General features: G+C 44.7%; 3 protein-coding genes across 3 annotated transcripts in view; all 3 read left to right on the top strand.

Moving 5' to 3' along the window:
* Positions 1 to 28199: 28199 nt before the first annotated feature.
* LOC124038506 (ADP-ribosylation factor 4-like) lies at positions 28200 to 30854 on the top strand. Its single transcript, XM_046354482.1, has 6 exons — positions 28200 to 28521; positions 28717 to 28797; positions 28919 to 29028; positions 29410 to 29481; positions 29803 to 29931; positions 30377 to 30854. Exons 1-6 carry the CDS (start codon positions 28455 to 28457, stop codon positions 30461 to 30463), a joined length of 546 nt encoding a protein of 181 aa, XP_046210438.1. The 5' UTR covers positions 28200 to 28454; the 3' UTR covers positions 30464 to 30854.
* Positions 30855 to 36855: 6001 nt separating this feature from the next.
* On the top strand, positions 36856 to 44323 carry LOC124037290 (ADP-ribosylation factor 4-like). The gene is made up of 6 exons (XM_046351991.1): positions 36856 to 37188; positions 37384 to 37464; positions 37628 to 37737; positions 38023 to 38094; positions 38416 to 38544; positions 44022 to 44323. The coding sequence occupies exons 1-6, from the start codon at positions 37122 to 37124 to the stop codon at positions 44106 to 44108; spliced, it is 546 nt and encodes a 181-aa protein (XP_046207947.1). The 5' UTR covers positions 36856 to 37121; the 3' UTR covers positions 44109 to 44323.
* A 9205-nt stretch (positions 44324 to 53528) lies between these two features.
* Positions 53529 to 72089, top strand: part of macrod2 (mono-ADP ribosylhydrolase 2) — a gene marked incomplete at its 3' end in the record, with an annotated part of 1344506 nt that continues 1325945 nt past the window's right edge. Inside the window, exons 1-3 of the mRNA XM_046354831.1 lie at positions 53529 to 53759; positions 56264 to 56371; positions 61740 to 61838. Of these exons, the coding sequence (XP_046210787.1) occupies positions 53723 to 53759; positions 56264 to 56371; positions 61740 to 61838 (244 nt within the window). The remainder of the gene's footprint in view (positions 53760 to 56263; positions 56372 to 61739; positions 61839 to 72089) is intronic.

Below are 72089 nucleotides of genomic sequence, written 5' to 3'. Positions count from 1 at the left end.
TCTCAACCTGCTGGTAGCACCACTGTCTGGCTCAACCTGCTGGTAGCACCACTGTCTATCTCAACCTGCTGGTAGCACCACTGTCTGTCTCAACCTGCTGTAGCACCACTGTCTGTCTCAACCTGCTGGTAGCACCACTGTCTGTCTCAACCTGCTGGTAGCACCACTGTCTATCTCAACCTGCTGGTAGCACCACTGTCTGTCTCAACCTGCTGGTAGCACCACTGTCTGTCTCAACCTGCTGGTAGCACCACTGTCTGTCTCAACCTGCTGGTAGCACCACTGTCTGTCTCAACCTGCTGATACTACCACTGTCTGTCTCAACCTGCCGGGAGCACCACTGTCTGTCTCAACCTGCCGGGAGCACCACTGTCTGTCTCAACCTGCCGGGAGCACCACTGTCTGTCTCAACCTGCTGGTACTACCACTGTCTGTCTCAACCTGCTGATACTACCACTGTCTGTCTCAACCTGCTGGTAGCACCACTGTCTGTCTCAACCTGCTGATAGCACCACTGTCTGTCTCAACCTGCTGGTGGCACCACCGTCTGTCTCCACCTGCTGGTGGCACCACCGTCTGTCTCCACCTGCTGGTGGCACCACCGTCTGTCTCAACCTGCTGGTAGCACCACTGTCTGTCTCAACCTGCTGGTAGCACCACTGTCTGTCTCAACCTGCTGGTAGCACCACTGTCTGTCTCAACCTGCTGATACTACCACTGTCTGTCTCAACCTGCTGGTAGCACCACTGTCTGTCTCAACCTGCTGGTAGCACCACTGTCTGTCTCAACCTGCTGGTAGCACCACTGTCTGTCTCAACCTGCTGGTAGCACCACTGTCTGTCTCAACCTGCTGGTAGCACCACTGTCTGTCTCAACCTGCTGGTGGCACCACCGTCTGTCTCAACCTGCTGGTAGCACCACCGTCTGTCTCAACCTGCTGGTAGCACCACCGTCTGTCTCAACCTGCTGGTAGCACCACTGTCTGTCTCAACCTGCTGGTAGCACCACTGTCTGTCTCAACCTGCTGATACTACCACTGTCTGTCTCAACCTGCTGGTAGCACCACTGTCTGTCTCAACCTGCTGGTAGCACCACTGTCTGTCTCAACCTGCTGGTAGCACCACTGTCTGTCTCAACCTGCTGGTAGCACCACTGTCTGTCTCAACCTGCTGGTAGCACCACTGTCTGTCTCAACCTGCTGGTAGCACCACTGTCTGTCTCAACCTGCTGATACTACCACTGTCTGTCTCAACCTGCTGGGAGCACCACTGTCTGTCTCAACCTGCCGGGAGCACCACTGTCTGTCTCAACCTGCCGGGAGCACCACTGTCTGTCTCAACCTGCTGGTACTACCACTGTCTGTCTCAACCTGCTGATACTACCACTGTCTGTCTCATCCTGCTGGTACTACCACTGTCTGTCTCAACCTGCTGGTAGCACCACTGTCTGTCTCAACCTGCTGGTAGCACCACCGTCTGTCTCAACCTGCTGGTAGCACCACCGTCTGTCTCAACCTGCTGGTAGCACCACCGTCTGTCTCAACCTGCTGTAGCACCACTGTCTGTCTCAACCTGCTGATACTACCACTGTCTGTCTCAACCTGCTGATACTACCACTGTCTGTCTCAACCTGCTGATACTACCACTGTCTGTCTCAACCTGCTGATACTACCACTGTCTATCTCAACCTGCTGGTAGCACCACTGTCTGGCTCAACCTGCTGTAGCACCACTGTCTGTCTCAACCTGCTGATACTACCACTGTCTGTCTCAACCTGCTGGTAGCACCACTGTCTATCTCAACCTGCTGGTAGCACCACTGTCTGTCTCAACCTGCTGGTAGCACCACTGTCTGTCTGAACCTGCTGGTACTACCACTGTCTGTCTCAACCTGCTGGTAGCACCACTGTCTGTCTCAATCTGCTGGTAGCACCACTGTCTGTCTCAACCTGCTGGTAGCACTACTGTCTGTCTCAACCTGCTGGGAGCACCACCTGCTGGGAGCACCACTGTCTGTCTCAACCTGCTGATACTACCACTGTCTATCTCAACCTGCTGGTAGCACCACTGTCTGGCTCAACCTGCTGGTAGCACCACTGTCTATCTCAACCTGCTGGTAGCACCACTGTCTGTCTCAACCTGCTGGTAGCACCACCGTCTGACTCAACCTGCTGGTAGCACCACCGTCTGTCTCAACCTGCTGGTAGCACCACCGTCTGTCTCAACCTGCTGGTAGCACCACTGTCTGTCTCAACCTGCTGATACTACCACTGTCTGTCTCAACCTGCTGGTAGCACCACTGTCTGTCTCAACCTGCTGGTAGCACCACTGTCTGTCTCAACTGCTGGTAGCACCACTGTCTGTCTCAACCTGCTGGTAGCACCACTGTCTGTCTCAAACTGCTGGTAGCACCACTGTCTGTCTCAAACTGCTGGTAGCACCACTGTCTGTCTCAACCTGCTGGTAGCACCACTGTCTGTCTCAACCTGCTGTAGCACCACTGTCTGTCTCAACCTGCTGATACTACCACTGTCTGTCTCAACCTGCTGATACTACCACTGTCTGTCTCAACCTGCTGATACTACCACTGTCTGTCTCAACCTGCTGATACTACCACTGTCTGTCTCAACCTGCTGGTAGCACCACTGTCTGTCTCACCCTGCTGGTACTACCACTGTCTGTCTCAACCTGCTGGTAGCACCACTGTCTGTCTCAACCTGCTGTAGCACCACTGTCTGTCTCAACCTGCTGATACTACCACTGTCTGTCTCAACCTGCTGATACTACCACTGTCTGTCTCAACCTGCTGATACTACCACTGTCTGTCTCAACCTGCTGATACTACCACTGTCTATCTCAACCTGCTGGTAGCACCACTGTCTGGCTCAACCTGCTGGTAGCACCACTGTCTATCTCAACCTGCTGGTAGCACCACTGTCTGTCTCAACCTGCTGGTAGCACCACTGTCTGTCTCAACCTGCTGATACTACCACTGTCTGTCTCAACCTGCTGGTAGCACCACTGTCTGTATCAACCTGCCGGGAGCACCACTGTCTGTCTCAACCTGCCGGGAGCACCACTGTCTGTCTCAACCTGCTGGTACTACCACTGTCTGTCTCAACCTGCTGATACTACCACTGTCTGTCTCAACCTGCTGGTAGCACCACTGTCTGTCTCAACCTGCTGATACTACCACTGTCTGTCTCAACCTGCTGGTAGCACCACTGTCTGTCTCAACCTGCTGGTGGCACCACCGTCTGTCTCCACCTGCTGGTGGCACCACCGTCTGTCTCAACCTGCTGGTAGCACCACTGTCTGTCTCAACCTGCTGATACTACCACTGTCTGTCTCAACCTGCTGGTAGCACCACTGTCTGTCTCAACCTGCTGGTGGCACCACCGTCTGTCTCAACCTGCTGGTAGCACCACCGTCTGTCTCAACCTGCTGGTAGCACCACTGTCTGTCTCAACCTGCTGGTAGCACCACTGTCTGTCTCAACCTGCTGGTAGCACCACTGTCTGTCTCAACCTGCTGATACTACCACTGTCTGTCTCAACCTGCTGGTAGCACCACTGTCTGTCTCAACCTGCTGGTAGCACCACTGTCTGTCTCAACCTGCTGGTAGCACCACTGTCTGTCTCAACCTGCTGGTAGCACCACTGTCTGTCTCAACCTGCTGATACTACCACTGTCTGTCTCAACCTGCTGGGAGCACCACTGTCTGTCTCAACCTGCCGGGAGCACCACTGTCTGTCTCAACCTGCCGGGAGCACCACTGTCTGTCTCAACCTGCTGGTACTACCACTGTCTGTCTCAACCTGCTGATACTACCACTGTCTGTCTCAACCTGCTGGTAACACCACTGTCTGTCTCAACCTGCTGGTACTACCACTGTCTGTCTCAACCTGCTGGTAGCACCACTGTCTGTCTCAACCTGCTGGTAGCACCACCGTCTGTCTCAACCTGCTGGTAGCACCACTGTCTGTCTCAACCTGCTGGTAGCACCACGTCTGTCTCAACCTGCTGTAGCACCACTGTCTGTCTCAACCTGCTGATACTACCACTGTCTGTCTCAACCTGCTGATACTACCACTGTCTGTCTCAACCTGCTGATACTACCACTGTCTGTCTCAACCTGCTGATACTACCACTGTCTATCTCAACCTGCTGGTAGCACCACTGTCTGGCTCAACCTGCTGGTAGCACCACTGTCTATCTCAACCTGCTGGTAGCACCACTGTCTGTCTCAACCTGCTGTAGCACCACTGTCTGTCTCAACCTGCTGATACTACCACTGTCTGTCTCAACCTGCTGGTAGCACCACTGTCTATCTCAACCTGCTGGTAGCACCACTGTCTGTCTCAACCTGCTGGTAGCACCACTGTCTGTCTCAACCTGCTGGTAGCACCACTGTCTGTCTCAACCTGCTGGTAGCACCACTGTCTGTCTCAACCTGCTGGTAGCACCACTGTCTGTCTCAACCTGCTGATACTACCACGGTCTGTCTCAACCTGCTGGTAGCACCACTGTCTGTCTCAACCTGCCGGGAGCACCACTGTCTGTCTCAACCTGCCGGGAGCACCACTGTCTGTCTCAACCTGCTGATACTACCACTGTCTGTCTCAACCTGCTGATACTACCACTGTCTGTCTCAACCTGCTGATACTACCACTGTCTGTCTCAACCTGCTGATACTACCACTGTCTGTCTCAACCTGCTGGTGGCACCACTGTCTGTCTCCACCTGCTGGTGGCACCACCGTCTGTCTCCACCTGCTGGTGGCACCACCGTCTGTCTCAACCTGCTGGTGTCTGTCTCAACCTGCTGGTAGCACCACTGTCTGTCTCAACCTGCTGATACACCACTGTCTGTCTCAACCTGCTGGTAGCACCACTGTCTGTCTCAACCTGCTGGTAGCACCACTGTCTGTCTCAACCTGCTGGTAGAACCACTGTCTGTCTCAACCTGCTGGTAGCACCACCGTCTGTCTCAACCTGCTGGTAGCACCACCGTCTGTCTCAACCTGCTGGTAGCACCACTGTCTGTCTCAACCTGCTGGTAGCACCACGTCTGTCTCAACCTGCTGGTAGCACCACTGTCTGTCTCAACCTGCTGGTAGCACCACTGTCTGTCTCAACCTGCTGGTAGCACCACTGTCTGTCTCAACCTGCTGGTAGCACCACTGTCTGTCTCAACCTGCTGGTAGCACCACTGTCTGTCTCAACCTGCTGGTAGCACCACCGTCTGTCTCAACCTGCTGTAGCACCACTGTCTGTCTCAACCTGCTGGTAGCACCACTGTCTGTCTCAACCTGCTGGTAGCACCACTGTCTGTCTCAACCTGCTGGTAGCACCACTGTCTGTCTCAACCTGCTGATAGCTACCACTGTCTGTCTCAACCTGCTGGTAGCACCACTGTCTGTCTCAACCCTGCTGTCTCAACCTACTGCTACCACTGTCTGTCTCAACCTGCTGGTAGCACCACTGTCTGTCTCAACCTGCTGGTAGCACCACTGTCTGTCTCAACCTGCTGATACTACCACTGTCTGTCTCAACCTGCTGGGAGCACCACTGTCTGTCTCAACCTGCCGGGAGCACCACTGTCTGTCTCAACCTGCCGGGAGCACCACTGTCTGTCTCAACCTGCTGGTACTACCACTGTCTGTCTCAACCTGCTGGTACTACCACTGTCTGTCTCAACCTGCTGATACTACCACTGTCTGTCTCAACCTGCTGGTAGCACCACTGTCTGTCTCAACCTGCCGGGAGCACCACTGTCTGTCTCAACCTGCTGGTACTACCACTGTCTGTCTCAACCTGCTGGTACTACCACTGTCTGTCTCAACCTGCTGGTAGCACCACCGTCTGTCTCAACCTGCTGGTAGCACCACCGTCTGTCTCAACCTGCTGGTAGCACCACCGTCTGTCTCAACCTGCTGGTAGCACCACCGTCTGTCTCAACCTGCTGTAGCACCACTGTCTGTCTCAACCTGCTGATACCACTGTCTGTCTCAACCTGCTGATAGCTACCACTGTCTGTCTCAACCTGCTGATACTACCACTGTCTGTCTCAACCTGCTGATACTACCACTGTCTATCTCAACCTGCTGGTAGCACCACTGTCTGGCTCAACCTGCTGGTAGCACCACTGTCTATCTCAACCTGCTGGTAGCACCACTGTCTGTCTCAACCTGCTGTAGCACCACTGTCTGTCTCAACCTGCTGATACTACCACTGTCTGTCTCAACCTGCTGGTAGCACCACTGTCTATCTCAACCTGCTGGTAGCACCACTGTCTGTCTCAACCTGCTGGTAGCACCACTGTCTGTCTCAACCTGCTGGTAGCACCACTGTCTGTCTCAACCTGCTGTAGCACCACTGTCTGTCTCAACCTGCTGATACTACCACGGTCTGTCTCAACCTGCCGGTAGCACCACTGTCTGTCTCAACCTGCCGGGAGCACCACTGTCTGTCTCAACCTGCCGGGAGCACCACTGTCTGTCTCAACCTGCTGATACTACCACTGTCTGTCTCAACCTGCTGATACTACCACTGTCTGTCTCAACCTGCTGATACTACCACTGTCTGTCTCAACCTGCTGATACTACCACTGTCTGTCTCAACCTGCTGATACTACCACTGTCTGTCTCAACCTGCTGGTGGCACCACTGTCTGTCTCCACCTGCTGGTGGCACCACCGTCTGTCTCCACCTGCTGGTGGCACCACCGTCTGTCTCAACCTGCTGGTAGCACCACCGTCTGTCTCAACCTGCTGGTAGCACCACTGTCTGTCTCAACCTGCTGATACTACCACTGTCTGTCTCAACCTGCTGATACTACCACTGTCTGTCTCAACCTGCCGGTAGCACCACTGTCTGTCTCAACCTGCCGGGAGCACCACTGTCTGTCTCAACCTGCCGGGAGCACCACTGTCTGTCTCAACCTGCTGATACTACCACTGTCTGTCTCAACCTGCTGATACTACCACTGTCTGTCTCAACCTGCTGATACTACCACTGTCTGTCTCAACCTGCTGATACTACCACTGTCTGTCTCAACCTGCTGATACTACCACTGTCTGTCTCAACCTGCTGGTGGCACCACTGTCTGTCTCCACCTGCTGGTGGCACCACCGTCTGTCTCCACCTGCTGGTGGCACCACCGTCTGTCTCAACCTGCTGGTAGCACCACCGTCTGTCTCAACCTGCTGGTAGCACCACTGTCTGTCTCAACCTGCTGATACTACCACTGTCTGTCTCAACCTGCTGGTAGCACCACTGTCTGTCTCAACTTGCTGGTAGCACCACTGTCTGTCTCAACCTGCTGGTAGCACCACTGTCTGTCTCAACCTGCTGGTAGCACCACCGTCTGTCTCAACCTGCTGGTAGCACCACCGTCTGTATCAACCTGCTGGTAGCACCACTGTCTGTCTCAACCTGCTGGTAGCACCAACGTCTGTCTCAACCTGCTGGTACTACCCCTGTCTGTCTCAACCTGCTGGTAGCACCACTGTATGTCTCAACCTGCTGGTAGCACCACTGTCTGTCTCAATCTGCTGGTAGCACCACTGTCTGTCTCAACCTGCTGGTAGCACCACCATCTGTCTCAACCTGCTGGTAGCACCACCGTCTGTCTCAACCTGCTGGTAGCACCACCGTCTGTCTCAACCTGCTGTAGCACCACCGTCTGTCTCAACCTGCTGTAGCACCACTGTCTGTCTCAACCTGCTGGTAGCACCACCGTCGTCTCAACCTGCTGGTAGCACCACTGTCTGTCTCAACCTGCTGGTAGCACCACTGTCTGTCTCAACCTGCTGTAGCACCACTGTCTGTCTCAACCTGCTGATACTACCACTGTCTGTCTCAACCTGCTGGTAGCACCACTGTCTGTCTCAACCTGCTGTAGCACCACTGTCTGTCTCAACCTACTGATACTACCACTGTCTGTCTCAACCTGCTGGTAGCACCACTGTCTGTCTCAACCTGCTGGTAGCACCACTGTCTGTCTCAACCTGCTGGTAGCACCACTGTCTGTCTCAACCTGCTGGTAGCACCACTGTCTGTCTCAACCTGCTGATACTACCACTGTCTGTCTCAACCTGCTGGGAGCACCACTGTCTGTCTCAACCTGCCGGGAGCACCACTGTCTGTCTCAACCTGCTGATACTACCACTGTCTGTCTCAACCTGCTGGGAGCACCACTGTCTGTCTCAACCTGCCGGGAGCACCACTGTCTGTCTCAACCTGCTGGTACTACCACTGTCTGTCTCAACCTGCTGATACTACCACTGTCTGTCTCAACCTGCTGGTAACACCACTGTCTGTCTCAACCTGCTGGTACTACCACTGTCTGTCTCAACCTGCTGGTAGCACCACTGTCTGTCTCAACCTGCTGGTAGCACCACCGTCTGTCTCAACCTGCTGGTAGCACCACCGTCTGTCTCAACCTGCTGGTAGCACCACCGTCTGTCTCAACCTGCTGTAGCACCACTGACTGTCTCAACCTGCTGATACTACCACTGTCTGTCTCAACCTGCTGATACTACCACTGTCTGTCTCAACCTGCTGATACTACCACTGTCTGTCTCAACCTGCTGGTACTACCACAGTCTGTCTCAACCTGCTGGTAGCACCACCGTCTGTCTCAACCTGCTGTAGCACCGCTGTCTGTCTCAACCTGCTGATACTACCACCGTCTGTCTCAACCTGCTGTAGCACCACCGTCTGTCTCAACCTGCTGGTAGCACCACCGTCTGTCTCAACCTGCTGGTAGCACCACCGTCTGTCTCAACCTGCTGGTAGCACCACCGTCGTCTCAACCTGCTGGTAGCACCACTGTCTGTCTCAACCTGCTGGTAGCACCACTGTCTGTCTCAACCTGCTGTAGCACCACTGTCTGTCTCAACCTGCTGTAGCACCACTGTCTGTCTCAACCTGCTGATACTACCACTGTCTGTCTCAACCTGCTGGTAGCACCACTGTCTGTCTCAACCTGCTGGTAGCACCACTGTCTGTCTCAACCTGCTGGTAGCACCACTGTCTGTCTCAACCTGCTGATACTACCACTGTCTGTCTCAACCTGCCGGGAGCACCACTGTCTGTCTCAACCTGCCGGGAGCACCACTGTCTGTCTCAACCTGCCGGGAGCACCACTGTCTGTCTCAACCTGCTGGTACTACCACTGTCTGTCTCAACCTGCTGATACTACCACTGTCTGTCTCAACCTGCTGGTAGCACCACTGTCTGTCTCAACCTGCTGATACTACCACTGTCTGTCTCAACCTGCTGGTAGCACCACTGTCTGTCTCAACCTGCTGGTAGCACCACCGTCTGTCTCCACCTGCTGGTGGCACCACCGTCTGTCTCAACCTGCTGGTAGCACCACCGTCTGTCTCAACCTGCTGGTAGCACCACCGTCTGTCTCAACCTGCTGATACTACCACTGTCTGTCTCAACCTGCTGGTAGCACCACTGTCTGTCTCAACCTGCTGGTAGCACCACTGTCTGTCTCAACCTGCTGGTAGCACCACTGTCTGTCTCAACCTGCTGGTAGCACCACTGTCTGTCTCAACCTGCTGGTAGCACCACTGTCTGTCTCAACCTGCTGTAGCACCGCTGTCTGTCTCAATCTGCTGATACTACCACTGTCTGTCTCAACCTGCTGGTAGCACCACTGTCTGTCTCAACCTGCTGGTAGCACCACCGTCGTCTCAACCTGCTGGTAGCACCACTGTCTGTCTCAACCTGCTGGTAGCACCACTGTCTGTCTCAACCTGCTGTAGCACCACTGTCTGTCTCAACCTGCTGATACTACCACTGTCTGTCTCAACCTGCTGGTAGCACCACTGTCTGTCTCAACCTTCTGTAGCACCGCTGTCTGTCTCAATCTGCTGATACTACCACCGTCTGTCTCAACCTGCTGATACTACCACTGTCTGTCTCAACCTGCTGGTAGCACCACCGTCTGTCTCAACCTGCTGGTAGCACCACCGTCTGTCTCAACCTGCTGGTAGCACCACCGTCTGTCTCAACCTGCTGATACTACCACTGTCTGTCTCAACCTGCTGGTAGCACCACTGTCTGTCTCAACCTGCTGGTAGCACCACTGTCTGTCTCAACCTGCTGGTAGCACCACTGTCTGTCTCAACCTGCTGGTAGCACCACTGTCTGTCTCAACCTGCTGGTAGCACCACTGTCTGTCTCAACCTGCTGTAGCACCGCTGTCTGTCTCAATCTGCTGATACTACCACTGTCTGTCTCAACCTGCTGGTAGCACCACTGTCTGTCTCAACCTGCTGGTAGCACCACCGTCGTCTCAACCTGCTGGTAGCACCACTGTCTGTCTCAACCTGCTGGTAGCACCACTGTCTGTCTCAACCTGCTGTAGCACCACTGTCTGTCTCAACCTGCTGATACTACCACTGTCTGTCTCAACCTGCTGGTAGCACCACTGTCTGTCTCAACCTTCTGTAGCACCGCTGTCTGTCTCAATCTGCTGATACTACCACCGTCTGTCTCAACCTGCTGATACTACCACTGTCTGTCTCAACCTGCTGGTAGCACCACCGTCTGTCTCAACCTGCTGGTAGCACCACCGTCTGTCTCAACCTGCTGGTAGCACCACCGTCTGTCTCAACCTGCTGGTAGCACCACCGTCTGTCTCAACCTGCTGGTAGCACCACCGTCTGTCTCAGCCTGCTGGTAGCACCACCGTCTGTCTCAACCTGCTGGTAGCACCACCGTCTGTCTCAACCTGCTGGTAGCACCACTGTCTGTCTCAACCTGCTGTACTGGACAGAGATGAAAAGTAGAGGAAGTCTTATGAAGTCTCCTTGTTCTCATTGTTCAACTGAAAGCTTTGGTTCCACCGGAGTAGCTGACAATGGAAGAAATGTATCAGCTTCCTATCAACCAACATTTGTAATGACACGTGTAAACATAATTGAGGATGTTCATATGATGAATTTCAATAAGCATAACTTACACTATGCCCTTGGATGCATCTAAGGTGACTGGCTCTTACCTCTTGCATATTTTAATATAAAATGCAGTTACACAGAATTCTATATTGACACTAGAACAGCTACCAGTCATTTGGACTGCTCATGAACTTAATTTTTGTATTACTTTGACATTTTTAAAGTCCTGCCCCATCTGTCCTTGACTTTTCCTAAATAAATCTATACAACACACCGCCATTGGTAGAATCTTAATATCGTAAACAGAACTGGATAATTGATAATCACCCCGATAATTGCCTCGAAACTGAACCTAAACTATACCAAAAACAAATTTAACACAACAGATCAAAGTAAAGTATGATGGCGGAGAAAGGGGGAGTTGATGAGAGAGGGTAAGATTAGAACGATTATGTAATCACCAATTGTGAATGAAGAACAGGAGAGTCCACCGAATCCAAGCAGTCTTATCAGTGTACTCTGGCCTACTTGGAGTAAACAGTGAGGAGCGTGCGTAAAATACAATGGCAAGAAGAACAAAACGAATGTGCATGCTGTAATTAGCGTTGCTACAAAACCTGAATGAAAACGACTGAGATGGTTGGGAAGAAATGTATCATGACGTCTGATGATTATTCTTCTGGTTCTGAGCCTCAGCCTGAATAACCTACACCTCTGAGGCCTAAGCAGAAAAAATAAGGGAATAGTGTGCACTGAGCAGGTGCCTGCACCACCACCAAATGAAACAGGCCTACCTCAAACAACTAAAAAAACAAAATTGAAGATTAAAACCTCCAATCAGATTAACCAGAAAATAACTTATCTTCCCTGCTCAGGGACTGTTACCTTTGAAGGCCAATGACAATAGGTGTGTAGGACTCCTTCAGCCAGCAGGTGAGGGGAGGCCAACTTACAGTTACATTACATTTAAGTCATTTAGCAGACACTCTTATCCAGAGCGACTTACAAATTGGTGCATTCACCTTATGACATCCAGTGGGACAGTCACTTAACAACTTCAACCAACAGTCATGCTACATGATGTAAAGAGTACCAGAAATAGAATAGATACAGAGCCCTGGTAATCTGTTGATAAACCAACGTCACAGTGTCACTACCAAGAATTTGGTTGTCCATCACAGGAGGTTGGTGGCACCTTAATTGGGGAAGACGGGCTCGTGGAATGGTAGCAACAACACCAGACAAATTTCCATGTGTTTGAGCCAATTCCATTCGCTCTGTTCCAACCACTATTAATGAGCCGTCCTCCCCGCAGAAGCCTCCACTGTTGTTCATAGTCCAGACAATCATTGCTAGCTAGCTGTTGACATGTCTTTGTACTGTAGCGAGCCATCCCAATCAACCTGTCAGTAATACCACCAACGCGTTTTGGTGATGATGTGTCCAGAATGGTTTCACACAGAGACCTTTCCTGAGCAGGCTAATGTTAGTGAATAATGTCATATGGCTTGCAGCCATTATGGCAATTAATATATAGTTCAACAACACCAAATGCATGTATGTACAGTGCAATGGGACAAGTGGCCAAGGTCTCCAGTCTGACAACCAATGCCTGATAGTAAAACTGAAACCAATAGCTAGCCACTTTTAGCATGGAATAGGTAGCTAACGTTAGCTAGCTAGATGCAAACCTCAGCTTCAAAGTTTAACGTTGATGTCATGAGACATTAAACCAATGAGATGAAATAGTTAAACACGGTTTCGACTGTAACGTAGCACAAAACAGATTAGCAATAAGAATCCAACTTTCGTTCATTTCTTCTCTACCAGGGTTTCCCAAACTCGGTCCCGAGGCTCCCCCTGGGTGCACATGTTGGGTTTTGCCTTAACACTACACAGCTGATTCAAATAACCAAAGCTTGATGGTGAGTTGGCTATACGAATCAGCAGTGTAGTGCTATAGGGCAAAAATTAAAACGTGGACTCGGTGCTATGCCCGCCGCGGTATATGGCTGGGGAAATGTACCTCAATCCAGGGATGTATTATGCGTTCAAAGCAACTGGGAACTCGGAAATCTCTAATTTCTGACTTCAGTGCGTTCAAGACAACTGGGATCTTGGAGAAGAAAACGAGCTCTGACTTAGAATTAGACTTGGTGAAGCTTCTCTAGTGTCCGTGAGTTATTTACTCTGAAAAATAAGAACCTAACAACACACACACCTATTGATTGATGTATTCTGTTCAACTGTGTCTCAGCCCTTGAGCTGCATTTCCCTTCACAATTGGAAATTGTAGTTGTTTGCCAGCATTTCTCTCATTCTCAGAGTTGTCTAGAGGGGTGTGGAGCTCCCCAGGACAGAGAAACTGAGACAAAAGCTGCACATTGATACAGAAGAAGAGGAACTGAAATATGAATGCAAACTACACTTCGGTGCATATACACACCCACATTATTTGACTAACATGTCTGCATCCCAAATGATACCCTGTACCGTGTATAGTGCATAACTTTTGACAATAACCCTGCTCAAAAATAGTGCACTGTATAAGACATTGGGATGAATATTATATACATTCACATGGATTTTTAAATGTTTTTTATTTCACCTTTATTTAGCCAGGTAGGCTAGTTGAGAATAAGTTCTCATTTGCAACTGCGACCTGGCCAAGATAAAGCAAAGCAGTTCGACACATACAACAACACAGAGTTACACATGGAATAAACAAACATACAATCAATAATACAGTTGGAAAATCTATATACAGCATGTGCAAATGAGGTAGGATAAGAGAGGTAAGGCAATAGATAGGCCATGGTGGCGGAGTAAATACAATATAACAATTAAACACTGGAATGGTAGGATGTGCAGAGGATGAATGTGCAAGTAGATATACTGGGGTGCAAAAGAGCAAGACAATTAAATAAATACAGTATGGGGATGAGTTAGTTGGATGGGCTATTTACATATGAGCTGTGTACAGGTGTAGTGATCTTTGAGCTGCTCTGACAGCTGGTGCTTTAAGCTAGTGAGGGAGGTAAGAGTCTCCAGCTTCAGAGATTTTTGCAGTTCGTTCCAGTCATTGGCAGCAGAGAACTGGAAGGAGAGGCACCAAAGGAAGAATCGGCTTTGGGGGTGACCTGTGAGATATACCTGCTGGAGCGCGTGCTATGGGTGGGTGCTGCTATGGTGACCAGTGAGCTGAGATAAGGCGGGGCTTTACCTAGCAGAGACTTGTAGATGACCTGGAGCCAGTGGGTTTGGCGAAGAGTATGAAGTGAGGGCCAGCCAACGAGAGCATACAGGTCGCAGTGGTGGGTAGTATATGGGGCATTGGTGACAAAACGGATGGAACTGTGATAGACTGCATCCAATTTGTTGAGTAGAGTGTTGGAGGCTATTTTGTAAATGACATCGCCGAAATCGAGGAGCGTTAGGATGGTATGTTTGGCAGCATGAGTGAAGGATGCTTTGTTGCGAAATAGGAAGCCGATTCTAGATTTAATTTTGCATTGGAGATGCTTAATGTGAGACTGTAAGGAGAGTTTACAGTAACCAGACACCTAGGTATTTGTAGGTGTCCACATATTCTAAGTCAGAAGCGTCCAGAGTAGTGATGCTGGACAGGCGGGCAGGTGCGGGCAGGGATCGGTTGAGGAGCATGCATTTAGTTTTACTTGCATTTAAGAGCAGTTGGAGGCAACGGAAGGAGAGTTGTATGGCATTGAAGCTCATCTGGAGGTTAGTTAAAACTTCTTAAGGCTATGGGTTCCCCTACAGGAACTCCACCCCCCCGTTCAGTTGAAACGGTGGCACAGGGAATGCAAAAATATTCTTAGAAATATTTAACCTCCACACATTAACAAGTCCAATACCTCAAATGAAAGATAAACACCTTGTTCATCTACCCAGCGTGTCAGATTTGTAAAATGTTTTACGGCGAAAACACAGCATACATTTATGTTAGACCACCACCAAAACAAAGAAAAAAAACGTAGCCATTTTGTCCAACAAAAGATAAAATGACAAAAGCAGGATTTATGGGAATCTCAGACGATAAGAAAGAGTGGTTGAACAGGCTAGTAATAGGGGTTGCAACAATTTCGGCAGATCATTTTAGAAAGAGAGGGTCCAGATTGTCTAGCCCGGCTGATTTGTAGGGGTCCAGATTTTGCAGCTCTTTCAGAACATCAGCTATCTGGATTTGGGTGAAGGAGAAGTGGGGGAGGTTTGAGCGAGTTGCTGTGGGGAGCGCAGGGCTGTTGACTGGGGTAGGGGTTGCCAGGTGGAAAGCATGGCCAGCCGTAGAAAAATGCTTATTGAAATTCTCAATTATTGTGCATTTATCAGTAGTGACAGTGTTTCCTAGCCTCAGTGCAGTGAGCAGCTGGGAGGAGGTGCTCTTATTCTCCATGGACTTTACAGTGTCCCAGAACTTTTTTGAGTTTGCACAGGATGCAAATTTCTGTTTAAAAGGCTAGCCTTAGCTTTCCTAACTGCCTGTGTATATTGGTTCCTAACATACCTGAAAAGTTGCATATCACGGGGGCTATTCGATGCTAATGCAGAACGCCACAGGATGTTTTTGTGCTGGTCAAGGGCAGACAGGTTTGGACTGAACCAAGGCCTATATCTATTCCTGGTTCTAAATTTTTTGAATGGAGCATGCTTATTTTAGATAGTGAGGAAGGCACTTTTAAAGAATAACCAGGCATCCTCTACTGAGGTCATTGTCATATCTATAAGGGTGCCCGTGTTTACGGATTTGGGGTTGTACCTGGTAGGTTCATAGATAATGTGTGTGAGATTGAGGGCATCAAGCTTAGATTGTAGGATGGCCGGGGTGTTAAGCATGTCCTGTCCCAGTTTAGGTCACCTAGCAGCACGAGCTCAGAAGATAGATGAGGGGCAATCAATTCACATATGGTGTCCAGGGCACAGCTGGGGGCAGAGGGTAGTCTATAGCAAGCGGCAACAGTGAGAGACTTGTTTCTAGAAAGGTGATTTTTTTAGAAGTAGAAGCTCAAATTGTTTTGGTACAGACCTGGATAGTAAGATAGAACTCTGCAAGCTATCTCTGGAATAAATTGCAACACCGGCCCCTTTGGCAGTCCTATCTTGGCGGAAAATCTTATAGTAAGGGATGGACATTTCAGTGTTTTTGTTACGAAGATGTGTTTTCACTCTTACGCAACACTCTGCCTTTATCCAAGCAAATGTGTAACTCGCTACAGTGGACGGGAAGAGCTCCGTTTGGATCTCCACTGCCTGTCATACAGACCTCGACAGTTACACAGTAGAGCATCTTCATAGTGTACTGTCTTTGATTATAGTCTGTAAATAGGGCTTAGCTACATACAGTATGTGGACACAGAGGTCTGGACTTCAGTCATTTTTTTAGAATAACAAAATCCCATCATCAGTGGGGGTGCCCAGGGGCGCTGACCTCCAGCAGGCCCCCATTGATTTTGTTGATCTCACTCCGATGTCTTATGGAAATATTTTGTTACAAGGCTTCCTTCTTTTCACTACGTAATTTATGTTAGTATTGTGGAGTAACTACAATGATGTTGTTCCATCTTCAGTTATCTCCTACTACAGCCATTAAACTCTGTAACTGTTTTAAAATAACCCTTGGCCGCATGGTGAAATCCCTGAGCGGTTACCTTCCTCTTAGACAACTGATCTAGGATGGGCGCCTGCACAGATTCAAACAGCTAGCACCACTCGACCTGTCGGTCTCCAACAGACGTTGTATGATTCGTTCTTCGAGCCGTGAGACATTGAAACAAGTATGTGAAATAGAATTGCAACTCTTGTACAGCACCAACTCTCACAGGAACCCCTTTATGTTATTTTGTGCTGGCTCGGCCTGCTGCAAGTAAAAATATGTTTTTTTTCCAAGAAAAAGAAAGAAGCATGTTATGCCAATTATGATCAAGAAGAAAGGATGAAAAATCAGGGACTGGACATTTTGTCGGGGTATATTAACAATACAATGTTGACATCTAGTGGTAGGATTACATAATTTCATGGAAAATGTCTGACAGCAAACCCTGATTAAATGAACAGTACATTTGTATGTAATCTTTATTTAACTAGGCAAGTCAGTTAAGAACAAATTCTTATTGACAATGACGGCCTAGGAACAGTGGGTTAACTGCCTTGTTCAGGGACAGAACGACACACTATTACCTTGTCAGCTCGGGGATTCTATCTAGCAACCTTTCAGACACTGGCCAGAAGCACTAACCCCAATAAAAACACTTAAACTATAGTATCTATCCTTAAAATGATAGTATTTATTGTTGAGTATAAGAATATGGGTGAGCTCTTGGAAGTTCAGCAACTTCAATTTCAACAGCACTACATGATCCCAGTGCTTGCTGGATTGTTTTCAGGAAACAGCATTGTGCTGAGATAGAGCTCTCCCAATGGGCACACACTGGTTGAATCAACATTGTTTCAATATAATTTCAATTAAATTATGCTGAACCAACGCGGAAAAGACGTTGAATTGACATTTATGCACAGTGGGCTTCAATTTCACTGAGGAAGATGTAAAATGATGACTAACTGAGGATGAACCTTTACAGTGTGGGAGAATAATCTCTGTTCCATTTGTCTTTTTGGGGCCAATAAAGGAATAAAGGAAATCATGCTTCTAATCTACAGTATTAAGTACCGTTTTCCTGAACTGAAACAGACATGGCAGTGTTGTTTTGGTAATGATTAACTAAAAGGCCTACGCACAGTGATTCAGAAAGTATTCATGCTTTCCCATGTCTGCAGAAATAAAGGTCCCCAAGAACACAGTGGCCTCCATCATTCTTAAATAGATGAAATTTGGAAGCACCAAAACTCTTCCTGGGGCTGAGAAATCAGGGGAGAAGGGCCTTGGTGAGGGAGGTGACAACAAACCTGATGGTCATTCTGACAGAGCTCCACAGTTCCTCTGTGGACATGAGAAATCAGGGGAGAAGGGCCTTGGTCAGGGAGGTGACAACAAACCTGATGGTCATTCTGACAGAGCTCCACAGTTCCTCTGTGGAGATGAGAAATCAGGGGAGAAGGGCCTTGGTCAGGGAGGTGACAACAAACCTGATGGTCATTCTGACAGAGCTCCACAGTTCCTCTGTGGACATGGGAGAACCTTCCAGTGGGACAACCATTTATGCAGCACTAGACAAGTCAGGCCTTCATGGTAGAGTGAGAAGACAGAAGCCACTCCTCAGTAAAAGACACATGACAACCTGCTTGGAGTTTGCCAAAAGGCACCTAAAGGAGAAACAAGATTCTCTGGTCTGATGAAACCAAGATTAAACTATTTGGCCTGAATGCCAAGCATCACGTCTGGAGGAAACCTGGTACTATCTCTACTGTGAAGCATTGTGGTGTCAGCATCATGCTGTGGGGATGTTTTTCAGCGGCACATGAGATTCTTGATGAAAACCTGCTCCATAGCATTCAGGACCTCAGACTGGGGCGAGGGTTCACCTTCCAAAAGGACAACGACCCTAAGCACACAGCCAAGACAATTCAGGAGTGGCTTCGAGATAAGTATCTGAATGTCCTTGAGTGGCCGAGCCAGATTTCTAACTTGAACCTGATCAAACATCTCTGGAGAGACCTGAAAATTAGCAAAAAAAATTGAAAAAACAGTTTAATTCTTTGTCATTATGGGGTATTGTGTGTAGACTGAGGGAAACACAATTTCATCAATTTTAGAATAAGGCTGTAACGTAACAAAATGTGGAAAAAGTAAAGGGGTCTGAATACTTTACGAATGCACTGTGTCTGATGTTGTAATATAAGAATTACATTATATCATATTATCTCAACCTTCCAAGTGTTACAGATCGATTTTGATTATTTATTGGAAGTTTGTTTTATCCATTTTTTAAAGTCTGTCAGTTTTATAGACCTAGGCAAAGGTCAACTCCCTAGGCAAAGGTCAACTACCTTATCTGCTCAGAGTAGACTAGAAGTGACACAAATGTTTATAAAGGTTTGTGTATGTTTTGTTTGTATGCATTATAAATTATTCATAAAACTACTTTGAAACTTGATAGAGCAAGATTACATGCCACACTGTTTTCTATTCCTTTATCGATGATTTCCACGATGTTTATTTTCACATACAATTTGGAGAAGAGCAAAAACAAGTGTAACCAACTTCATATAGCCACCCAGAAGAAAGGTACATGGACACCCACACTTCAGGTTAACTTGGTTTTCATATGCAGTGAAATACATCAAACAGTGATGACAGGCATTGACAGGATGGTCACAGCCACAAGTTCACTGGCTTCTCACAGAACATCTCTCTCAGACTGAATGCACAAAGTGATCAAATAGTAAATATGTGCTATGTTCAGAAAATAACAAAAATATAGTAAGACATACCTGCAGTGAAAGGTATCAAACAGTGAAGACAGGCATTGATTGACCTGATGGTCACATCCACAAGTTCACTGGTTAGGTAGGACATATTTAATATAGGAGCGACAGTAATGATACATGCCTTCAATGTGAGGTGACATCAATCCATAAATACATAGCACAAGTACAACCTGTTTTATATAAACCTTTTAAGATATTAAGTGAATGTTATTTTCTTACTAAGTCTAAGTCACTTAAGAAGTCTTGAATGGGCCTCCCGGGTGGCGCAGTAGTCTAAGACACTGCATCGCAGTACTAGCTGTGTCACTAGAGATCCAGGTTCTGTCGCAGCCGGCCGCGACCAGGAGACCCATGGGGCAACGCACAATTGGCCCAGCGTCGTCCGGGTTAGGGGAGGGTTTGACCAGCAGGGAAGTTCTTGTCCCATCGCGCTCTAGCGACTCATGTGGTGGGCCGGGCACAATGCACACTGACACAGTCACTAGCTGTACGGTGTTTCCTCTGACACATTGGTGCAGCTGGCTTCCGGGTTAAGAGGGCATTGCGGCTGGGTTGTGTTTCGGAGTCCGTACGGGAGTTGCAGTCATGGGACAAGAGTAACTACCAATTGGATACCACGAAATTGGGGAGAAAAATGGGGTAAAAAGTGTAATATAAATAAAAAAGATGTCTTGAATTACCAATAAATCAAATGCCTGCAATAGCTAGCGTGACATTACAATTCACTGACAGTGCAAGTTAGCACATCATTAACATGGCTAGCTAAGCCAGCAAACACTTGGTTAACTTGCCGAAATAGGCTTTAAATACATTAGCGACAACATAAATATATACATAGCCACATTGGCTATTGACTTTGTGAGATATTAAACGGTTTTCAAAAGACACTATTGTGTTACACTGTTTTAAACAGTTTATATGTACATAGGAATGAGACACGAACCGTCTTTCAACATATCTCTCTCAGACTGAAGAGCAGGCAGACCAACTTTCCAAGTAGAGGAGAAGCACTCAAAACCCACTACTTGTTCTTTCAAGGAAAATAATACAAAATAGGTAAGTGAAGACCTCTCATTTTGCCAACCTTACTACAATGGCAGTACATATTTTTATGAATTCGACCACTCATAATGAAAGGAAACGTTATTATCATCACACCATTTCGGAAGTGAATGGTTTCACCTCTACAATTTCACTTTGTCACACAAACCAAATTACCCCAGCCATTAACACACTGGTTGCTGTAGTTTCATTCACCTCAGTCGATCTACAAACACATAGCCTATTAGCTTTAAAAAAATATATTTGCAGATTTACAGCTTATTTCCTGCAAGTCTATACATTTTGCCATGATTTATGCCATTTTGATGAGACATTGAGTGAGAGTGATCAACAAAATCAATGGGGGACGACTGGCTGATGACTTGTTTCTGTTATTCCAAAAATTAAGATCCAGACCTCAGTGTCCTCATCATACTGTATGACAGACTACAATCAAAGACCGTACAGTATGAAGATACGGGGGGTTTCCATTGGAGAACCAGTTTTAGCCTATCACGTGTAACAAATCGTACTTTCCTTGCATTGTGTTTCCTCCAAATAAATCACATCAGCCAGTGGTCCCAGTTGAGCATCATTTATTTCTGTTGCTGTTGTTAAATGGGAAACAGCACGTTAGTTGTGCAGGGCTTAACGATATTGATGGCAAAATCTGTAGCATGAAGACAACTGTGTTTGCAGTGGGCTTATGTGACCATTACATCGGTGTATGCTGCTAACACACTTATTTACAGCAATTGTACGCCAAAGCACATCCCAGAAAGCCCCTCAATCCCTAACAGGTACCATATACCCAAACATGTATAAATCAGTAACGTACAGCAAACTTGTACACATTGTAAAATAGAAAACAATATTCAGAACGTGACCTACCCCTTGCATCACATTTTCATCCTGGGAAGACCTGACGTTCGCGATCTCCCCCTATCTGCAAGCGGGGCCAAACACAACACACCTTATTGTCATCAGAGTTGAACCAACCAATAAAAATGCTTGAACATTAAATACACATTTCTTTAGAGGCAAGTGGAAACATAACCAACTCTGTTACATTCTCCCCTGCTGAATTACACTTGCATACTACAAAGAATCAAAATCAGGTATGCAATAGCTTCAAATACATATGTTACCAAATATTCCAGTGCAAAGAACTTTCTCTAATGTGAATTAGGGGAATTCAAAGACCCCGTAGGAAAACACACCTGTCACATGTTCAGTACACTCAGTGACAATAAGAACCTCAGACAGAAAAACCTTGGTCTACATGATCTCTGACCAATTACCTCCATGGGGTCTCTTGAAAGTAAAACTTTTTACATTTTTAAATGGCCTACAGACATGGATTCTAATTCTACACCCACACATGTATTCTAATGAATTCTGTATGAAAAACCCTGTGTCTGCATAGTCTCTATGAGTCTCACTTGGTGTTTCCTAACCTGACCAGCCCCTGACCTGACAGTCCTAACAGAGTTATCATTACGTGTAACCTGTTCAACTACAACCACCATTGGTGGTCACTATCCACAGTCGATGGGTAGTCAAGGTCAAGGGTTCTGTGACTGTTGCTGGAACTTGTGCCACCAGCGGCATCTTCAGAATTCCTTTCTTCCTCAGAGGGTTCGGACATTTCTTCTCCAAAGGTTAGCTCTGACATGCTTGAGTTCTGAGGGTCCCTCGCCAGTGGCCCATCTTCCAGCACAACTGGGCTCTCTTTTTCAGGGGGCTCCGACTGTGTTTCCGCCAAGGTCTGTTCTGATACCCACACACTAGTCTTCTCACTGATGTCCATTTCTGGTATATCGTTCATGGATGAGTCCTCCATCTCCTCACTCGGATCCTCACGGTCTCCCGTATTAGGTGTCTCCTAGGCAGTGTCAGGTAGAGGCAAGAAGTTTACAGGCATTATCAGATTGGACCGGTGGACCGTTTTCTCCTGGCCAGTCGACATGTTCTGTATCTTGAAGATGTCACTATTCTTCTCCGTAACAATATAGAGGTTGTTCTCCCAACGATCCGCCAGCTTCCTCTTTCCACGTTCACCCTTATTCGCCAGCAGCACCCGATCACCGACCTCCACTGGAGCTCCTCTGATCTTCCTGTTGTAGAGGCCCGCATGCCTCTTCAGCTGTTTGGTTGCCGACACCTGTACCGTCTCCATGGCCTCCCTCAGGTCTCTCATCAGGGACTTGATGAACTCGTCATAGTCTACAAACTCTGAGTCTTGCAGTACAGTACCAAACATCATGTCAACAGGCAGACATGGGGTTCTCCCAAACATCAACTGGAAAGGGGAGTGGCCCGTGGTTTCATGGACTGTACAGTTGTAGGCTTCTGGGGCCACCTGTGCTTCACTCTCGTAGGTAAAGCCCTGATCATGGTTCCCAGCGTTCTATTGAATCTTTCGACTCCCCCCGTTCCCCATCAGATGGTAGGGAGTTGTGTGCAACTTCTGGACTCCTGCAGCACTCAACAACTCAGCAATCAATGTACTTTCAAAGTTGGCCCCTTGGTCAGAGTAGATACGACGAGGAAAACCATACACACACAAGATGTTGTTCCACAGCTGAAGGGCCACTGCTTTAGCTGATTGGTTCGGACACAAGAAGGCATGGGCCATCTTAGTAAAATGATCAGTGACGACCAGAACATCCAAGGACTTTGGATGTTCTGGTTGGAGTCTTCAGCAGACCAGAAGTCTACACACACCAACTCGAGGGGCTCGGTTGTGATGATGTTCTCCAGTGGAGCTCTGGCCTCTGGCTCAGGGGCCTTACTGAACACACACCTCTTGCAGGTCTTGACATACTCTCTCACATCCGACTCCAGACCATGCCAGAAGAACCTGTCTCTTCAAGTACAATGTCCGCTGTTGCCCCTGATGACCGGCTTCATCGCGGACACCCTTCAAAACGTTCGCCCTCATTGAGGTGGGTACTACATACTGGTAGGTCTTCTTCTTTGACAGCAAACTTTTGGTAACGCGATATAGTACACCCATTTTCAGAGTGAGCTTCTCCCAGGTCTTCAGAATCTGCAGAGCCTCGATTGGTTCATGGCCACGTTCCCTACTAGAAGGTCTATGGCCCCTGTCCATGTAGAAGTACGTTAATGGGTTGTTGTCTGTCCATACAGTGAAAAGGCTTGCCCCTTGGCCAATGACTAAACTTCTCACAGACGGCCCAGCGTAAAGCAAAAAACTACAACCTAAGGGCAGGATACTTTGACTGTGCATAAGTAAGTGATTTGCTAGCGAATGCTACGGGTCTGGCTGCAGACCCATCCTCTGGCACCTGGGAGAGGACAGCACCTAATCCATTATTAGATAAATCTATAGACAAGAAGGCTATAGGCAAGAAAGGTCTACTAAAATCAGGTTGGGCAGGCATGACCTGATCGAGGAGAGCTTGTTTCAACTGATAAAGGCCTGTTTGCACTCACCAGTCCAGTCTGCTGCTTTGAGTTTCCTATGTATTCCTCGTTTCCTCTTGCCTTTCCCATGGCGTGGTGCCTTTGTCCCAGTTGTCAGCCCATACAGCGGCTTAGCGATGGTGGAGCACCCCTCAATGAACTGCTGGTAATAGACTATCATTCTGAGAAAGGACCGTATCTTCCCCTGGGAGGGCACGTCCGTGTTATCCTCCATGAGATGCTTCTCTGTCATCCCTGCAATAGTCTTCACTTTTTCTGGGTCTGTGGCCACACCTCCTTCACTGATGACATGCCCCAAGAACCGCACTGACCTCTTCATGAAATGGCATTTCTTTGGAGACAATTTCAGATTATGGGCTTTGAGACGCTCAAAAACTGACTCCAAGCGTTGCAATCCAAATTCTTCAGTCAGGGCAAAAACCAGCACATTGTCCAGGTTGCATAGAAGGCTAGAAAAATGTTGATCCTCAAAAATGCTCAAAATCATCCTCATGAATGTAGCTGGGCTGTTGCATAGTCCTTGTGGAAGACGGTTATATTCATATAACCCAAAAGGAGATGTGAAGGCTGTAAACTTCTTGTTGTCTTCATGCATCTCCACATTGTAGTAGCCTGAGGTCAAATCTATTGTAGAGAAGAAGGCATTGCCACCCAGGGCCGCCAGAGCATCAGCTTGGTGAGGTAGAGGGTGAGCATCCTTTACGGTGTGAGCATTGAGACATCGGAAGTCTGTACACAGTCTCAGATCGCCAGACTTCTTCAATTTTAACGCCCGCTTCAGCCTTACCGCTCCCACTCTTTCTGGCACTTCGGTTCCTTTCCATCTCACTACATTTGCCAGCAGACGGAACAGTTTGTCATCTCCATTGTGTTCAGATGATGACATCTTCCCCCAGAAGTCACCGGTCGTCTTCAGCTCCCTGATGAGGTGTTTTACCACGTTGCTGCCTAGGATGAGCTCATCACGTTGGCCATCCACTACTAGAACAGGGACAGAGACACTGCTGCCATACACAGAGAGATGAATTCACACACACCTACAGGCTTGGTCTTCAACCCCCCACAGCCAACCAACACCACTTCAGTCAGACTGAGGGAGCCACTCTTGAGCACCCCTGCTTTCTCAAGGCGTGGCACCACTGTTGAGCTCAATGTGCATGCCATAGAACCGCTGTCAATCATAGCGCTCACCTCTATGACATCCCCCAGTAACACACTAGTATAGAAGAGTTCATTGTTGTGGACCACTTTGTGTATTTTGCACAATTACTTTTTTGTTCAACTTGACTTCATCACAAACACTTGAATATATTGACTCTAAATCTACACCACTATCTGATTGGGGCACCTCACAAGGCCCAGCACTTCCCCCCACCCCGTGCGGGCCAGCTAGTTTTCCCTGCCGCTGTGTCTCGTTGCTGTTAGATGGAGCGACTGGAGTTACCGATGAAGTGCGAGGAAATTCTCGATGTGTGTGCCCAGCTGCATAACAGAGGAAGGAGAGGTGGTGTGAATAACAATGATCCATTGTGCTGTGATTCACATCCCCACACACTTTGCATTGCAAAGACGGGTTCTCCCTTCTCCTGGGCCTCCTCTGGAAACAGTTATCATAACTGCCTACAGGTTGCTGTGGCCTCTGCTCCAAGCATGGCAATCACACGATCCAATGCCTCGGATAAGCCATTTGCGGGCTGCTGCGAGGGGTCCGGGCAGTTTGCAACACTGGCCTACGTACTTCCTGCGTCAGTGACCAGTGGGGCCAGCAGGAAGAGACGTGGAGCCCTGCACTTCCTCTGGTACTCCTCCAGCCTGCTATGGAAACTCCGCAGCCGTCCACTCATGCAATGGTTTGCACATGAATATCAATGACAGCTCTGGGTTCGGACAGTGCTTGATGAACATGACAGTCAGAACACGTAATGGATTGTCTAGCTCCTTGTTCTGGCTCTTCAAACAGTCCTCTGCCACCTCAATGCCCTGTTCAGTCTGATCCAGTAATCAAATGGAGTCTCCCCTTCCATTGGCAACGTAGAATAAACATCAGCTAGGGGCATGTCAGAGTTGATTGTGTCGCTAAAGTGACGCTTCAGAATGTCAAAAATCGGTCTTGGGCCCTGGCTTAATTCAACTGGGTTACTGCGTAGGCTTACTCTTACCACGCCACGTGCCCGCCCTGTCAGCTTACCCAAAACTTCATCTGACCTCTCCTGCCCACCATAGCCCTTCTTCTGCATGTACACTAACATGGTCTACTCCCACTCATGCACTGTGCATTCCTCTGAACCAACCCCCTGAAACACACAGGTTCCCTGACATAATTTTTCACCACTACATTTAGACTAGAGCTGGCCCCAACCTTGGTACCATCAACATAATCAACCATCTGTCCCACACCATCTCCCATAGCCTTTGATTCTAAACAAGAGGCAATATTTTCACCTATGGAGTAACCTATCTACTTAACAATGCCCGCCAGGAAATCCATAGACACATCCTCCTTCCTAGGACTAGGTGAAACTGGCTCGAAAGAGTTGAGGTAGCTCTAAATCATGTGGAAAGCACACTTGCCTGTGTAGTTGGCCTGGCCAGAGGTGTGGAAGTAAGTGGAAAAATAGCTGCCCCCCTAGGGTTAAACATGAGAACTCCCCTACCGCTCCCAAAACTTTCCATTAAAAATAAATATATATATATTTTACAATGTAAATATTAAGTCATTTTTAAATCACAATCAATATGAACACTTCTATAAAATCAGCTTGAACATAATGCAATCAAAATAAAAGTTCAGTAGTTGTTGTCTGACAAGACCAAAAATCAACAGAGAAGAAACAAGAAATGCCTTCATCAATAGTTGTCGCCACCGTGTGGTAGAAAATGGCGTCGCCCTCACGTTAATTTGCATCGGAAGGTTACTAGCGTAACAGCACAATTACATCAGTAAATAATCATACCATCACCACATACAAGTAATAATCAGGATATTATATTTCCCCCACTCACTCATGCTACCAGGAGCTCCCTGAGAATTCCACTTGTGCAGAATGCGAAACTTAGGCGTCTGGCGTGCCGCAGGGTAGCCTCGTGGTTAGAGCGTTGGACTAGTAACCGGAAGGTTGCAAGTTCAAGGTACAAAATTGTCGTTCTGCCCCTGAACAAGCAGTTAACCCACTATTCATAGGCCATCATTGAAAATAAGAATTTGTTCTTAACTGACTTGCCTTTTTTAAATAAAGGAAAAATAAATAAAGTCAGAAACCACAGTACTTCTTGAATCCGGGTCTCGGATCCCTCCACGTGACGTCCGGCGAAGACAAGAAGACGAGTCACCGCACCAGTGAAACAGATGTTACACCTTGCATCACAATTTCATCCTGGGAAGACCTGATGTTCGGGATCTCCCCCTATCTGCAAACTGGGCCAATCACAACACACCTTATTGTCATCAGAGTTGAACCAACCAATAAAAATGCTTGAACATTAAATACACAATTCTTTAGAGGCAAGTGGAAACATAACCAACGCTTTTACACACGCTTGAAGGTGATGTCAGACCGACTTTGGCTAACTAAGCTCATGCACAGAAACACGTCATCGGGTTAAACATTTACATTACATTTTACATTTAAGTCATTTAACAGTTGTTTCGCGCCGAACTGCGAATGTGGAGGCCGTCAAATCAAAGGCACTTGTTCGATATAAAATAATACGTGTTAGCTTGTCACTTTCACCAATCTAGGCTGTACCTTTACATTCCAAGAAAATGTACAACTAAGGAAGAACCTTACAATTCTCCCATTTACCTCTCAATCCCCAAACCTCCACCATATATCTTTCGACGGTTTTCCCGGATATCTCGCGATGTTACGGCACTGGGTTTAGAAACTAAAATGAGAGAAAGTATTTGTGAATAAACAGGACAATATGATCTAGATACTAAATGGTGTGTCTTTATTTCATCGCAGTTTCTTTCTCTGTTTATTTGCTTGAATAGAGAGCATTGTGAGATTCACACACTAACACACACACACAGGAGTAGACCTCTTTCTCTCTAGAGCCGATGTCACTCACACGAAGAAACATGGAAGCAATTTCTGTTGCAGATGTAGGTAGCAAGTGTCATGATCTCAAGCAACTTTGCTGATACACGAAACAACGTAAACGCGATTGAAATTGAATCACGAAGCAACCCAGATGCAACTCTGTTGCCAGCAACAACATTTGCTGAACAGGTTGCTTCATGTGACACCAGCTTTATCTTCAGACAACATTTAGTTAACAGAGAATGAATAGCAGCCTTTTAGACCAATCAGATTATATATCTACACATGAGAAACATTACAACTTCCTGTATTCCGAGGCCAACAAAGTGAAAGTGACGTGGATGAAACGTGTAGAGAGGAATCGTCGCAGTCAATTGACTGTTGTACCTGTGTGACCAGGCTGAAATGACAGTGCTCTGTGTTGGTGTCCCGTTACACATGTGGCTGAGTAGACTATATAAGCAGCGCAATGCAAACCAGTCGTATAAATCAGTGTGTGCTGCTGTTTACCCCTGCAGAATTGTTTGAGGAGCGAGATAGGCTGCTGCAGATTTCATTCCTTTCGAATTATTTGAAAAAGCAAAACATATTTTTTAGCAATAATGGGTGTTATGGTTTCGCAACTCTTCTCTCGTTTCTTCGAGAAAAAACAGATGAGAATTCTAATGGGTAAGACTTATTTCCAATATTGTTAATGTCATTGTGTTATTATTACAATGTTGCAATGTCTGTACAATGTTACAATGTATTTGTTACAATGAGTTATAACATTTACTTTTTTTGATTGACTTGACATAGGCTTATTATTATATGAATATGATTCATATTACTTAGGTTTTAAAATGATCCATATTGTTCCTACAGTTGGGTTAGATGCTGCAGGGAAGACCACTGTCCTGTACAAACTAAAACTTGGAGAAGTTGTCACCACTATCCCCACTATTGGTAAGCATTGATTGATATATAGGCTATATGCACTGATTGACAACGTTTGCTTCTTATATGTATTTGACCCAGCGCTGCTAGACAGAGCATAGCTGAATGTCCTTTGTGCTGATCACCATAGGGTTCAATGTGGAGACGGTTGAGTACAAGAACATCAGCTTCACGGTGTGGGATGTAGGTGGTCAGCACGTCATCAGACCTCTGTGGAAGCATTACTACCAGAACACGCAGGTAGTACTAATCCTAATACTCTCAACTAACCTTAACATCCCCAAATAACTCTAACAGTTTCAACTAACCCTAACCCTAACAGTCTCAGTTAACCTCAACAGTCTCAACTAAGCCTAACCCTAATTAACCTAAACTAACAGCCTCAACTAACCCTAACAGCCTCACCTAATCTCAACAGCCTCAACTAAGCCTAACCCTAATTAACCTAAACTAACAGCCTCAACTAACCCTAACAGCCTCACTTAAACACTCAGGTATCCTAACCCTAATTGCCTTAACTATGGGATAATTTCAAATCCCGTCAATTCAGAAAATTAATTCCAATTCCAATTTTCCTCATTCCTTAAAAGCATGTGTCTGTGTTCCAATATCTTCATCCAGGGTCTTATATTTGTGGTAGACAGCAACGATCCTGAGAGGATAAATGATGCTACAGAGGAACTACAGAACATGGTGAGTCATCTGTCCTTCCATTAATATTTCCACACTTTCCTATAGCAACTCTTAAGTTTGCTCTTGGCCACCGGAGAGGATAATAGTAACAGTATAATGGGATCTTTCTGATTCCCTACGAGGAATGTAATAATACAGTAATATGACTGTTCTAATAGAGATAGGAGAGAGTGTTTACCTGTTTAATGTGACTGTTCTGATTCCCTGTGTTCTGTGTTACTGATCCTCCACACACTATGCAACATTACAGAGAAAAGTGTAATAACTCAGTCAGTACTGTGGCTGTTCTGATTCCCTGTGTTCTTTGCTGTTGACCCACAGCTTGAAGAGGACCAGCTGAGAGATGTAGTTCTGCTGGTGTTCGCCAACAAACAGGACCTTCCCAACGCCATGTCTGTCAGTGACATCACAAATAAACTGGGACTGAGGAAACTTCAACTGAATACTCCTGTAAGTATGACCATCTAGAATCTCTAAGGTTTCGCGAGCCAATTCTAACTCGCGTTAGCGCAATGGCTGGAAGTCTATGGTATACACTAGCATGCTAGCTGTTACCATGCTAGCAATTAACATAGACTTTCAGTCATTGCGCTAAGACTAGTTAGCAATCGCGCTGATGCTAATGCTAATGAGCAACTTTCTTAAAACTGCATGCAGAGACATAAAAATGGTGTCCATGAGTTCATCTGACTCTGGGGAAGTAGATAAAGGGCGTCATTCCCAAAATCCTGATGAATCCCTTTAAATGTCAAATGCTACAACGCGCCTCGGATTGAATCACTGCCAAGACTTGCTAAATAATGCACTCTGATTGTTTGTCATCTCAGTGGTTTGTCCAGGCTACCTGTTAATGACTGACTGTTTTAATGGCTGACTGTTTGTCCTCTCTCCTCAGTGGTTTGTCCAGGCTACCTGTGCAACCCAGGGTTCAGGTCTGTTGGAAGGACTAGACTGGTTGGCTGACCAGCTTTCCAAGCGCTAACATAGCTGAGTTGGCTCCGGAGTGAAGTTACCCCTAGGTACAGGTCTAGGATCAGCTTCCCCTCCCTGGACCTTAATCATTAGTGGGGGAAATGTAAAACTGACCCAAGATCAGTGTCTCGGTGCAAAGGTACCCTGTAACAGCTGCGCTCAGCCCTTCTTAAGAAAGACCACGACACAACGTTTACTCAAGGACAACCATACAATTAGAACAAAACTTAGAAGTGCCTTTTTCTAATGTATTGCACATATTGTAACATATAAAGTTATAAATGTTTTATATTAAAATAATTGTATCACTGATTGAAGCAGATTCTTTATCAAACCCCCTGTATTTATTTCCTGATTTCCAATTCCTCACTACCTCTAATAAAATAATGTGTTGAAATGTATCTGCAGTCGTTTTCTTTGTGGGTGTGGTCACTGTGCAGATGGAAGAGTAACAATTCAGAAACAACAAATACAAGACAATTGTTTCAGTAATTTCCCTCATCATCACTGCAGGGTCTGTGTAATGGAGACCAAGACTAAAACTCATCAGGGACATATTTGTGAATATTTTAACAATACAATATCGACATCTAAAGGTAGGACCTCACAATTGCATGGAGAATGTATGACAGCAGCATCCCTTGATTAAATAAACAGTATGTTATATAAAAACATTTAAACTACAGTATATAGCCTTAACATGAAAGTATTGATTGTAGAGTATAAGGGTTGTGAGCTCTTGGAAGTTCAGATACTTCAATTTCAATAGCACTACACAATCCCAGTGCTTGCTGGCTTATTTTCCAAGAAACAGCATTCTGCTGAGATAGATATCTCCCACTGGGCACACACTGGTTGAATCAACATTGTTTCCACATCATTTCAATTAAATTATGCTGAACCAACATGGAAAAGACGTTGAATTGACGTCTCTACACTGTGGGCTTCAATTTCACTGAGGGAGATGTAAAATTATGACTATCCGAGGATTAACCTTTACAGTGTGGGAGAATAATCTCTCAGTCCCAATTGTCTTTTTGGGGCCAATAAAGGTATTTAGTACTGTTTTCCTGAACTGAAAACGACATGGCCTCACCACAGTGTTGTTTTGGTAATTATTAGAAGGCCTACGTACAGTGCATTCGGGAAGTATTCAGACCCCTTGACTTTGTCCACATTTTGTTATGTTAGAGCCTTATTCTTAAATGTAATTTTATCCTCATCAGTCTACACCCAATACCTTATAATGACAAAGCAAAAATAGGTTTAACATTTTATACATTTGATAAAAAATACAAATTAATACCTTTTTGACATAAGCATTCAGACCCTCTGCTATGAGACTTTAATTTGAGCTCAGGTGCATCCTGTTTCCATTGATTATCCTTGAGATGTTTCTACAACTTGATTGGAGTCCACCTGTGGTGAATTCAATTGTTTGGAAATGATTTAGAAAGGCACACACCTGTCTATATAAGGTCCCACAGTTGACAGTGCATGTCAGAGCAAAAACCAAGCCATGAGGTCAAAGGAATTGTCCGCAAAGTTCCGAGACAGGATTGTGTGGAGGCACAGATCTGGGGAAGGGTAAGAAAAAATGTCTGCAGCATTGAAGGTCCCCAAGAACACAGTGCCCTCCATCATTCTGAAATGGAAGAATTTTAGAACCACCAAAACTGTTCCTAGAGCCAAACTGATCAATCAGGGGAGAAGGGCCTTGGTCAGGGAGGTGACCAAAAACCTGATGGTCACTCTGACAGAGCTCCACAGATCCTCTGTGGAGATGGGAGAACCTTCCAGTAGTACAACCATTTCTGCAGCACTCCACCAACCAGAACTTTATGGTAGAATGGCCAGACAGAAGCCACCCCTCAGTAAAAGGCACATGACAACCTGCTTGTAGTTTGCCAAAAGGCACCTAAAGGACTCTCAGACCATGAAAAACAAGATTCTCTGGTCTGATGAAACCAAGCTTGAACTATTTTGTTGAATGCCAAGCATCAACTCTGGAGGAAACCTGGCACCATCTCTACTGTGAAGCATGGTGGTAGCAGCATCATGCTGTGGGGATGTTTTTCAGCTGCATGTACTGGAAGACATGTCAGGATTGAGGGAAAGATGAACAGAGCAAAGTAGAGAGATCCATAAGAAAACCTAATCCATAGCACTCAGGACCTCAGACTGGGGTGAAGGTTCACCTTCCAAAAGGACAACGACCCTAAGCACACAGCCAAGGCAATGCAGGAGTGGCTTCGGGACAAGTCTCTGAATGTCCTTGAGTGGCTCAGCCAGATTCCACACTTGAACCCGATCGAACATCTTTGGAGAGACCTGAAAATAGCTGTGCAGCGACGCTCCCTATCCAACCTGACAGAGCTTGAGAGGATCTGCAGAGAAGAATTGGAGACACTCTCCAAATACAGGTGTGCCAAGCTTGTAGCGTCATACTCAAGAAGACTTGATGCTGTAATCACTGCCAAAGGTGCTTCAACAAAGTACTGAGTAAAGGGTCTGAGTACCTTTTTTAAAACATTTGCTAAATCTTTAAAAAAAAAAAGGTTTTCTTTGTCATTGTATTATAAGGAATTACATTTGAATATTTATTGGAAGTTTGTTTTATCCATGTTTTAAAATCTGTCAGTTTTATAGACCTAGGCAAAGGTCAACTCCCTAGGCAAAGGTCAACTCTCTTATCTGCTCAGAGTAGACTAGAAGTGACACAAATGTTTATAAAAAGATGAGTTTGTGTATGTTTTGTTTTTCTGTATCAATTAGAAATTATTCATAAAACTACTTCGAAACTTGAAAGATTACATGGTATTCTTGTCGCTTTTGACACTGTATTTTTCTTTTTCGATTCCTTGGCAGAAACTAGTCCACATTTCCTACTGTGTGTGTTTCTACAATGTTTTATTTTCACATACAATTTGGAGAAGAGCAAAAACAAGTGTAACCAACTTCATATAGCCACCCAGAAGAAAGGTACATGGACACCCACACTTCAGGTTAACTTGGTTTTCATCTGCAGTGAAATACATCAAACAGTGATGACAGGCATTGACAGGATGGTCACAGCCACAAGTTCACTGGCTTCTCACAGAACATCTCTCTCAGACTGAATGCACAAAGTGATCAAATAGTAAATATGTGCTATGTTCAGAAAATAACAAAAATACAGTAAGACATACCTGCAGTGAAAGGTATCAAACAGTGAAGACAGGCATTGATTGACCTGATGGTCACATCCACAAGTTCACTGGTTAGGTAGGACATATTTTATATAGGAGCAACAGTAATGATACATGCGTTCAATGTGAAGTGACATCAATCCATAAATACATAGCACAAGTACAACCTGTTTTATATAAACCTTTTAAGATAGTAAGAAAATAACATTCACTTAATATTCAATTAAAGAAGTCTTGAATGGGCCTCCCGGGTGGCGCAGTAGTCTAAGACACTGCATCGCAGTACTAGCTGTGTCACTAGAGATCCAGGCTCTGTCGCAGCCGGCCGCGACCGGGAGACACATGGGGCGGCGCACAATTGGCCCAGCGTCGTCCGGGTTAGGAAGGCAGGGATGTTCTTGTCCCATCGAGCTCAAGCGACTCCTGTGGCGGGCCGGGTGCAATGCACACTGACACTGTTGAACGATGTTTCCTCCAACACATTGGTGCAGCTGGCTTCCGGTTAAAGTGGGCATTGTGTCAAGAAGCAGTGCTGTGCGGCTCGACTGGGTTGTGTTAAGGCGGTCGCACGGCTCTCTCTGTACGGGAGTTGTCGTGATGGGACACTGGTGTTCAAATTTGTGATGGAATCCAAATTTGGATACCACGAATTAGGGGAGAAAATGGGGTAAAAAAATGTAATAGAAATAAAAAAGATGTCTTGAATTACCAATAAATCAAATGCCTGCAATAGCTAGCGTGACATTACAATTCACTGACAGTGCATGTTAGCACATCATTAACATGGCTAGCTAAGCCAGCAAACACTTGGTTAACTTGCCGAAATAGGCTTTAAATACATTAGCGACAACATAAATATATACATAGCCACATTGGCTATTGACTTTGTGATATATTAAACGGTTTTCAAAAGACACTATTGTGTTACACTGTTTTAAACAGTTTATATGTACATAGGAATGAGGCACGAACCGGCTTTCAACATATCTCTCTCAGACTGAAGAGCAGGCAGACTAAAAAAAGGAAACGTTATTAACATCACACCTTTTCTGGAGTGAATGGTTTCACCCACTTTCTGCCTGTCCTCCTCCCAGAGCGCCAAGAACCTTGGTGTGATCCTGGACAACACCCTGTCGTTCTCAACCAACATCAAGGCGGTGGCCCGTTCCTGTAGGTTCATGCTCTACAACATCCGCAGAGTACGACCCTGCCTCACACAGGAAGCGGGGCAGGTCCTAATCCAGGCACTTGTCATCTCCCGTCTGGATTACTGCAACTCGCTGTTGGCTGGGCTCCCTGCCTGTGCCATTAAACCCCTTCAACTCATCCAGAACGCCGCAGCCCGTCTGGTGTTCAACCTTCCCAAGTTCTCTCACGTCACCCCGCTCCTCCGTTCTCTCCACTGGCTTCCAGTTGAAGCTCGCATCCGCTACAAGACCATGGTGCTTGCCTACGGAGCTGTGAGGGGAACGGCACCTCAGTACCTCCAGGCTCTGATCAGGCCCTACACCCAAACAAGGGCACTGCGTTCATCCACCTCTGGCCTGCTCGCCTCCCTACCACTGAGGAAGTACAGCTCCCGCTCAGCCCAGTCAAAACTGTTCGCTGCTCTGGCCCCCCAATGGTGGAACAAACTCCCTCACGACGCCAGGACAGCGGAGTCAATCACCACCTTCCGGAGACACCTGAAACCCCACCTCTTTAAGGAATACCTAGGATAGGATAAGTATTCCCCCCCCTTTAAGATTTAGATGCACTATTGTAAAGTGACTGTTCCACTGGATGTCATAAGGTGAATGCACCAATTTGTAAGTCGCTCTGGATAAGAGCGTCTGCTAAATGACTTAAATGTAATGTAATGTAACAGCAGTTTTCTTCAATATTTACATTGCACGCAGTGAGAGTGAGGTTGATGTAAACTCTACAAATTCACTTCAGTCATCTACAAACACATAGTTTATTAGATTATAATTATTTTTTTTGCAGGTTTGCAGGTTTACAGTTTATTTCGTGCAATTCTATGCATTTTGCCATCGGGTGGGGAGAAATGTTGACCGTTTTAAAGCTAATTTCCAACAAATCTACACATTTGGCCATGATTTATGCCATTGTGATAAGCGATTGGGTGAGAGTGATCAACAAAATAAACGAGGGACTCTGGAGATCAGCGCCCCTGGGCAGCCCAATTGATGACTTGTTTTTGTTATTCCAAAAAATAAGATCCAGACCTGTGTCCTCATACTGTATGTAGCTAAACCGTGTTGACAGACAGTATGAAGATACTGGGGATTTCTATTGGAGAAGCAGTTTTAGCCTATCACCCTTGAAGGCGATGTCAGACCGACTTTGGCTAACTAAACTCATGCGTAGATACACGTCATCGGGTTAAACAGTTGTTTCGCGCCGAACTGCGATTGTGGAGGCCGTCAAATCAAAGGCACTAGTTCGATATAAAATATTTTAAGACGAAAATAATAACGTGTTAGCTTGTCACTTTTACGAGTTTGAAGTAATAACATGTTCTACTAGGACATATTTTATATAGGAGACATTGGCACCAATCTGGGCTGTGCCTTTAGATTTCGAGAAAGTATTTTTATGTAAATAAACAGGACACTAGGATCTAGATGGTTTGTCTTTATTTCATCACAGTTTCTTTCTTTGTTGATTTGCTTGAATAGAGAGCATTGTGAAATTCACACACACACACACACACACACACACACACACACACACACACACACACACACACACACACACACACACACACACACACACACACACACACACACACACACACACACACACACACACACACACACACACACACACACACACACACACACACACACACACACACACACACAGGAGTAGACCTCTTTCTCTCTAGAGCCGATGTCACTCACACGAAGCAACCTGGAAGCAATTTCTGTTGCAGATGTAAGTAGCAAGTGCCATGATCTAAAGCAATTTTGCTGATACACGAAGCAATTCAAACGCGATTGAAATGGACTCACGAAGCAACCCAGATGCAACTCTGTTGCCAGCAACAACATTTTCTGTACAGGTTGCTTTGTGTGACATCGGCTTTATATTCAGACAACATTTAGTTAACAGAGAATGAATAGCAGCATTGTAGACCAATCAGATTATATATCTACACATGAGAAACATTACAACATCCTGTATTCCGAGGCCAACAAAGTGAAAGTGACGTGGATGAAACGTGTAGAGAGGAATCGTCGCAGTCAATTGACTGTTGTACCTGTGTGACCAGGCTGAAATGACAGTGCTCTGTGTTGGTGTCCCGTTACACATGTGGCTGAGTAGACTATATAAGCAGCGCAATGCAAACCAGTCGTATAAATCAGTGTGTGCTGCTGTTTACCCCTGCAGAATTGTTTGAGGAGCGAGATAGGCTGCTGCAGATTTCATTCCTTTCGAATTATTTGAAAAAGCAAAACATATTTTTTAGCAATAATGGGTGTTATGGTTTCGCAACTCTTCTCTCGTTTCTTCGAGAAAAAACAGATGAGAATTCTAATGGGTAAGACTTATTTCCAATATTGTTAATGGCATTGTGTTATTATTACAATGTTGCAATGTCTGTACAATGTTACAATGTATTTGTTACAATGAGTTATAACATTTACTTTTTTTGATTGACTTGACATAGGCTTATTATTATATGAATATGATTCATATTACTTAGGTTTTAAAATGATCCATATTGTTCCTACAGTTGGGTTAGATGCTGCAGGGAAGACCACTGTCCTGTACAAACTAAAACTTGGAGAAGTTGTCACCACTATCCCCACTATTGGTAAGCATTGATTGATATATAGGCTATATGCACTGATTGACAACGTTTGCTTCTTATATATATATTATATATATTATTATTATATATATATATATATATATGTATTTGACCCAGCGCTGCTAGACAGAGCATAGCTGAATGTCCTTTGTGCTGATCACCATAGGGTTCAATGTGGAGACGGTTGAGTACAAGAACATCAGCTTCACGGTGTGGGATGTAGGTGGTCAGCACGTCATCAGACCTCTGTGGAAGCATTACTACCAGAACACGGAGGTAGTACTAACCCTAATACTCTCAACTAACCTGAACATCCCCAAATAACCCTAACAGCTTCAACTAACCCTAACCCTAACAGCCACACCTAACCTCAACAGCCTCAACTAAGTCTAACCCTAATAAACCTAAACTAACAGCCTCAACTAAACACTCAGGTATCCTAACCCCAATAGCCTTAACTATGGGATAATTGCAAATCCCGTCAACTCAGAAAATGAATTCCAATTCCATTTTTCCTCATTCCTTAAAAGCATGTGTCTGTGTTCCAATATCTTCATCCAGGGTCTTATATTTGTGGTAGACAGCAACGATCCTGAGAGGATAAATGATGCTACAGAGGAACTACAGAACATGGTGAGTCATCTGTCCTTCCATTAATATTTCCACACTTTCCTATAGCAACTCTTAAGTTTGCTCTTGGCCACCGAAGAGGATAATAGTAACAGTATAATGGGATCTTTCTGATTCCCTACGAGGAATGTAATAATACAGTAATATGACTGTTCTAATAGAGATAGGAGAGAGTGTTTACCTGTTTAATGTGACTGTTCTGATTCCCTGTGTTCTGTGTTATTGATCCTCCACACACTATGCAACATTACAGAGAAAAGTGTAATAACTCAGTCAGTACTGTGGCTGTTCTGATTCCCTGTGTTCTTTGCTGTTGACCCACAGCTTGAAGAGGACCAGCTGAGAGATGTAGTTCTGCTGGTGTTCGCCAACAAACAGGACCTTCCCAACGCCATGTCTGTCAGTGACATCACAAATAAACTGGGACTGAGGAAACTTCAACTGAATACTCCTGTAAGTATGACCATCTAGAATCTCTAAGGTTTCGCAAGCCAATTCTAACTCGCGTTAGCGCAATGGCTGGAAGTCTATGGTATACACTAGCATGCTAGCTGTTACCATGCCAGCAGCTACCATAGACTTTCAGTCATTGCGCTAACAATAGTTAGTAATTGCGCTAATGCTAATGAACAACATTTTTCCAACTGCATGCATAGACACAGTTGAAGTCGGAAGTTTACATACACTTAGGTTAAGAGTCATTAAAACTTGTTTTTCAACCACTCCACACATTTCTTGTTGACAAACTATAGTTTTGGCAAGTCGGATAGGACATCTACTTTTAGCATGACACAAGTAATTTTTCCAACAATTGTTTACAGACAGATTATTTCACTTATAATTCACTGTATCACTATTCCTGTGCGTCAGAAGTTACATACACTAAGTTGACTGTGCCTTTAAACAGTTTGGAAAATTCCAGAAAATGATGTCATGGCTTTAGAAGCTTCTGATATGCTAATTGACATCATTTGAGTCAGTTGGAGGTGTACCTGTGGATGTATTTCAAGGCCTACCTTCAAACTCAGTGCCTATTTTGCTTGACATCATGGGAAAACCAAAAGAAATCAGCCAAGACCTCAGAAAAAATAGTAGACCTCAACAAGTCTGGTTTATCCTTGGGAGCAATTTCCAAACGCCTGAAGGTACCATGTTCATCTGTACAAACAATAGTACGCAAGTATAAACACCATGGGACCACGCAGCCATCATAATGCTCAGGAACGAGACGCGTTCTGTCTCCTAGAGATGAACGTACTTTGGTGCGAAAAAGTGCAAATCGATCCCAGAACAACATTCAAAGGACCTTGTGAAGATGCTGGAGGAAGCAGGTACAAATGTATCTATCTCCACAGTAAAAATGAGTCCTTAATCGATATAACCTGAAAGGCCGCTCAGCAAGGAAGCCACTGCTCCAAAACCGCCATAAAAAAGCCAGACTACGGTTTGCAACTGCACATGTGGACAAAGATCGTGCTTTTTGGAGAAATATCCTCGGCTCTGATTAAACAAAAATAGAACTGTTTGGCCATAATGACCAATCGTTATGTTTGGAGGAAAAAGGGAGAGGCTTGCAAGCCGAAGAACACCATCCCAACACACACGGAAACAAACACCCACAAATCAAAAGTGAAACCCAGGCTACCTAAGTATGATTCACAATCAGGGACAACAATTGACAGCTGCCTCTGATTGAGAACCATACTAGGCCGAACTCAAAAACCAACATAGAAAAACAAACATAGACTGCCCACTCCAACTCACGGCCTGACCATACTAAAACAAAGACCAAAACAAAGGAACTTAGGTCAGAACGTGACAGCACCTCACAAAATACATGGCATTATGAAGAAGGAAAATTATGTGGATATATTGAAGCAACATCTCAATCAATCAATCAGTCAAATGTATTTATCAAGCCCTTCTTACGTCAACAGATGTCACAAAGTGCTCTACAGAAACCCAACCTTAAACCCCAAACAGCAAGCAATGCAGTTGTAGAAGCACGGTGGCTAGGAAAAACTCCCTAGAAAGGCCAGAACCAAGGAAGAAACCTAGAAAGGAACCAGGCTATGAGGGGTGGCCAGTCCTCTTTTGGCTGTTCCGGGTGGAGATTATAACAGAACATAGCCAAGATGTTCAAATGTTCATAGATGACCAGCAGGGTCAAATAATAATAATCACAGTGGTTGTTGAGGGTGCCACAGGTCAGCACCTTAGGACTAAATGTCAGTTGGCTTTCCATAGCCAATCATTCAGAGTATCTCTACCGCTCCTGCTATCTCAAGAGAGTTGAAAACATCAGGTCTGGGACAAGTAGCACGTCCGGTGAACAAGTCAGGGTTCCATAGCTGAGGGCAGAACAGTTGAAACTGGAGCAGCAGCATGACCAGGTAGACTGGGGACAGCAAGGAGTCATCAGGCCAGGTAGGTCTGAGGCATGGTCCTAGGGCTCAGTCCCTCCGAGAGAGAGAAAGGAAGAAAGAGAGAAAAAAAGAGAGAGAATTAGAGAGCATACATAAATTCACACAGGACACCGGATAAGACAGGAGAAATACTCCAGATATAACAGACTGACCCTAGTCCCGACACATAAACTACTGCAGAATAAATACTGGAGGCTGAGACAGGATGGGTCTGGAGACACTGTGGCCCCGTCCGACGATACCCCCGGACAGGGCCAAACAGGCAGGATATAACCCCACCCACTTTTCAAAGCACACGCCCACACCACTAGTTGTGGGTAGTTGTCTTTGTTAGTGGCCTGTATAGCCCTAGGAAGCTGCACGTTCGTTTTTGGTGTTGCTTGTTTTGTTGGTGACATTCTAAATAAAGGAAAATGCACACACACCACCCTGCAACATCCCGAGACAAGGATAAGTATAGCCCATCTGACTCAGTTACAGCTCTGTCAGGAAGAATGGGCCAAAATTCACCCAACTTATAGTGGGAAGCTTGTGCATGGCTACCCAAAACGTTTTACCCAAGTTAAACAATTTAAACGCAATGCTACCAAATATTATTTGAGTGTATGTACATTTCTGACCCACTGGGAATGTGATGAAAGAAATAAAAGCTGAAATAAATAATTCTCTCTAATATTATTCCCCTACTCACAAGGCAGGCAATACGCTCGACGTCATCTTTACTAGATGCTGTTCTTCCACTAACCTCATTGCAACTCCACTCCAAGTCTCCGACCACTACCTTGTATCCTTTTCCCTCTCGCTCTCATCCAACACTTCCCACACTGCCCCTACTCGGATGGTATCGCGCCGTCCCAACCTTCGCTCTCTCTCCCCCGCTACTCTCTCCTCTTCCATCCTATCATCTCTTCCCTCTGCTCAAACCTTCTCCAACCTATCTCCTGATTCTGCCTCCTCAACCCTCCTCTCCTCCCTTTCTGCATCCTTTGACTCTCTATGTCCCCTATCTTCCAGGCCGGCTCGGTCCTCCCCTCCCGCTCCGTGGCTTGACGACTCAATGCGAGCTCACAGAACAGGGCTCCGGAAGGCCGAGCGGAAATGGAGGAAAACTCGCCTCCCTGCGGACCTGGCATCCTTTCACTCCCTCCTCTCTACATTTTCCTCCTCTGTCTCTGCTGCTAAAGCCACTTTCTACCACTCTAAATTCCAAGCATCTGCCTCTAACCCTAGGAAGCTCTTTGCCACATTCTCCTCCCTCCTGAATCCTCCCCCCCCCCCCCTCCTCCCTCTCTGCAGATGACTTCGTCAACCATTTTGAAAAGAAGATCGACGACATCCGATCCTCGTTTGCTAAGTCAAACAACACCGCTGGTTCTGCTCACACTGCCCTACCCTGTGCTCTGACCTCTTTCTCCCCTCTCTCTCCAGATGAAATCTCGCGTCTTGTGACGGCCGGCCGCCCAACAACCTGCCCGCTCGACCCTATCCCCTCCTCTCTTCTCCAGACCATTTCCGGAGACCTTCTCCCTTACCTCACCTCGCTCATCAACTTATCCCTGACCGCTGGCTACGTCCCTTCCGTCTTCAAGAGAGCGAGAGTTGCACCCCTTCTGAAAAAACCTACACTCGATCCCTCCGATGTCAACAACTACAGACCAGTATCCCTTCTTTCTTTTCTCTCCAAAACTCTTGAACGTGCCGTCCTTGGTCAGCTCTCCCGCTATCTCTCTCAGAATGACCTTCTTGATCCAAATCAGTCAGGTTTCAAGACTAGTCATTCAACTGAGACTGCTCTTCTCTGTATCACGGAGGCGCTCCGCACCGCTAAAGCTAACTCTCTCTCCTCTGCTCTCATCCTTCTAGACCTATCGGCTGCCTTCGATACTGTGAACCATCAGATCCTCCCCTCCACCCTCTCCGAGTTGGGCATCTCCGGCGCGGCCCATGCTTGGATTGCGTCCTACCTGACAGGTCGCTCCTACCAGGTGGCGTGGCGAGAATCTGTCTCCTCACCACGCGCTCTCACCACTGGTGTCCCCCAGGGCTCTGTTCTAGGCCCTCTCCTATTCTCGCTATACACCAAGTCACTTGGCTCTGTCATAACCTCACATGGTCTCTCCTATCATTGCTATGCAGACGACACACAATTAATCTTCTCCTTTCCCCTTCTGATGACCAGGTGGCGAATCGCATCTCTGCATGTCTGGCAGACATATCAGTGTGGATGACGGATCACCACCTCAAGCTGAACTTCGGCAAGACGGAGCTGCTCTTCCTCCCGGGGAAGGACTGCCCGTTCCATGATCTCGCCATCACGGTTGACAACTCCATTGTGTCCTCCTCCCAGAGCGCTAAGAACCTTGGCGTGATCCTGGACAACAAACTGTCGTTCTCAACTAACATCAAGGCGGTGGCCCGTTCCTGTAGGTTCATGCTCTACAACATCCGCAGAGTACGACCCTGCCTCACACAGGAAGCGGCGCAGGTCCTAATCCAGGCACTTGTCATCTCCCGTCTGGATTACTGCAACTCGCTGTTGGCTGGGCTCCCTGCCTGTGCCATTAAACCCCTACAACTCATCCAGAACGCCGCAGCCCGTCTAGTGTTCAACCTTCCCAAGTTCTCTCACGTCACCCCGCTCCTCCGCTCTCTCCACTGGCTTCCAGTTGAAGCTCGCATCCGCTACAAGACCATGGTGCTTGCCTACGGAGCTGTGAGGGGAACGGCACCTCAGTACCTCCAGGCTCTGATCAGGCCCTACACCCAAATAAGGGCACTGCGTTCATCCACCTCTGGCCTGCTCGCCTCCCTACCACTGAGGAAGTACAGTTCCCGCTCAGCTCAGTCAAAACTGTTCGCTGCTCTGGCTCCCCAATGGTGGAACAAACTCCCTCACGACGCCAGGACAGCGGAGTCAATCACCACCTTCCGGAGACACCTGAAACCCCACCTCTTTAAGGAATACCTAGGATAGGATAAAGTAATCCTTCTCACCCCCCTTAAAATATTTAGATGCACTATTGTAAAGTGGTTGTTCCACTGGATGTCATAAGGTGAATGCACCAATTTGTAAGTCGCTCTGGATAAGAGCGTCTGCTAAATGACTTAAATGTAATGTAAATGTATTCTGACATTTCACATTCTTAAAATAAAGTGGTGATCCTAACTGACCTTAGACAGGGAATACTAACTAGGATTAAATGTCAGATATTGTGAAAAACTGTGTGTAAATGTATTTGGCTGAGGTGAATGTGAACTTCCGACTTCAAATGTAAAAATGGTGTCCATGAGTTCATCTGTTTCTGGGGAAGTAGATAAAATGGAAATAAATAAAGGGCTTCATTCCCAAAATCCTGATGTATCCCTTTAAATGTCGAATACTACAACTCGCCTCGGATTGAATCCCTGCCTAGATTTACTTAATTATGCACTCTGGTTGTTTGTCATCTCAGTGGTTTGTCCAGGCTACCTGTTAATGACTAACTTTGTGTCCTCTCTCCTCAGTGGTTTGTCCAGGCTACTTGTGCGACCCAGGGTTCAGGCCTGTTGGAAGGACTGGACTGGTTGGCTGACCAGCTTTCCAAGCGCTAACTAGCTGAGTTGGCTCTGTAGCGACGTTACCCCTAGGTACAGGTCTAGGATCAGCTTCCCCTCCCCCGAACATAACCTTAATCATTAGTGAGTTCATTAGAACGTGCGTTGAAGATGTCGTTCCCATAGCAACGATTAAAACATTCCCAAACCAGAAACCGTGGATTGATGGCAGCATTCGCGTGAACCTGAAAGCGCCAAGGTGACCGGAAACATGACCGAATACAAACAGTGTAGCTATTCCCTCCACAAGGCAATCAAACAAGCTAAGCGTCAGTATAGAGACAAAGTAGAATCGCAATTCAACGGCTCAGACACAAGAGGTATGTGGCAGGGTCTACAGTCAATCACGGATTACAAAAAGAAAACCAGCCCAGTCACGGACCAGGATGCCTTTCTCCCGGGAAGACTAAATAACTTTTTTGCCCGCTTTGAGGACAATACAGTGCCACTGACACGGCCCGCAACCAAAACATGAGGACTCTCCTTCACTGCAGCCGAGGTGAGTAAAACATTTAAACGTGTTAACCCTCGCAAGGCTGCAGGCCCAGACGGCATCCCCAGCCGCGCCCTCAGAGCATTACGGACATATTCAATCAATCCCTATCCCAGTCTGCTGTTCCCACATGCTTCAAGAGGGCCACCATTGTTCCTGACCCAAGAAAGCTAAGGTAACTGAGCTAAACGACTACCGCCCCGTAGCACTCACTTCTGTCATCATGAAGTGCTTTGAGAGACTAGTCAAGGACCATATCACCTCCACCCTACCTGACACCCTAGACCCACTCCAATTTGCTTACCGCCCAAATAGGTCCACAGAAGATGCAATCTCAACCACACTGCACACTGCCCTAACCCATCTGGACAAGAGGAATACCTATGTGAGAATGCTGTTCATCGACTACAGCTCAGCATTTAACACCATAGTACCCTCCAAACTCGTCATCAAGCTCGAGACCCTGGGTCTCGACCCCGCCCTGTGCAACTGGGTACTGGACTTCCTGACGGGCCGCCCCCAGGTGGCGAGGGTAGGTAACAACATCTCCACCCCGCTGATCCTCAACACTGGGACCCCACAATGGTGCGTTCTGAGCCCTCTCCTGTACTCCCTGTACACCCACGACTGCGTGGCCACGCACGCCTCCAACTCAATCATCAAGTTTGCGGACGACACAACAGTGGTAGGCTTGATTACCAACAACGACGAGACGACCTACAGGGAGGAGGTGAGGGCCCTCGGAGTGTGGTGTCAGGACAATAACCTCACACTCAACGTCAACAAAACTAAGGAGATGATTGTGGACTTCAGGAAACAGCAGAGGGAACACCCCCCTATCCACATCGATGGAACAGTAGTGGAGAGGGTAGTAAGTTTTAAGTTCCTCGGCGTACACATCACAGACAAACTGAATTGGTCCACCCACACAGACAGCATCGTGAAGAAGGCGCAGCAGCGCCTCTTCAACCTCAGGAGGCTGAAGAAATTTGGCTTGTCACCAAAAGCACTCACAAACTTCTACAGATGCACAATCGAGAGCATCCTGTCGGGCTGTATCACCGCCTGGTACGGCAACTGCTGGTCAGGACAACAACCACCCGAGCCACTGCCTGTTCACCCCGCTATCGTCCAGAAGGCGAGGTCAGTACAGCTGCATCAAAGCTGGGACCGAGAGACTGAAAAACAGCTTCTATCTCAAGGCCATCAGACTGTTAAACAGCCACCACTAACATTGAGTGGCTGCTGCCAACACACTGACTCAACTCCAGCCACTTTAATAATGGGAATTGCTGTCAAATATATCACTAGCCACTTTAATTAAACAATGCTACTTAATATAATGTTTACATACCCTACATTGTTTATCTCATATGTATACGTATATACTGTACTCTATATCATCTACTGCATCTTTATGTAATACATGTATCACTAGCCACTTTAAACTATGCCACTTTGTTTACATACTCATCTCATATGTATATACAGTACTCGATACCATCTACTGCATCTTGCCTATTCTGCTCTGTACCATCACTCATTCATATATTCATATATCTTTATGTACATATTATGTACATATTCTTTATCCCTTTACATTTGTGTGTGTATAGGCTAGTAGTTGTGGAATTGTTAGGTCAGATTACTCGTTGGTTATTACTGCATTGTCGGAACTAGAAGCACAAGCATTTCGCTACACTCGCATTAACATCTGCTAACCATGTGTATGTGACTAATCGGAGTAATTCTTTGAAAGTCGGAGGAGGAAGCCGTCTTATCAACTTTTGTATGTTGCTGCTATCGTCTCTTATGATCAGAAGAGTGTCTATTTGCTATCACAGACCAAAAGTTCTTCCGAAAATTTGATTTGATTTGATTTAGTGGGGAAATGTAAAACTAACCCAAGATCAGTGTCTAGGAGCAAAGTCACTCTATAACAGCTGAGCCGAGCCCTTCTTAAGAACGACCAGGACACAACGTTTACTCAAGGACAACCATACAATCAGAACAAAACTTAGTAGTGGCTTTCTGAAAAGTTTCCATTTCCATTTTTTGGGGGTAATGCACTTCAATGTATTGCACATATTGTAACTTGGAAAGTTATATAAAATATATATATTTTAAAATATCACTGAATGACTGTAAGCAGATTCTTTATCAACACCCCTGTATTTATTTCATGACTTCCAATACTACCTCTAATAAAATCATGGTGTGTAAATGTATCTGCAGTCGTTTTCTTTGTTGGTTTTGTTTCAGTAACTTTCCTTGTTGTCACTGAAGGGTCTGTGTAATGGAGGCAAAGACTAAAACTGAACGGGGACATATTTGCGAACATTAGAAAAAGTTTACGTTAAACCTTTGTCTCCTCAAAATGTGCATCAGCCAATTATAATCATTGACATAGTTGCACATGATCAAACGCTATATGTTAGCTGCTTCCATCAGATAACCAGGCAGATTTAGCCAGAGAGTAACAGGTAAGGAGAGAAGCCCAAAATATAGTTCCCTCCAGCAGGTGATGTTTTTCATTTTTTTCACCCACCAAGTAAGGACTTTTTGTATGGCGGTCAATGAGTGTCTAGTTCTACCAAAAACTAAAATGCTTCGTGGGTTTTATTTAATTGAATAGAAGATTCATGATGCTTAAGTGGGTGTACTGATATAAGTAGGACACATGACATCCCCGCAACTTTGAGAAAAAACTGGGACCAAGGATCATCCAGGATCTCTATACCAGGTGGTGTCAGAGGATGGCCCTAAAAATGGTCAAAGACTCCAGCCACCCAAGTCATAGACTGTTCTCTCTGCTACCGCACGGCAAGCGGCACCGGAGTGCCAAGTCTAGGTCCAAGAGGCTCCTAAATAGCTTCTACCTCCAAGCCATAACTCTCCTGAACAGCTAATCAAATGGCTACCCAGACTATTTGCATTGTGCCCTCCCTCCACACCTCTTCTAAGTTGCTGCTACTCTCTGTTATTATCTATGTATAGTCACTTTAATAACTCTACCCACATGTACATATTACCTCAATTACCTCGACACCGGTGCCCCCGCACATTGACTCTATACCGGTACCCCCTGTATATAGCCCTGCTATTGTTATTTACTGCTGCTCTTTAATTAATAATTTGTTATTCTTATCTCTTACTTTTTTTGTTATTTTCTTAAAACTGCATTGTTGGTTATGGTCTTGTAAGTAAACATTTGATTTGATTTGACTTGTCTCGAGATGGCTATGTATATTTATGGTACGAGGCTAGTAGCATAGCATCTCTTCCTTGAATACAGGTGGTTGACGTCAACAACCCTCATCAAATGTTGAAATATTATTAAAATAATGAGATGTATCCACCAATCCAAAGAAAGGATAGGTGGGAGCTAGACAGCCCACCATGCCGCTTTGTGGACAATGACTCCCGTTGTTAGGGAGGAGAGATAAGTATCTTATCAGTATATGATGTTGTTGTTTATCTACCTTAGTTCAATGCACTTACTGTCAGTCGGTGTGGATAAGAGCGTCCGGTAAGTGACCAAAATTTTAATGTAAAAACAAACACTTGCAAAGCATGCTGGGTATTATTCATATGAGCTTCGCCCCCAAACAGGTTTTGGCCGGAGCATACCAGATCCAAATCTCAATGTAATTTTGCTTACTGGGATACATCTTTATGTAAATTAACTACACTGAACAAAAATATAAAAACAAAATGTAAACTGTTGGTCCCATGTTTCATGAGCTGAAATAAAATATCCCATAAATGTCCAATGGGCACAAAAAGCTTATTCCTCTCAAACTTTGTGCACAAATTTGTTTACATCCTTGTTAGTGAGAATTTCTTCTTTGCCAAAGATAATCCATCCACCTGACAGGTGTGTCATATCAAGAATCTGATTCAACAGCATGATCATTACACAGATGCACCTTGTGCTGTGGACAATAAAATGCTATTCTAAAATGTGCGTTTTGTCACACAACACTGCCACAGATGTCTAAAGTGATGATGGAGCATGCAATTGGCATGCTAACTCCAGGAATGTCCACCAGAGCTGTTGCCAGATAATTTAATGTTAATTTATACTCCAACGTCATCTTAGAGAATTTGGTAGTACGTCCAACCGTGCTCACAACAGCAGACCACGTGTATGGCGTTGTGTGGGTGAGTGTTTTGCTGATGTCAACATTGTGAGCAGAGTGCCCCATGGTGGCGGTGGGGTTATGGTATTTTATCAATGGCAATTTGAATGCACAGAGATACTGAGACGAGATCCTGAGGCCCATTGTCGTGCCATTCATCTGCCACAATCACCTCATGTTTCAGCATGATAATGCACGGCCCCATGCCCCATTTGTGGTTCCCGAGTGGTGCAGAGGTAGAAGGCACTGCATCTCAGTGCTAGAGGCATCACTACAGACCCTGGTTTGGTCACTGCTTCGATCCCGGGCTGGATCACAACCGGCCGTGGTCTGGAGTACCATAGGTCGGTGCACAATTGGCCCAGCGTGATTCGGGTTAGGGGAGGGTAGGCTGTCATTTTAAATAAGAATTTGGTCTTATTTCATGGCCTGCATACTCACCAGACATATCACCCAATGAGCACGTTTGGGATGCTCAGGATGATCATGTACAATAACGGGTTCCATTTCCTGATGATATCCATCAACTTCGCACAGTCATTGAAGAAGAGTGGGACAACATTCCACAGGTCACAATCAACAGCCTGATCAACTCTATGCAAAGGAGATGTGTTGTGCTGCATGAAGTAAATGGTGGTCAAACCAGACACTGACTGGTTTTCTGATCCACGCCCCTAACTTTATTTTTTTTAGGTATATGTGACCAACAGATGCCTATCTGTATTCCCATGTCTCGTGAAATCCATAAATTAGGGCCTAATTTATTTATTTCAATTGGCTGATATCCTTCTATGAAATGTGACTCAATAAAATCTTTGAAAATGTTGCATATTGCATTTATATTTTTGTTTAGTATAATATCATAGGCAGGGCTGTAGCCAAGGTTAATTTACTGCATTTCTATACTATACATTTTCCATATTGACTGACCTTCATGTCTTAAAGCAATGATGGACTGTCGTTTCTCTTAGCTTATCTGAGCTGTTCTTGCCATAATATGGACTTGGTCTTTTACTAAATAGGGCTATCTTCTGTACACCACCCCTACCTTGTCACAACACAACTGATTGGCTCAAATGCATTAAGAAGGAAAGAAATTCACATAATTAACTTTTAACAAGGCACACTTGTTAATTGAAATGCATTTCAGGTGACTAGCTCATGAATATATAATAATAATATATGCCATTTAGCAGACGCTTTTATCCAAAGCGACTTACAGTCATGTGTGCATACATTCTACGTATGGGTGGTCCCGGGGATCGAACCCACTACCCTGGCGTTACAAGCGCCATGCTCTACCAACTGAGCTAGCTGGTTGAGAGAATGCCAAGAGTGTGCAAAGCAGTCATCAAGGCAAAGGGTGGCTACATTGAATCTAAAATCAAAACTCTATTTTGGTAACTACATGATTGCATATGTTTGATTTCTTAGTTTTGATGCCTTCACTATTATTCTACTATTATTCTATAATATGATTAGTATACATATACACTGCTCAAAAAAATAAAGGGAACACTAAAATAACACATCCTAGATCTGAATGAATGAAATATTCTTATTAAATACTTTTTTATTTACATAGTTGAATGTGCTGACAACAAAACCACACAAAAATTATCAATGGAAATCAAATTTATCAACCCATGGAGGTCTGGATTTGGACTCAAAATTAAAGTGGAAAAACACACTACAGGCTGATCAAAATTTGATGTGATGTCCTAAAAAACAGGTCAAAATGAGGCTCAGTAGTGTGTGTGGCCTCCACGTGCCTGTATGACCTCCCTACAACGCCTGGGCATGCTCCTGATGAGGTGGTGGATGGTCTCCCGAGGGATCTCCTCCCAGACCTGGACTAAAGCATCTGCCAACTCCTGGACAGTCTGTGGTGGATGGAGTGAGACATGATGTCCCAGATGTCGATTGGATTCAGGTCTAGGGAACGGGCGGGCCAGTCCATAGCATCAATGCCTTCCTCTTGCAGGAACTGCTGACACACTCCAGCCACATGAGGTCTAGCATTGTCTTGCATTAGGAGGAACCCAGGGCCAACCGCACCAGCATATGGTCTCACAAGGGGACTGAGGATCTCATCTCGGTACATAATGGCAGTCAGGCTACCTCTGGCGAGCACATGGAGGGCTGTGCGGCCCCCCAAAGAAATGCCACCCCACAGCATATTTTTCATCCATTAAAATAACATCAAATTGATCAGAAATAGTGTTGACATTGTTAATGTTGTAAATAACTATTGTAGCTGGAAATGGCAATTTCTAAAAATGGAATATCTACATAGGCGTACAGAGGCCCATTATCAGCAACCATCACTCCTGTGTTCTTAGCTAATCCAAGTTGATAATTTTAAAAGGCTAATTGGTCCTTAGAAAACCTCTTTGCAATTATGTTAGCACAGCTGAAAACGGTTGTCCTGATTAAAGAAGCAATAAAACTGTTCTTCTTGAGACTAGTTGAGTATCTGAAACATCAGCAATTGTGAGTTCGATTACAGGCTCAAAATGGCCAGAAACAAAACACTTTCTTCTGAAACTCATCAGTCTATTCTTGTTCTGAGAAATGAAGGCTATTCCATGTGATAAATGCTAAGAAACAGAAGATCTCGTACAATGCTGTGTACTACTCCCTTCACAGAACAGCACAAACTGGCCCTGACCAGAATAGAACACCGCCATTGTTACATGTGCCGAATACAACAGGTGTAGACCTTACAGTGAAATCCTTACTTACAAGCCCTCAACCAACAATGCAGTTTTAAGAAAAATAAGTGTTAAGTGAAAAATAGATAAGTAAAAAATGTGTTGTGGGGCACAGGCTAGTCGAGGTAATTGAGGTAATATGTGAATGTAGGTAGAGCTAAAGTGACAATGCATAGATAGCTTAGTGGTGTTGAACGCTGAGCTGTAGTCAATGAATAGCATTCTCACATAGGTGTACGTACAGTCACTGTTGGGACGACGTCATCGATGCACTTATTGATGAAGCCAGTGACTGATGTGTGTACTCCTCAATGCTATCGGAGGAATCCTGGAACATATTCCAGTCTGTGATAGCAAATCAGTCCTGTAGCTTAGCATCTGCTTCATCTGACCACTTTTTTATTGATCTAGTCACTGGTGCTTCCAGCTTTAGTTTTTGCTTGTAAGCAGGAATCAGGAGGATAGAATTATGGTCAGATTTGCCAAATGGGGGGCGAGGGAGAGTTTTGTATGCGTCTCTGTGTGTGGAGTAAAGGTGGTCTAGGGTTTTTCTTCCTCTGGTTGCACATTTAACATGCTTATAGAAATGAGGTAATACTGATTTCAACTTCACTGCATTAAAGTCCCCGGCCACTAGGAGCACTACATCTGGATGAGCATTTTCCTGTTTGCTTTTGGCATACAGCTCATTGAGTGCGGTCTTAGTGCTAGCATCGGTTTGTAGTGGTAAATAGAAAGCTACAAAGAATATAGATGAAAACTCTCTGGTAAATAGTGTGGTCTACAGTTTATCACGAGCAAAACCTCAAGACTTCCTTACTATTAGATTCCATGCACCAGCTGTTGTTTACAAATATATACAGACCGCCACCACTTGTCTTACCAGAGGCGGCTGTTCTATCTTGCCGATGCAGGGTAAACCCCGCCAGCTGTATGTTATTCATGCCATCGTTCAGCCACAACTCGGTGCAACATTAGATATTACAGTTTTTAATGTACAGATGGCACAGGTACAATGACGAGGCCTCTTTCCATATCTATGCTACGGCCCTGCCCCCATCCTCACCATCACCATCAAGCCTGATGTCCGGATTGACAGAGGTACAGCCTGGCGTTGCTACCCGACCACCTCGCACATCAAGTGGTGGAGTAGGACGAATCAACCTAACCTGCCTCATGGCGCTTACCTGTGTGAAGCTAGGTACAATAAGCATTAGCCACAATAATGGAATTTGCGGTTTTCATTCAAAATAATAGTTCCTCATTGAAACTGATCGGAACGGATACAAATAGTGGAATAATGTTATATTTGGACTAGATAATGCTAAACAGGGTTGGAATGTTGTATAAATAAATCCAATAATTAATCAATTTGACAAAAACCATTAAAAAAACACTTTAATTGGGGAGGATGGGCTCATGGCAATGGCTGGAGCAGAATCAATGCAATAGTATCAAATACATCAAACACGTGTTTGATGCCATTCCATTTGCTCCGTTCCAGCCATTATTTTGAGCTGTCCTCCTCTCAGCAGCCTCCACTGCTGTGGATGTATTAGATAATTGCATTTGGGTCTACATATATGCACTGTACAGACTTACCTATGAAGTTTGCACTCATGAATTGGGCATCCGCCTACTACTCAGTGACACCCAAAGATTACAATTCCAAATGAAGTAAGCAAAGAGTTGATAAGGTTGTATGGTGCATATATGTATTCCCCCATTGCAATTGTGCAGTCTAATACATTTAACTGTTTTTTTTTCATTGACAGTTCATTGTCAAATTAATAAATTATTGTATGTATTTGTAAGTTATATAACAACAGTCCAAACTTGTTTAGCATTATCTATTCCAAATATGGCATTATTCCACTATTTGTATCCGTTTGGATCCGTTTCAATGGGGGACTTTATTTTGAAGGCGAACAGCAAATTCCACTATTGTGGCCAATCACTCTGACTGCCACATCAGTCGCTCCTATCGCACATCTACTTCCTCGTCTCCGACAGCCAATCGCTTGGCCGTGATTCCAACAACGTAATTTACGGGGCTCATCAGGCTAGGTTGCATCGAGCCTGCATTACTGGGGTCCATAGAAATCTTGACAGTTTCACAGGTGAGAGAGACGTCGTGGGTTAAGCTGCTAGCTCCGGGGTTGTTTTACTTTCTCTTTCAGTTCACCGGTCCTACCATACGCTTCGAGTCTGGGGTTGCCACAGTCAAAAAACACGAACTCCAAGTCCTATCACCACGGCACCATGAGCAGAAAGAAAAAGGACTGGAAGACAGAGAAAGGTAAGAAGACTTATTTTGGGGTTGGGGACCATTACAATGAATCTGTACCATCATCTCTCTCCATGTCTCCCATGCCTTTACAGCTTGACCGTCTCACATAGACTATCTATCTGACAGTCCAGGATATCGGTGAGCACCGGCTGTTGATTATAAGGCACTTATTATAGGGCTGGCTACATACACCAGCATCCCGACATATGCGAGCCCGCGAAGCCTACAGATGTTGCGCTAAGCAGGATGCGCCTGTGCCTCTGCCTGGTACCGAACCATATAAGACAAACGCACAATTACCACACCGCTGCTGTCATAACAGTAACCCACGTTTAGTTTACACACATATATACACACGGTGCGTTTGGAGACTTTAGCAAGGCAATACAGCAGCTACTCGAGGCTTGTCTAGTAGGCCGTGTATTTCTGCAAGTTCACCTGTTAGAATGAATGACAATGGCTCTCAAGAAAGAGCCCGGCTGATAAATAAATAGGTAGGTAGGTAGCTAAGTCTATCATGGCATGAAGGGGCTATTGTAAACAGTTAGCTTATGTGTAATATGAGCCCAATGTGTTGTCTATGATACTAGTTTATTATTATGAATAACACATTATGCTACATAGATATAGAGAGGTAATAATAACTGTTATAGTTACAATGTTTTCAGGATTTATCATGGGCTTAAGAGTGTTTTATTTGTCTATTTTCTCTAACCATTCTTAAACACTTTCCTCAGGTCCGGTAGATTAGCATACTGCAGTGTATATATTTATTACTCTAATGTGAACCAGGCAAGATGTAGCCCACACACAACCCACTGCCCAGTAGGCTTTTACAAAACAATCGTCATCTCTAAGAATTCTGTACCATTATAAAGTGTTAGGCCTAGTCACACCATTATAAAGTGTTAGGCCTAGTCACACCATTATGAAGTGTTAGGCCTAGTCACAGCATTATAAAGTGTTAGGCCTAGTCACACCATTATAAAGTGTTAGGCCTAGTCACACCATTATAAAGTGTTAGGCCTAGTCACACCATTATAAAGTGTTAGGCCTAGTCACAGATGCTCTCATTCTAGCTTACAATATGTTACTATAAGGCACTTTACGTTTACATTTTTGTCAGTTAGCAAGCACTCTTATTCAGAGCGACTGGCAGGAGGAGCAAGTAGGATTTAGTGCTTTGCTCAAGTGGGGGCTCCCGAGTGGCGCAGTGGTCTAAGGCACTGCAGTCCCTGGTTTGAATCTAGGCTGTATCACATCCTGCTGTGATTGGGAGTCCCATAGGGCAGTGCACAATTGGCCCAGCGTCGTCCAAGTCATTGAAAATAAGAATTTGTTCTTAACTGACTTGCCTAGTTAAATAAAGGCTACATAAAAAAATAAAATAAAGGGCACTTCTGCAGATTGATTCGAAGATTTCGAATCAACAACCTTTGGTTACTGGCCAAGTGCTGTTAACCGCTAGGCTACCTGCCGCCCACCAACTGTAATCAAGGTTCTCCCCTGCTCTGTTTTGTAAGTTTGACGTATCATATGCACTCTTCACTGGCTGTTCACCTCCACACACCGTATAAACAGGGATGGCAGGTAGAACAATCTCTGACGTAATCAAAGAGCTGAAATAACTCCCTTTTTGTTAGTAATGAATAGTAATGCAGACCAGATCTTTCAGTGTTTCCCCCTCTCTCTTCAGTTCTCATCACATTGTATGTATAAGTTATAAGTAGTCCGGTGAAAATTTGTTTGTGAGAGCGACAGACCTTTGTAGGGCTGTAAACCAAAGCGCACTATTGTGTTTAATGACCAGTTAAAGCTTTTCCCCTCCTTTAGTCATTTATGTAGAAAAAACTACATCCGTCTGGGGAATGGAGGAAAATGTTTAACAGTTTTAACCATATGGGGGGTGGCGGGAGGGGGTGGAGTGGCTTATGGAGTGGCTTATATAGTGACTGTAATATTCTTAGCTCAGCCTCACCTGAAAATCATGTCACTTATTTCAAGTCTTACTTGAAAACTTTGTTTTACAAACACAACTTCCTGCATTATATTAATGAATTCACTTTAAAACATTTTTTTAATGTATACATCACTAGCAGGTAGTATACTGCCATAAATGCAGGAAAATACATGAAGTGCTGGTAACATGTAACAATGCTCTCATCAGACAAACATTTCCCAGCAGAAATCTGGGAACCTAGCTCACCTCATCTCGCCTCAATCGCTAAACTCCTCTCTCTGGTGCTGTAACAATATTCTGAGCCTGGATGTCCAGACTGTCCTCCTATGATATTCCACGCTCACTCATTTGTTTGTGTGACAATTTTTTGTTTTTGTTACTTTGTTACTTAAATTTACATTTTTGTTCTAAAATGGACTATTATGTTCTAAAATGGAGTAGTTTGTTCAAAAATTGACTTATGTTCTAAAATTGAGTAGTTTGTTCTAAAATTGACTTATGTTCTAAAATGGAGTAGTTTGTTCTAAAATGGTCTATTTATTCTTCTCTTCAGACAGAGTGTTGAATATGTCAATGGAGGAGAGGCGTAAGGAGTACCGTCGGTCTGAATATGTACCTCTGGACCAAATCAACACCTGGAAGCAGTCTCAGAGTACAGAAGGTGAGAGATACACTCAGAGGCCTTGTTCGAATTCTTCAGAAAATCCTTCCTTCCTCCTTTCCTTCCTTCCTTCCTTACTTTCTTGAAGTAATCACAAGTCTGAATTGGTAGAGTATTGGTGAAAGTGACCTTACATCTATCCAATCACTAAAAAATATGTGCTTATCTCAAGGAAACAAGGAAGGAAGGATGCATTTCTAAAGTATTGGAACAGGTCCAGAGATCCCCACCAGAGCCTGAGCCTATTGATGTGGAGACTGCTGACTAATAATCACACTAAGCGATGAACAATGAATAAGCTAGTTCACCTGAAGAGACATTCAAAGGGAACAACTTTCCAATTTCAATCTTCAACTCTAGCCTTTAAATGATTGCTTTTACTTGTAACCTCATGACATAACAGCTTAATAACACTGTCATAAGATTGACATAACCCTTCAAGGCCACCATCTTACGCTTATGACAACCAGCAAAGCAACTTTGCCGCTCTGTGTAATGCACTCCCATTAATAGTAACAGCGTCTGCTAAATGACTAACATGTAAATATCTCTTAGCCTCTGTGTCACACTGCGGTTAGTTTTTTTTGTGGCTTCCATAAATGTAATTGGCTGCATCATTTCCAACCTCCCATATATATATATTTTTGTAAATATATACAAAAGATATACAGTACCAGTCTAAAGTTTGGACACAACTACTCATTCAAGGGGTTTTCTTTATTTTAAATATTTTCTACATTGTAGAATAATAATGAAGACATCAAAACTATGAAATAACACATATGTAATCATGTAGTAACCAAGAAAATGTTAAACATATCAAAATATATCTTCTAAGTAGCCACCATTTGCCTTGATGACAGCTCTTGGCGTTCTCTCAACCAACTTCACCTGGAATACTTTTCCAACAGTCTTGAAGGAGTTCCCACAAATGCTGAGCACTTGTTGACTGCTTTTCCTTCCTTCAATTGCGTTGTGGTCGGGTAATTGTGGAGGCCAGGTCATCTGATGCAGCACTCCATCACTCTCCTTCTTGGTCAAATAGCCCTTACACAGCCTGGAGGTGTGTTGAGACATTGTCCTGTTGAAAAACAAATGATAGTCCCACTAAGCGCAAACCAGATGGGATGGCGTATTGCTGCAGAATGCTTTGTACCCATGCTAGTTAAGCCATGCTGGTTGGGTGCCTTGAATTCTAAATAAATCACTGACCGTTTCACCAGCAAAGCACCCCCACACCATCACACCACCACCTCTATTCTTCACCGTGGGAACCACACATGCGGAGATCATCCATTTACTACTCTGCATCTCACAAAGACACGGCGGTTGGAACAAAACATCTCAAATTTGGACTCATCAGACCAAAGGACAGATTTCCACCGGTCTAATCTCCATTACTCGTGTTTCTTGGCCCAAGCAACTCTGTTCTTCATATTGGTGTCCTTTTGTTGTTGCAGCAATTAGACCATGAAGGCCTGATTCACGCAGTCTCCTCTGAACAGTTGATGTTGAGATGTTTCTGTGACTTGAACTCTATGAAGCACTTATTTGGGCTGCAATTTTAGAGGCTGGTAACTCTAATGAACTTATCCTCTGCAGTCCTCATGAGAGCCAGGTTCATCATAGCGCTTGATGGTTTTTGCGAGTGCACTTGAAGAAACTTTCAAAGTTCTTGAAATGTTCTTTATTGACTGACCTTAATCTCTTAAATTAATGATGGACTGTCATTTCTCTTTGCTTATTTGAGCTGTTTTTGCCATAATATGGACTTGGTCTTTTACTACATAGGGCTATCTTCTGTATACTACTACTACCTTGTCGCTACACAACTGATTGGCTCAAACGCATTAAGAAAGAATTTCCACAAATTAACTTTTTTACAAGGAACACACCTGCTAATTGAAATGCTTTCCAGGAGACTACCTCATGAAGTTGGTTGAGAGAATTCCAAGAGTGTCCAAAGATGTCATCAATGCAAAGGGTGGCTACTTTGAAGAATCTCAAATATATTTTGATTTGTTGAACACTTTTTTTTGTTACTACGTGATTCCATATGGGTTATTTCATAGTTTTAAAGTCTTCACTATTAGTCTACAATGTATATAATAGCAAAAATAAAGAAAAACCTTGGAATTAGTAGGTGTGTCCAAACTTTTGACTGGTACTGTATATATAAAAAAATATATACACTACCGTTCAAAAGTTTGGGGTCACTTAGAAATGTTTTTGTTAAATTAAAAAAAAAGCAAATTTTTTGTCCATTAAAATTACATCAAATTTATCAGAAATACAGTGTAGACATTGTTAATGTTGTAAATGACTATTCTAGCTGGAAACAGCAGATTTCTAAAACAAAGACATACAAAGACATTTCTAAGTGACCCCAAACTTTTGAACGGTAGTGTATGTTCCTTTATTCTCCCCCTAACCATACCACCCCTCCCCTAATTGGAGTAAACTAATGGACAACAACACTTAGGCTTCTACTTCCAGTTTATACATACTATATACATTTTATGGACACAGCATATTTTACAATAGTTATCTTTTATTTGTTTTTAGTCCCATCCTTCAGCTCCACTCAACCCCTCCCATCCATCAACCCTGTGATGTTTAATTCATGCGAAAAGACAACTGCCCTTCAAGGGAAACGACAAGGACAGAGGAATCAATCCAAGCCTGTAATCTTTTCAGTTTGCCCAACTCGCTTATAAAGTTAGCATTGTCTTGGAAAATAAAATGTTATCGTCGAGTTGTCAATGCCTGTGATGATTAAAGTTTTTATATCAGATTGTACAATTTATCTCTTGACTAGACTACACTTTGACACAGACTAGTTTGGCCACATAATAACGGTAATAATAATACATTACATTTGTAAGGTGCTTTTCATTACAAGAATAATCTCAAAAGTGCATAAAATAAAACATTTACTGTAGTAAAATTAATGAATACATAAATAGGATAATATAACAAAAAACTATCAAAGTCTAGGAGGGTAGGCCAGCCAGTACCTGTATAGATACATGTTATACACACACACACACGCACACACACACGCGCACGCGCACGCGCACGCGCACGCGCACACGCACACGCACACGCACACGCACACGCACACGCACACACACACACACACACACACACACACACACACACACACACACACACACACACCCTGCAGGCATGTGGTACTGACTGTATTGTAGGAATAAATGTTAATTGCCCAGTCTTTATTTACATTAGACCCATAAGATCCTGGTCAAACGTAGTGCACTATATTTGCAGTAGTATGCCATTTTGGAACACATTCCTGATGTGATTATCATGATCTGATGCCTGACACTGAATTCACTGATGAAAGATTAATTGATTTAGTTGTGTGTGTGTGTGTGTGTGTGTGCCACAGTGATAAAAATGTGGAAGTATTATTTTGAAGCTGTTTTGGGGGGTTTTGTAGATTCGATCTGAAATGTCGGTTGGCATATTTAGCAGAACCACAGGTGGCTCATAGTAATAGCTTAAATGAATGGAATGGTATTTGATGCCATTTCATTCACTCTATTCAAGCCATTATTATGAGCCGTCCTCCCCTCACCAGCCTCCTGTGAGCAGAACACTTTTGTGAATTTGTACACATATGAATCTGCTTGAAGTTGGTGACTTTTTCTCATATTTTCAGTACATACCCTTACCCCAGTTGTGTGTATCTATGTATGGTGCATTCGGAAAGTATTCAGACCCCTTGACATTTCCACATTTGTTACTTCACAGTATTTTTCTAAAATGTATTAAATCATTTTTTCTCTCATCAATCTAGGTAGGATGCTACAAGCTTGGCACACCTGTATTTGGGGAGTTTCTCCCGTTCTTCTCTGCAGATTGGATGGGGAGCATAGCTGCACAGCTATTTTCAGGTCTCCAGAGATGTTGATCAGGTTGAAGTCTGACTGGGCCACTCAAGGACATTCAGAGACTTGTCCCGACGCCACTCCTCCTTTGTCTTGGCTGTGTGCTTAGGGTCATTGTCCTGTTGGAATTCTGAGGTCCTGAGCGCTCTGGAGCAGGTTTTCATCAAGGATCTCTCTGTACTTTACTCTGTTCATCTTTCGCTCGACCCTGACTCGTCTCCTAGTCCCTGCCGCTGAAAAACATCCACACAGAATGATGCACCGTAGGGATGGAGCGAAGTTTCCTCCAGACGTGCCACTTGGCATTCAGGCCAAAGAGTTCAATCTTGGTTTCATCAGACCAGAGAATCTTGTGTCTCATGGTCTGAGAGTCTTTTATGTGCCTTTTACTGAGGAGTGGCTTCCGTCTGGCCACTCTACCATAAGGGCCTGATTGGTGGGGTGCTGCAGAGATTGTTGTCCTTCTGGAAGGTTCTCCCATCTCCACAGAGAAACTCTGGACCTCTGTCAGAGTGATCATCGGGTTCTTGGTCACCTCCGTGACCAAGACCCTTCTCGCCCGATAGCTCAGTTTGGCCGGGAGGCCAGCTCTAGGAAGAGTCTTGGTGGTTCCAAACATCTTCCATTTAAGAATGATGGAGGCCACCGTGTTCTTGGGGACCTTCAATGCTGCAGAAATGTTTTGGTACCATTCCCCAGATCTGTGCCTCGACACAATTCTGTCTCGGAGCTCTATGGACAATTCCTTTGACCTCATGGCTTGGTTTTTGCTCTGACATGCACTGTCAACTGTAGGACCTTCTATAGACAGGTATGCGCCTTTCCAAATCATGTCCAATCAATTGAATTTACCACAGGTGGACTCCAATCAAGTCGTAGAAACATCTCAAGGATGATCATTGGAAGCAGGATGACCTGAGCTCAATTTCGAGTCTCATGGAAAAGGGTCTGAATACTTATGTAAAGAAGGTATCTGTTTTTTTATTTTTAATACATTTGCAAACATTTTTAAAAACCTGCTTTCACTTTGTCATTATGGGGCGTTGTGTGTAGATTGTAAGTGTATTTCATCCATTTTAGAATAAGGCTTTAACGTCACAAAATGTGGAAAAAGGGAAAGGGTCTGAATACTTTCCGAATGCACTGTATGTCTGTTAGTCTGTTAATGTGTTTGTTTGTCTGTCTGTCTGTGTTTGTCTGTGTGTTGGTCTGTCTGGCTTGCTGGCAGGCTGTGTGTTTGTGCCTATACGTTTACTCTTTTAAACCCTCAATAATGCACTAGTCTATAGAACAACAATGATATGGCTCATTCCAGATGTACAGTATTCCACAAGGACAGTGACAAGAAGAACTAAGCTAAAAAAACGAGTAATCTGTCCTTATTTCTGGTCCTGTCTTTAAGAGTACCTGTACAGTGTAGCTAATGAACAAACCCCTGCTCTTGTTGTTTCTAGTGACAGAGGAAGAGGAAGGGAAGGACCTTCTGAGAGACAAAGTATCTCTCTACAAGGGTGACATCACCATCCTCGAGGTCGATGCCATAGTTAACGCAGGTACGATGCTTTGTTATTCATTTACATTGGTTTGATGCAGGAGTTTGTCAAACTATGGCTAAATACGTTTGCACTGCTTTAATGCTGATGTTTATGAAACAAGCCATGCCTATGGTGAACAGTTGTTTCACACTACAACCTCATGACATGCAGTTTGTCTGTGTTTGTTAATGCTGATATCTATGAAACAAGCCATGCCTATGGTGAACAGTTGTTTCACACTACAACCTCATGACATGCAGTTTGTCTGTGTTTGTTAATGCTGGTAAGGTGCTTTTAAAATGGAGTTTCACTAGTTTAATGTAGGAAGCTGTGAAACAAGCAAAACCATGTTTTTTTTGTGTCTGTTATTTCTGGTAAGGTGCTTTATAAATTACCTTTCAACAGTTCAGAGTGTGTGAAATCAGCAAAGCTGTGGTTTTTCAACATCTATGGAACGTTTTTTCACGCTACAAACTTACAACACGCAGTCAGTGTGATTTATGAGTTTGCTGCCCTCTAGTGGTGGTGGGTGTAAAGTGCTGACTCTTGTTGGATTGATTGGTGGATTGTGGGTCATAGAAACAAATATGGTGAATCATTGACTTTGAGGAGTTCTGTAGTAGTTCATTGTGGGGTGAGAGAAAACATCATTCCTATTTCAGGATTTGGCTGCTAAGACTTGCCTTGAGGGCCACACTTTTTGTGGGCCTGTGTGGGATACAGTGAATGATGTGAGCGTATGTTTTTAATGTAGAGGTAAGAGTAATGTGGTTACTAGTAGTCTGGTTAATTAACAGCCCGTTATCTGTAGCTCGCTAATTGTGTTTGTGTGTGTGTGTTGTTCTCTTACTGGTATTTTATTCTGACAGGTGGTTTGAGAGATTAGCAGAATAGTAAGTAGTTCACTTCCTTGTCTGTTGGTTTTCACACCAACCTATGGCAGAGCACCTGTGTTACTTACCATCTACTTACTGAATGGCAGAGAGCCAGAACAATATGAAACATTGTGCTAAATAGCAGAATAGGGACCCATGCATTTTTTGGTGATAGGATTGTGTTCCAATTATTGTTAGTTGTGAGGATGGTTGGTCCATCCCTTATAATGGAGCAAATTGATAGTGAACCCACCGTTATCGGCAGCGAGTACCCTCACACTGCGATCATGTCAAGCAAACATGGTTTCAGAAATAAATGTAGCCTTGTCTAGCGGTTCCCCCCAGTTTTCCCCCAGTGTTGTTTCATTGGCTACCTTTACTAATTTCCAGCGAAGGCCAAAATACGAAACCGCTGTGTTTCAATACCACGCTCTTCTACCGTCTCCCTCGGCTGAATATTTGAGTCCTTTCTAGTCCATTCTTAGTTTGAACAGTTCAGTCATTGATATTACTTTTGAAAAGCCATCGGCAGCATCATAGAGGTTTAGTGGTGATTTTAAATGTGAAGACAATATGTCTATGGAAGTGGCAGTGCACTGTAGAGAGAGATTATGTTATTACTGTAGAGAGATATTATGTTATTACTGTAGAGAGATATTATGTTATTACTGTAGAGAGATATTATGTTATTACTGTAGAGAGATATTATGTTATTACTGTAGAGTGATATTATGTTATTACTGTAGAGAGATATTATGTTATTACTGTAGAGAGATATTATGTTATTACTGTAGAGAGATATTATGTTATTACTGTAGAGAGATTATGTTATTACTGTAGAGAGATTATGTTATTACTGTAGAGAGATATTATGTTATTACTGTAGAGAGATATTATGTTATTACTGTAGAGAGATATTATGTTATTACTGTAGAGAGATATTATGTTATTACTGTAGAGGGATATTATGTTATTACTGTAGAGGGATATTATGTTATTACTGTAGAGGGATATTATGTTATTACTGTAGAGGGATATTATGTTATTACTGTAGAGGGATATTATGTTATTACTGTAGAGGGATATTATGTTATTACTGTATAGGGATATTATGTTATTACTGTAGAGGGATATTATGTTATTACTGTAGAGATATTATGTTATTACTGTAGAGAGATATTATGTTATTACTGTAGAGAGATATCATGTTATTACTGTAGAGAGATATCATGTTATTAGTGTAGAGAGATATTATGTTATTACTGTAGAGAGATATTATGTTATTACTGTAGAGAGATATTATGTTATTACTGTAGAGAGATATTATGTTATTACTGTAGAGAGATATTATGTTATTACTGTAGAGGGATATTATGTTATTACTGTAGAGGGATATTATGTTATTACTGTATAGGGATATTATGTTATTACTGTAGAGGGATATTATGTTATTACTGTAGAGATATCATGTTATTACTGTAGAGAGATATTATGTTATTACTGTAGAGAGATATCATGTTATTACTGTAGAGAGATATTATGTTATTACTGTAGAGAGATATTATGTTATTACTGTAGAGAGATATTATGTTATTACTGTAGAGAGAGATTGTGTTATTACTGTAGAGAGAGATTGTGTTATTACTGTAGAGAGATATTATGTTATTACTGTAGAGAGAGATTGTGTTATTACTGTAGAGAGATATTATGTTATTACTGTAGAGAGATATTATGTTATTACTGTAGAGAGAGATGGTGTTATTACTGTAGAGAGAGATGGTGTTATTATTGTAGAGAGAGCTTGTGTTATTACAGTAGAGAGAGATTGTGTTATTACTGTAGAGAGAGATTATGTTATTACTGTAGAGAGAGATTGTGTTATTACTGTAGAGAGAGATTGTGATGTATGCACACATGACTGTAAGTCGCTTTGGATAAACGCGTCTGCTAAATGGCATATATTATTATTTATATATATTATGTTATTACTGTAGAGAGAGATTGTGTTATTACTGTAGAGAGAGATTGTGTTATTACTGTAGAGAGAGATTGTGTTATTACTGTAGAGAGAGATTGATAGATTTGATCTCAATGGTTATTACTGTCTCCTGTGTAACCAGATGTTTTTATGCACATTAGTATCTTGGTACATAACCTCTATTGGAGCCAGCAGCATCTGTACTCACACTCAAAAGACCCAAATACCACAGAATATTAGCATAGGGGAAGTGTCGGTTTGCCTGTGTCTTTTATGTATGGATGCATACGGCCAGCTGGAATGTTTATTGTTCTATATCAGCCGAGAAAGCAGAAACATAATGCTTACACTGTAATTGTTGCATCTAAAATATGTAGCCCCTTTCCTGCAGTCAAATGACCAAATCGCCCTCTAGTGGCCTCATGGGTTGAATGCTATAAATACTTTTTATAATTTCATAACTAATAAACATTATTTAAAAATTACCCACTAAAATCCAGTGAATTTATGTTGAATGGTTTTGTTATATTTCAGTCTTCTGTGATGTATATAAGGTGTAATATTGGGATGCAAACACAAAATGTTATATATTTTTTAAGCGCATAACCATGTGTGTGAGATGTATACTTTTGTTTCAAAGTAGATTTGTTTAAGACTACCAAGGAACACTCCGTAATTTTTAAAATTCCATCTGAACTCATACAAGTCTCTCTTGAGGCTAACCTGTGGAAACAAAGGCTAAAACATTATTTGGAATACAAACATGACTTTCTGGCTTTTCTAATTTCACTAACAATTAAAAAACTTCAGGAGAACATTTCATGTCTGTGTGACATAGTGCTGTGTGCTCTGTGTGTGTTCTCTGTGTGTATGCCCTGTGTGTGTGCTGTCTGCACAGCCAACTCAATGGTGTACATTTAACTCTGACAGTGTAAAATGTACACTATTCTCAGTGAACATATGAGTCCCACTGAACTGGTGTTAAAATAACACTTTTGAAAGCTTTAAAGATTTAACGTGTAACTCTTAACGTGTTCAAATGAACTTGATTGTGGTGTTTGCATAGCTCTACTGTAGAGTAATATGCAACACCTACAGTGTAAAACATAACACTTGATTTAGAGTAAACTGGACTCACTTTTCTTAATGCTGACGCTGTTACACTTTCTCAGTGTAGGAAACTAACACCTGTACTGTTACAGTGAATCATTTTGGGGTGTTGATTTTAGGGATGAACGATCTATCGGTGAGCATATTGGAATCGGACGATATTAGCTGAAAATGCTAACATCGGTATTGGCCCAATGTCTAGTTTAACGCCGATGTGCAAAACCGATGTCAAAGCTGACGTGCATACCTATATGACGTAAGTAGATGACGTGCATAAGTATATAACGTAAGTAGATGACTTGCATACGTATATAACGTAAGTAGATGACGTGCATACCTATATGAAGTAAGTAGATGACGTGCATACGTATATAACGTAAGTAGATGACGTGCATACGTATATAACATAAGTAGATGACGTGCATACCTATATAACGTAGGTAGATGACGTGCATACCTATATAACGTAGGTAGATGACGTGCATACGTATATAACGTAAGTAGATGACGTGCATACGTATATAACGTAAGTAGATGACGTGCATACCTATATAACGTAAGTAGATGACGTGCATACCTATATAACGTAAGTAGATGACGTGCATACCTATATAACGTAAGTAGATGGCGTGCATACGTATATAACGTAAGTAGATGACGTGCATACGTATATAACGTAAGTAGATGACGTGCATACGTATATAACGTAGGTAGATGACGTGCATACGTATATAACGTAGGTAGATGATGTGCATACGTACATAACGTAAGTAGATGATGTGCATACCTATATAACGTAAGTAGATGATGTGCATACCTATATGACGTAAGTAGATGACGTGCATACGTATATAACATAAGTAGATGACGTGCATGCCTATATGACGTAAGTAGATGACGTGCATACCTATATGACGTAAGTAGATGACGTGCATACCTATATAGCGTAAGTAGATGACGTGCATACCTATATGACGTAAGTAGATGACGTGCATACCTATATGACGTAAGTAGATGATGTGCATACGTATATAACGTAAGTAGATGACGTGCATACCTATATGACGTAAGTAGATGACGTGCATACCTATATGACGTAAGTAGATGACGTGCATACCTATATAGCGTAAGTAGATGACGTGCATACCTATATGACGTAAGTAGATGACGTGCATACGTATATGATGTAAGTAGATGACGTGCATACGTATATAACGTAAGTAGATGACGTGCATACGTATATAACGTAAGTAGATGACGTGCATACGTATATAACGTAGGTAGATGACGTGCATACGTATATAACGTAGGTAGATGATGTGCATACGTATATAACGTAGGTAGATGACGTTCATACGTATATAACGTAAGTAGATGACGTGCATACGTATATAACGTAAGTAGATGACGTGCATACGTATATAACGTAAGTAGATGACGTGCATACGTATATAACGTAGGTAGATGACTTGCATACGTATATAACGTAGGTAGATGACGTGCATACGTATATAACGTAAGTAGATGGCGTGCGTACATATATAACGTAAGTAGATGACGTATAAAACACTACGAAAAATATAGCGCTACACAGAACAAAAGCAGAAAAATACTAATCGCACACTTCCAACTACTAAATAAGTTAAAGTTGAGCAGTCATTTGAAAGAGTAAGAACATTTCAGCGAGACAACTCAAAAGTGAAATCTGCTCAAAACCGAATAACTGAAATCCTCTAGATAGTAGAGGGGAAAACAACTGGAGAAGCGGCCACAGACTGCAGGTCGCTTCGGGTAGGCGCAGGCCGTAGTCAACTGAGACACCTGCTCACACGCAGCGTCTGAAGAAGGCACAAAACACGACAGGACAGGGTGATACACAATCACGGCAAAAAACACGACAGGACAGGGCGAAACGCAATTACAGCATGGAATACAAAACAAGGAACCGATGGAACAGGAACGGATCACAAAGGAATAAATAGGGAGTCTAATCAGGGGAAAGGATCGGGAACAGGTGTGGGAAGACTAAATGATGATTAGGGGAATAGGAACAGCTGGGAGCAGGAGCGGACGACAGAGAGAAGAGAGAGCGAGAGAGTGAGAGGGGGAGGGGGAGAGAGGGATAGAACCAAACAAGACCAGCAGAGGGAAACGAATAGCATGGGGAGCACAGGGACAAGACATGACAATAAATGACAAACATGACAGTACCCCCCACTCACCGAGCGCCTCCTGGCGCACTCGAGGAGGAATCCTGGCGGCAACGGAGGAAATCATCGATGAGCGAACGGTCCAGCACGTCCCGAGACGGAACCCAACTCCTCTCCTCAGGACCGTAACCCTCCCAATCCACTAGGTATTGGTGACCCCGTCCCGAACGCATGTCCATAATTTTATGTACCTTGTAAATAGGTGCGCTCTCGACAAGGACGGGGGGGGGGAGGGAAGACGAACGGGGGTGCGAAGAAAGGGCTAACACAGGAGACATGGAAGACAGGATGGACGCGACGAAGATGTCGCGGAAGAAGCAGTCGCACAGCGACAGGATTGACGACCTGGGAGACACGGAACGGACCAATGAACCGCGGAGTCAACTTACGAGAAGCTGTCGTAAGAGGAAGGTTGCGAGTGGAAAGCCACACTCTCTGGCCGCAACAATACCTTGGACTCTTAATCCTGCGTTTATTGGCGGCTCTCACCGTCTGTGCCCTGTAACGGCAAAGTGCAGACCTCACCCTCCTCCAGGTGCGCTCACAACGTTGGACAAACGCTTGAGCGGAGGAACGCTGGACTCGGCAAGCTGGGATGAGAACAGAGGAGGCTGGTAACCCAGACTACTCTGAAACGGAGATAACCCGGTAGCAGACGAAGGAAGCGAATTGTGGCGTATTCTGCCCAGGGGCTGTTCTGCCCAACGCAGGGTTTCTGAAAGAAAGGCTGCGTAGTATGCGACCAATCGTCTGATTGGCCCTCTCTGCTTGACCGTTAGACTGGGGATGAAACCCGGAAGAGAGACTGACGGACGCACCAATCAAACGACAGAACTCCCTCCAAAACTGTGGCGTGAATTGCGGACCTCTGTCTGAAACGGCGTCTAACGGGAGGCCATGAATTCTGAATACATTCTCAATAATGATTTGTGCCGTCTCCTTAGCGGAAGGAAGTTTAGCGAGGGAATGAAATGTGCCGCCTTAGAGAACCTATCGACAACCGTCAGAATCACAGTCTTCCCCGCAGACAAAGGCAGACCGGTAATGAAGTCTAAGGCAATGTGAGACCATGGTCGAGAAGGAATGGGGCGGTCTGAGACGACCGGCAGGAGGAGAGTTACCCGACTTAGTCTGCGCGCAGTCCGAACAAGCAGCCACGAAACGGCGCGTGTCACGCTCCTGAGTCGGCCAAAAAAGCGCTGGCGAATAGACGCAAGAGTGCCTCGAACACCGGGATGACCAGCTAACTTGGCAGAGTGAGCCCACTGAAGAACAGCCAGACGAGTGGAAACAGGAGCGAAAAGGAGGTTACTAGGACAAGCGCGCGGCGACGCAGTGTGCGTGAGTGCTTGCTTAACCTGTCTTTCAATTCCCCAGACTGTTAACCCGACAACACGCCCATAAGGAAGAATCCCCTCGGGATCAGTAGAAGCCACAGAAGAACTAAACAGACGGGATAAGGCATCAGGCTTGGTGTTCTTGCTACCCGGACGGTAAGAAATCACAAACTCGAAACGAGCGAAAAACAACGCCCAACGAGCTTGACGGGCATTAAGTCGTTTGGCAGAACGGATGTACTCAAGGTTCTTATGGTCTGTCCAAACGACAAAAGGCAGTCGCCCCCTCCAACCACTGTCGCCATTCGCCTAGGGCTAAGCGGATGGCGAGCAGTTCACGGTTACCCACATCATAGTTGCGCTCAGATGGCGACAGGCGATGAGAAAAATAAGCGCAAGGATGAACCTTATCGTCAGACTGGAAGCTGGGATAGAATGGCTCCCACGCCTACCTCTGAAGCGTCAACCTCGACAATGAATTGTCTAGTGACGTCAGGAGTAACGAGGATAGGAGCGGACGTAAAACGTTCTTTTAGAAGATCAAAAGCTCCCTGGGCGGAACCGGACCACTTAAAACACGTCTTGACAGAAGTAAGAGCTGTGAGAGGGGCAGCAACTTGACGAAATTACGAATGAAACGCCGATAGAAATTAGCGAAACCTAAAAAGCGCTGCAACTCGACACGTGACCTTGGAGCGGGCCAATCACTGACAGCTTGGACCTTAGCGGAATCCATCTGAATGCCTTCAGCGGAAATAACGGAACCGAGAAAAGTAACGGAGGAGACATGAAAAGAGCACTTCTCAGCCTTTACGTAGAGACAATTCTCTAAAAGGCGCTGTAGAACACGTCGAACGTGCTGAACATGAATCTCGAGTGACGGAGAAAAAATCAGGATATCGTCAAGATAGACAAAAACAAAAATGTTCAGCATGTCTCTCAGAACATCATTAACTAATGCCTGAAAAACAGCTGGCGCATTGGCGAGACCGAACGGCAGAACCCGGTACTCAAAATGCCCTAACGGAGTGTTAAACGCCGTTTTCCACTCGTCCCCCTCTCTGATGCGCACGAGATGGTAAGCGTTACGAAGGTCCAACTTAGTAAAGCACCTGGCTCCCTGCAGAATCTCGAAGGCTGATGACATAAGGGGAAGCGGATAACGATTCTTAACCGTTATGTCATTCAGCCCTCGATAATCCACGCAGGGGCGCAGAGTACCGTCCTTCTTCTTAACAAAAAAGAACCCCGCCCCGGCCGGAGAGGAAGAAGGCACTATGGTACCGGCGTCAAGAGACACAGACAAATAATCCTCGAGAGCCTTACGTTCGGGAGCCGACAGAGAGTATAGTCTACCTCGAGGAGGAGTGGTCCCCGGAAGGAGATCAATACTACAATCATACGACCGGTGAGGAGGAAGGGAGTTGGCTCGGGACCGACTGAAGACCGTGCGCAGATCATGATATTCCTCCGGCACTCCTGTCAAATCGCCAGGTTCCTCCTGAGAAGTAGGGACAGAAGAAACGGGAGGATGGCAGACATTAAACACTTCACATGACAAGAAACGTTCCAGGATAGGATAGAATTACTAGACCAATTAATAGAAGGATTATGACATACTAGCCAGGGATGACCCAAAACAACAGGTGTAAACGGTGAACGGAAAATCAAAAAAGAAATAGTCTCACTGTGGTTACCAGATACTGTGAGGGTTAAAGGTAGTGTCTCAAATCTGATACTGGGAAGATGACTACCATCTAAGGCGAACATGGGCGTAGGCTTATCTAACTCTCTGAAAGGAATGTCATGTTTCCGAACCCATGCTTCGTCCATGAAACAACCCTCAGCCCCAGAGTCTATCAAGGCACTACATGTAGCACCGAACCGGTCCAGCGTAGGTGGACCGACAAAGTAGTACAGGACTTTGATGGAGAGACTTGAGTAGTTGCGCTCACCTGTAGCCCTCCGCTTACAGATGAGCTCTGGCTTTACTGGACATGAATTAACAAAATGTCCAGCAACTCCACAATAGAGGCACAGGCGGTTGGTGATCCTCCGTTCCCTCTCCTTATTCGAGATGCGAATCCCTCCCAGCTGCATGGGCTCAGTCTCAAAGCCAGAGGGGGGAGATGGTTGCGATGCGGAGCAGGGAAACACCGTTGATGCGAGCTCTCTTCCACGAGCCCGGTGACGAAGATCTACCCGTCGTTCTATGCGGATGGCGAGAGCAATCAAAGAGTCCACATCTGAAGGAACCTCCCGGGAGAGAATCTCATCCTTAACCACTGCGTGGAGTCCCTCCAGAAAACGAGCGAGCAGCGCCGGCTCGTTCCACTCACTAGAGGCAGCAAGAGTGCGAAACTCAATGGAATAATCCGTTATGGACCGTTCACCTTGGCATAAGGAAGCCAGGGCCCTAGAAGCCTCCCCACCAAAAACTGAACGGTCAAAAACCCGAATCATCTCCTCTTTAAAGTTCTGGAAATCGTTAGAGCAATCAGCCCTTGCCTCCCAGATAGCTGTGCCCCATTCTCGAGCCCGGCCAGTGAGGAGTGAAATGACGTAAGCAACCGAGCTCTCTCTCTAGAGTATGTGTTGGGTTGGAGAGAGAACACAATCTCACACTGCGTGAGAAAGGAGCGGCACTCAGTGGGCTGCCCGGAGTAGCAAGGTGGGTTATTAACCCTAGGTTCTGGAGGCTCGGCAGGCCAGGAAGTAACAGGTGGCACGAGACGTAGACTCTGGAACTGTCCAGAGAG

Source organism: Oncorhynchus gorbuscha, linkage group LG06 (assembly GCF_021184085.1).
Source record: "Oncorhynchus gorbuscha isolate QuinsamMale2020 ecotype Even-year linkage group LG06, OgorEven_v1.0, whole genome shotgun sequence".
Classification (NCBI taxonomy): Eukaryota; Metazoa; Chordata; class Actinopteri; order Salmoniformes; family Salmonidae; genus Oncorhynchus; species Oncorhynchus gorbuscha.
Note: the sequence above shows the minus strand (reverse complement) of the source record. Positions and strands in the feature narration are given on the sequence as shown.

Bases quoted from the DNA above. Each gene is read 5' to 3' on its own strand.
- LOC124037290 (XM_046351991.1), top strand. From the start codon at position 37,122: ATGGGTGTTATGGTTTCGCAACTCTTCTCTCGTTTCTTCGAGAAAAAA. The intron at 37,465-37,627 runs GTAAGCATTGAT...TGATCACCATAG, and splicing joins CACCACTATCCCCACTATTG to GGTTCAATGTGGAGACGGTT. The intron at 37,738-38,022 runs GTAGTACTAACC...ATCTTCATCCAG, and splicing joins ATTACTACCAGAACACGGAG to GGTCTTATATTTGTGGTAGA.
- LOC124038506 (XM_046354482.1), top strand. From the start codon at position 28,455: ATGGGTGTTATGGTTTCGCAACTCTTCTCTCGTTTCTTCGAGAAAAAA. The intron at 28,798-28,918 runs GTAAGCATTGAT...TGATCACCATAG, and splicing joins CACCACTATCCCCACTATTG to GGTTCAATGTGGAGACGGTT. The intron at 29,029-29,409 runs GTAGTACTAATC...ATCTTCATCCAG, and splicing joins ATTACTACCAGAACACGCAG to GGTCTTATATTTGTGGTAGA.